The sequence below is a fragment of the Camellia sinensis genome, chromosome 13 (assembly GCF_055761805.1).
Source record: "Camellia sinensis isolate YWXY chromosome 13, ASM5576180v1, whole genome shotgun sequence".
NCBI classification, from domain to species: domain Eukaryota; kingdom Viridiplantae; phylum Streptophyta; class Magnoliopsida; order Ericales; family Theaceae; genus Camellia; species Camellia sinensis.
In genome coordinates, this window is record NC_138973.1 from 9,712,597 (window position 1) to 9,784,685 (window position 72,089).

Below are 72,089 nucleotides of genomic sequence, written 5' to 3' on the forward strand. Positions count from 1 at the left end.
TTGGGTAGCACTGCCCTTGCGATTCGTTGCACAAAGGGGTCATGTTGATCCTCTTCATCTGAATTATTTCTTCTTCGCTTATTCCATGCACGCGGACTGCCTTCGGAAGAACTGGAGACTTCGACTCATCCCTTCTTTTTGGATTCTGGGGATGATGAGTCAGAATCACTGCCACTATCATGTCTCCGAACTCGAGGTCGTTGACCATCCTTTCTCAAAGGTCGTCTCGGATCTTGGCGCGCGGCCTGTTGGGATTTTCCCTACAGTTATGTCTAAAATTCAATATTCGGCTCCCACAATTGCCCAGACCTCACCCTCGGCTTCAGCACATGAGACAATGCAAGCGATTGTGGATCAGGCGAAGCACAACGAACAGAGGTTGGAAAACATTATGGCTAAAAACGAGCGCCGTCGACAGGATTTGCCCTTAGAGGTAGCAAAATCCCAACAGGCCACGCGCCAAGATCCGGGACGACCTCTGAGAAAAAATGGTTGACGACCTCGAGTTCGGAGACATGATAGTGGTAGTGAATCTGACTCATCATCCCCAGAATCCAAAAAGAAGGGGCGAGTCAAAGTCTCCAGTTCTTCCGAAGGCAGTTTGCGTGCACGAAATAAGCGAAGAAGAAATGATTCAGATGAAGAGGATCAACATGACCCCTTTATGCGACGGATCGCAAGGGTAGTGCTACCTAAAAAGTTCAAAGCTCCATCGTTCACCCTATACGATGGAAAATCGGACCCCACTGATCACATTCGTCATTATAAGCAAGCCATGACGCTTCATGCAGACGACGAGGCCCTCATGTGTCGAATATTTCCGAGTAGCTTGGGACCATTGGCCGTCAAATGGTATTATAAATTGGAACCGGCATCGATTAAGAGCTTCCATCAACTCCAAAAATCCTTCAGGGCAAGGTTCATCACCAATAAGGTCCAGCTAAAGCACGCCGATTCTCTCTGGGCAATGCAAATCCAACCAGGGGAAACCCTACGTGCGTATTCGGCGCGCTATTAGGAATGCTTTAATCTAGTAGATGATGCCTACAATGACTCCATGCCATCACTGCCTTTAAAATGGGATTGCATCCTGATAGTGCCCTCCGCAGCTCCTTGACTAGAGGCCCCCCAAAACAGTCTGGTCATTAATGAAGAAAGTCGAGAAATACTGCAAAGTGGAAGATGACGCCCTACGGGTCAAAGCCGGAACAAGGCCAACAAGACGGCCCCGTCTAAAATCGTTCATCCGATAAATTTTGTACCATCGCGGAGCCCTAAACCACGGAATCGGGCTAAACGAGACAAAAGACGAGATTCATGCTGATCAAATGACCAATGTTCACACCAAGCTAATGAACAACTTCAAGTGGATAGCAGGCGCACAAGGCGCACAGACAAGAAATATACGGAGTTGTCGGAGCCGATCAGCACAGTTATGTCTAAAGTTCAACACTTTCCGTTCTTTAAATGGCCACCCAAGATGGTGGGACCTCCCAACACGAGGAGACGGGATAGGCGGTGCGAATATCATAAAGACCACGGTCATGATACTGACAGTTGTTATGCGTTTAAGGATTACCTTGAGGAGTTGGTACAAGACGGTCGGCTTAAACAACACATCCGAGAGAACAACTCAACCAAAACAGTTACTTTACAACAGGATTCACCTCCACTCGGCGTAATCCATATGATATACAGCTTGCCGATGGCATTCACGGTACATACAATTCAATCGCATCCTAACCCCCAAAAGCAAATCACACCAGCAAAACGGCTCCATGAAGCTACGAGTATTACTTTCGATGATTCTGATTTGGTCAGCGTAACGCTCCCCCACAATGATCCCTTGGTCATCGAACTACGCGTTCACCGATTCATCGTTGAACGTGTTCTCATTGACCAGGGGAGTACTTCGAAAGTTATGTACTACAAGACCTTCGTCAAACTCGGCTTCACTGAGTCGGAGCTGTCTCCAGCTTATTATCCGTTATTCGGTTTCAACGCTAATCCAGAATATCCGTTGGGCAAAATCACACTACCAGTTCGGGCAGGCTCCCGATCAGTGCATGTAGAGTTTTTGGTTGTCAAGCTTCCTTCGCCATATAATCTTATCATAGGACGAACTTGGCTACATACCATACAAGTCGTGCCAAGCACCTATCTTCAACTACTTCGCTTTTCGACTGAACGTGGCATTGAGCAAATTCGAGGTTCTTAGAAATCGGCGCAAGCATGTTATCTTCTTGCCGCAAAGACACCAAGAGAGCTGGAAGTGAATTCAATTGAGGTTCTGGATCGAGAGAGCCTCGACGACGTTGGGCGACTCCCAAGTGAAAAGGCAATCAGAGCCCTGGATCGGGTCAAAATTGACAGGAATCCTAACAAGTTCTTCATAGTCGGCGCTTCCCTGAATAAAATCGACAGGCAGGAGGTAATTTCCTTCTTACTCGACAACCTTGATGTATTTGCATGGTCAACATATGAGATGTTGGGGGTGGATCCATCTGTGTCTCATCACCGCTTAAACGTTGATTCCAAATGTAAACCGATTATTCAAAAAAGTCGGCGTTCAGCCGCGGAACACACTGTTGCCGTTGTTGAAGAAGTTGACCGGTTGCTTGATGCCGGGGCAATCTGCGAAATGACCTATCCTATATGGCTGTCGAATACTGTGGTTGTAAAGAAGAAAAATGGAACTTGGCGTGTTTGTGTGGATTTCACGGACTTAAACAAAGCTTGCCCCAATGATTGCTTTCCCTTCCCCAGAATAGACCAGTTCGTAGATGCAACGGCACATCATCAACGTATGAGCTTCCTGGATGCATACAGAGGTTACCATCAAATTGCCATGCATCCGGAGGACCAAGACAAAACTGCATTCCTCACCCCAAGAGAAATCTATTGCTATAAGGTTATGCCTTTCGGGTTGAAGAATACGGGGACAACCTACTAAAGATTAGTCACTGCCATGTTCAAGGAGCAACTCGACCGTGCTATGGAAGTGTGCATCGATGATATGGTGGTCAAGTCCAAAGAAGAGAAAACTCATCTAGCCGATCTGGAAGAGACATTCAGCATTCTTCGCAAATATAAAATGAAGCTGAACGCTTCCAAATGTGCTTTTGGCATCGGATCCGGCAAATTCCTTGGCTACATTGTTAACCACAGTGGAATTGAAGCCAACTCGAGGCAAATTACAGCAATTCTAGAACTCGGCTCTCCTCGGTCGGTCAAGGAGGTTCAAAAGCTTATGGAAATGGTCGCCACACTCAACAAGTTCATTAGTCGTTCCACAGATCGCTGCCGACAATTCTTTCATACTCTTCGGCAGGATAAAGCTTTTGAATGGACCCCTGAGTGTGAAGCTACTTTGGACGGTTTGAAGACTTACCTCCGATTAGTTCCACTCTTGACAACACCTTCGGCAGGTGATCCGCTTCTTTTATATCTGGCAATCCGTCAGCGCCGTACTGTTAAAGGAAGAACTAGGGGAGCAGCAGTCAGTTTATTATGTGAGCAAAGCAATGGTTGACGCTGAAACACGTTACCTTCCGTTGGAAAAACTGATCCTTACTCTTGTCATGGCAGCAAGAAAACTGATGCATTACTTTCAGGGACATATCATTAGGGTACTAACGGACTACCCCATCCGGTCAGTACTCCGTAGTGCAGAAGTATCAGGGCGCGTTTCAAAATAGGCTCTCGAACTCGGCCAGTACGATATTCAATTTTTGCCCAGAGCCTCAATCAAGGGGCAAGTGCTCGCCAACTTTGTGGCCGAATTCACTGGATGTCTCGCCGATTTTAAGTCTAGTCAAATTCAACCTAAGCCGAACTAGAGAATTTACGTTAGGGACATTTGGCAGTTGTATTGTGACGGATCATCCAACCAACATGGCAGTGGGGCGAGCGTAGTGATCATGGCTCCCGATAGGGCAATAATCGAGCAGGCTGTCAAACTAGGCTTCGAAGCATCGAACAATGAGGTCGAATACGAAGCATTGTTAATCGGCTTACGAAATGCACTTCACCTTGGTGCTCGGCGTCTGCTTATCTTCTGCGACTCAAAGCCAATCATCAACCAATTGAAGGGGGAATACGCAGCCAAAAATGACCGTATAGCAGCTTACATGAAAACAGGGAAGTCTTTGCTGGCAAAATTTGACCATCATGAATTAGATCAAATAACCCGGGATCAGAACACACATGCAGACGCCCTGGCTTGCCTAGCCTCCGCCGTTAACTCTGAAATTAAACGGACAATTGAAGTAGGATTCATTCCTGAGCCGAGCATTGCCCCCTTAGAGTCAATTCAAACCAATATCATAGAATCAGGTCCAAGTTGGATGGACCCCATCACTGCATTTCTATCTTCCGAATAGCTCCCGAAGGACAAGAAAGAAACGTACAAACTGCGAAACAAAGCCCTGCGATATTACTTAGATCCGTAAGGAAAGCTTTACAAAAAATCCCTTTCTGGTCCATACCTAGAATGCGTTCATCTGGGTAATGTCGAAGAACTCTTGACTGAAATACACGAAGGTAGTTGTGGTGCGCACTCTGGTTGGCGTTCTTTGGCTCATCGAGCTGTAACACAGGGGTACTACTAGCCGACCATGAGAGCTGATGCCGAGTGTTACGTCAAGAAATGTGAACAGTGCTCGAAGTTTTCACCTTTAACCCACTTGCCTGCTGAGGAGTTGAGCTCAATCACCAATTCTTGGTCGTTCGCTCAATGGGGCCTTAATATCATCGGGCCATTGCCACAGGCCCCAAGGAACAAGCGATTCTTGATTGTCGCGACAGATTACTTCACAAAATGGGTCGAAGTGGAGGCACTATTTGGCATTCCAAGAGCACTCATTTCAGACAACGGCACCTAGTTTGATTGTGGCGTCTACCAAGAATTATGCAGCACATATGGTATTTGGCCCTATTTCTCCACCCTGGCTTATCCACAGAGCAATGGTCAAGATGAAGCCTCCAACAAAGCCATCTTGGACGGCATCAAGAAGAGGCTGGAGAAAACTAAGGGTAGATGGGTCGAAGAATTGCCCAATGTGTTGTGGGCTCATCGCACTACTCCGAAGCGATCCACTGGGGAAACACCGTTTGCTTTATGCCTCGGAACCCAGGTAATCATCCCCCTGGAGATCGGCCTCCCAACCTTGAAATCGAAAGTTTTTGATATAGGCCGAAATGACATGATGTTGGCCTTAGATTTGACTCTGATTGAAGAGCGACGAGACCGTGTCCTTGCATCTATGGCACGGTACCAACAACAGCTCGCTAAGTCGTATAATCAACGTTTTCAGCTACGCAGTTATACACTAGGAGAATTGGTCCTCAAGAAAGTACTTCCCACTACCAGAAATCTGACTGATGGAAAACTGGGTCTTAACTGGGACGGCCCCTATCAGATCGATTCAATCGCAGAAACAGGGGCATATCGGCTCAAAGACATGAATGAAAGAAGCTTGTCGCGCCCATGGAATTCCACGCACTTGCGCAAGTTTTATCATTAACTTGTACGGCACGACAGCCTGTTTTGATTTTACATCGTGTGTATCTTTCTTTTTTCAATATAATGTCCTCTTTCCCAGTGAGTTCTGATTGTTTGAAAAAGCCTCCGAATTCAGAGCGCCCTTTGTGAATGACATGTTTGGGCCGAATAAAGCCTCTGAATTCGGAGCGCCGTTCGTGAATTACACGATTAGTCAACTGAAAAAGCCTCTGAATTCGAAGCGCCCTTCGTGAATGACACGTTTGGGACAAATAAAGCCTCCAAATTCAGAGCACCCTTTGTGAATTACACGATTGGCCAACACAAAAAGCCTTCGAATTCGAAACGCCCTTCGTGAATGACACGATTGGCCAACACAAAAAGCCTCCGAATTCGGAGCGCTCTTCGTGAATGACACTATTGACCAACACAAAAAGCCTCAGGATTCGAAGAGCCCTTCGTGAATGACACGTTTGGGCCAAATAAAGCCTCTGAATTCATAGCACCCTTCGTGAATTACGCGATTGGCCAACAGAAAAAGTCTCCGAATTCGGAGCGCCCTTCGTGAATGACACGATTGGCCAACACAAAAAGCCTCCGGATTCGGAGCGCCCTTCGTGAATGACACGATTGGCCAACACAAAAAGCCTCCGGATTCGAAGCGCCAATCGTGAATGACACGATTGGCCAACACAAAAAGCCTAAGGATTCGGAGCGCCCTTCGTGAATGACACGTTTAGGCCAAGTAAGCCTCTAGATTCGAAGCGCCCTTCGTGAATGACACGTTTGGGCCAAGTAAGCCTCTAGATTCGGAGCGCCCTTCGTGGATACCACGATTGGCCAAGATAAAAGCCTCCGAATTCGGAGCCCATCCGTGCAAGATACGTTTGGGCTGAACAAACCTCCAGATTCAGAGCGCCCTTCGCGGAATTCATGATTGTCCAAGATAAAAGCCTCAGAATTCGGAATCCCATCCGTGCAAGATACGTTTAGGCTGAACAAGCCTCCGAATTCGGAGCGCCCTTTGTGGACCGATTGGCCAAGGGAACGGGCCTCCGAATTCGGAGCGCCCTTCGTGAATCGATTGGCCAAGGGAATAAGCCTCCGAATTCGAAGCGCCCTTCGTGGAAACCACGTTTGGCCAAGGCAAAACGCCTCCGAATTCGGCGCTCTGTTCGTGAATATTATGATTGACAAGCATAAACGTAGTTGACGAAAAATGGAAGATGATCATAGCTGAATTTATAAACATAAATTGAAACAACATGCAAACATTTAAAATAATATGTTTCATTGAATTAATCGATAATACATAATTCGCTTCCAATCTACGTTAGAGCAGTACAATATGTTCAATTTTATTCAGCATCCCCCTCATCATCGCTCTTCTCGACTTCGAAAGTCGTAAAGGGAAAATGATGACCCTGATACAACGGCGACACCAAATCAACGTCTGCTGCCCGGAGAGCCTCTGCGGCCTGGAGAGCCTTCACCCACCCATGCTCAAATCCACGATTCTCGGATCGGCAGACCTCCTCGGCGAGCTTTTCCTTAGTCTTCTGTATCCCAACGCTTCGGCCCTTATGGAAGCCTTGTTCATAAGCCCTGGTTTTTGCAGCCTCTATTGCAAACATGTTTGCCATATCTCGATCGGCAATCGCATGACTTATAAGCCGTTGGGTCACCCTTTCTTCCATAATCGGGTTAGTTTGGTCGGCCAACTGTGTCTCGGCAGTTTTGACCTTTCTTAGCTCACACTCAGCCTTCTCCGCGCGAGCTTCTAAGTTTCGAATGCGTTCATCCTTCTGCTCTATCTCCCGCCGCGCGATACGTAGACACATGCCGATTTCATAGGCGGTATACAGCCCTTTCACTGCTCCATGGATGCCCTCCCGAAACACTTCGAAATCAGGTCAACCAACCATCGACTGTTGGACTTCTGGTGGAAAAATCTGTCGAGCGAACTCGACTGCCACATTTGGGTCGTGAACAATTGAATCCGCTTCCGTCATCGGTTTGTTCCCCACAAAAATCGCAAAACTTAACGGGCGCGGCGTCACACTGGTTTCTCCTCTCAAGCGTGGTAGAAGGGAGTTGCCCCGTTGCTGTTTTTCCCTTCTGGGTGACTTACTCCGACGACGTAGGGACTGGCATTTTTCACGCTCCCTCGATGTCCTACTTCCCGTGTGCGTAAGCTCGCCACCTCGATTCATCTCTGCGTCCAACTCCGCCAGTGTTCTCGCTTCTCCTCTGCTATTGAAGAATAATCTTTTTGTCATCCATAGTCGTCCACACTGCTCTTTTCCTCTCTCAATTTATTGGCCCTGAACGCAACAATGGCCCATCCACACACCCAGCACCCACAACATTTATTCCTTACGGGTGCAACACCCCCGAGGCGACCTTATCAATGCAAGGGCAGAATCACTAATCTCATCAGCCAAATGTCGAGGCCTTGCGCCGATCAGGGTGTGAGTTCCCAGCGACTCCATGAACTAATAGCATGCGGCATTCCAGTTCATACATTAGCTGGGTCAAGGGCAGATTCATTAATCTATTCGGCTAAATGTCCAGGCCAGGCCCTGATCATCTCATGTGCCCCAGCCACTCCATGAACTAATAGCATTCGGCGTTCCGGTTCATGCATTAGCTGGGGCAAGGGCAGAATCACCAATCTAACCGACCAAAAAATGTCGAGGCCTTACACGGATCAGGTTGTGAGTTCCTAGCCACTCCATGAACTAATAGCATTCGGTGTTCCAGTTCATGCATTAGCTGGGACAAGGGCAGATTCATTAATATAATCGGCCAGACGTCGAGTCCTTGCGCCGATCAGGTTCTGAGTCCCTAGCCACTCCATGAACTAATAGCATTCGGCGTTTCAGTTCATACATTAGCGGGGTCAAGGGCAGATTCATTAATCTAATTGGCCAAAAAATGTCGAGGCCTTGCGCAGATAAGGTTGTGAGTTCCCAGCCACTCCATGAACTAATAGCATTCGGGGTTCCAGTTCATGCATTAGCTGGGGCAATGGCAGATTCATTAATATAATCGGCCAGAGTCCTTGCGCCGATCAGGTTGTGAGTCCCTAGCCACTCCATGAACTAATAGCATTCGGCGTTCTAGTTCATACATTAGTTGGGTCAAGGACAGATTCATTAATCTTTTCGGCCAAATGTCCAGGCCTGACGCCGATCATCTCATGTGCCCTAACCACTCCATGAACTAATAGCATTGGGCGTTCCAGTTCATACATTAGCTTGGGCAATGGCAGATTCATTAATCTAATCGGCCAGACGTCGATGCCTTGATCCAATTTACTCGTTATTTTATCGAATATTCATGTACCTTTCCCAATTGTTAACTGCCGATTCTTTTATTTATTCGGCTAAATAGAAAAGACAAGCATAGGATGTTTAATTGATTCGGTTAATCTATCGGATGTTTAATTTACTCATATGCCGCAGACAGAAAAACATAAGGAATTTTCATTAATAAATCGAAGAAAAATAGTATATGCAGTAAACTGAAAAGCATAGGAAATTTTCATTAATAAATTGAGTACAGATAGTAGTCATTTTACACATGAAAATTACCTTTCATTTAAACTTCCAGTCGAAGTAAAGAAATGAAAATCTACTAACAAAACCTACAAAAACTATGCATCTAAGATGCCTAACAAAAATCAAAATATCACCCTAATCAATCTTTAGGGTCAGACTCCAGCGGCTTAACGTCCACCTGCTCGTTTGGAATCGGCTGTGCCAATGTCACATTTGCGGCAATGAGGGCTTTGAGCCAGCCATGTTTGAAACCCCAATTCTCGAACTTGGGCACTTTCTCCACGTAGTTTTCCAAGGCGGCATCCTTCCTAGCTTGGAACGCTTTGGAAATCTCGAAGTCGGCTATTTCCTTTGCCTTCCTCAACTCTTTCAAATCGGCTTCGAGCCTCGCGATCACCACCTTGGCTAACTTAAGCGCGCCTTTGGTCACTTTTGCCCTCTCTTCAGCGGCCAACCTTAGTTGGTCGGAATTCCTCGTGCTCTCGGCTTCGGAGTTGGCTTTCGCATGTTTCTCCGCCGCTTTCGCTACCTCGGAATTGGCTCTTTAAGAGGCCTCCATAGCCTTGTTCTTTTCATTTTCAATTTCGGTTTTCAGCAAGCCAATATGTTCTATAGCGTCATGTTGACGACGGCCGATTTCGGCCATCCTTCCCACCATCTGCAAAATAAGGAAATAGAGTTACAAAAAATAATATATATATATATATATATCTAGGCAGAAGAGTGCATATAAGGCAAGTAATGTACCAATAAGGCCGATTGAGCAGCAAGTGCAATTGACAGTAGATCTGGCTCCGCCCGAAATGTGGCTCGGTCAACCGGCAAGGAAATTGAGGAAGCCATACTCAAGGCCACAGCCGGATCCTTCAAAGCCGACGCATCAGAGGCAATCAACATATTCCTTATCTTTGGTTGAACAGTGAACGGAACAACCAAATCTAATTCCTCAATGTGCAGCCGTTTATCAATTTGGTCCTCACTAGAGACGGCTTCTCGCTCGGCGAGGAGCATTTCCCTCCTTTGCTTAGCCTCCTAATCCCCCTGTTCCACTTGCTCCATCTCGGCCGTTTCGGTCTGAGCCATTTCTTTCTCAATAATAGGCAGAGAGGACTCGGCGACGGCAGCGGGTGGAGTTTCCGATCAGATGGCCTCAGCTCTCCTTCGGACGGCCATCCTTTCAGAGTTTTTCCTTCTAGCAAGTTGAGTGAGCAACTCCCCAGCCATAGTCTCAGGATACACGCTGGGAAAGTCTCCTAAGTCTATAAAAATGTCTCCAAAGGAGACGTCCCCTCGGCCGGAAGTGAACGGAGGGTTGGATGAATTGAGGCCGGCTTCCTCAAAGGCCAAGTTTAGAGCCTCGTCTACCTCAGCTTCCAACTGGTCTGGCTCCTCGGCGGTCTCTTCGGCTACTTGTTCTTCCACCTGCTCTGAATCGAAGGCTTCCAAACCAATCTGCCTTAGGTTTTTGAAGTTGGGGAAGATAAAGGCCGTAAGTTGCTGTTCGCCCCTTGGAATTGGAATGTTGTCTGCCGCCAAAAACGTTGCGTAAGTCGACTCGTATGTCAGAAGAATGTGGGTTGCCCTCCCTTGTTTCTGAAGGCTTGGACGGCTAAAGAATTGGAGTGTGATTTTAATTTCCGCAAGTACGGCGCCGTCAGCTGAAACCAAAACTTTCTTCAAATCGTTGCCTGTACAGATAAAACGATATGTACATAAAAGGAAAATCGAATAAATATATAATAATAAAAAAATAAGAGGCTATACGGCCACCTGGTTCGTCTCTTCGTCTTGGCACGGGATCCAGGAAATCTTCACCCTCGCCGAATTCCCAGTTGTCTCGGACAACGACCATTACATCGTCAATACGCTTGCCAGAACTGGCAAGCATAGTCACTAAGTGATGGTCGGTATCCTTGGTCCTGAGAAAATAGCGTCGCTACCAGCCAGCAGATTTGGCTAAGGCATAAAAATGCCGAATTGCAGGTATACCAAGGTTAATCCTAAGGCGTCGGTTCAACTCTTTAATCTCTATTATGATTCGGAAAAAATTTACATTAGGTTGGAAAGGGATTAGACTCCAGTGGTGAAGGACGACCCTTAAAAATGGTTGAAGGGGAAAATGGACTCCGCCCTCAGCAATTGATAGGAGAGGAAAGATGATTGTACTTTCATCAGTCCTCTCCATATCAATGGTGCTGTCTGTCACGAGTGACAGATGGACGTCGTTGAGGATGGAATAATGGCGCTGGAAACCAGAAATTCGATCCGCAGAAAGGAGTTCTTTCATGTGTTTTGCCATCCTAGCCAGCCTAAGGATTATGCAAAACTAAAAATAAACGAGGAAATGGGATTTAAAATGAAAGAGAAGAGAACTTACAAGAAGCATAAGAGACAATGAGAGACAGAAGAAAGTTGCAGAGGTCGCGAAATGGAGGTATATCGAAAGGCAAACCATAAGCTGTGAATATTCAAAAAAACTTACATTCGAAAAGACAACATAGTTTCAAATCACATTTAATGAAGAAAGCGTACGAAGAGGCGGAAAGATGTAATGATGCCCAAAAAGCGTGTGTTCTGACATGCGTTGGAATGGGATTAACCGTCGTTCTTTCCTTGTCTTTTTAAGTTCGAAACCAAACATGTCGACTAACTGGCGTTAATAGGATGTTTGGAGGGCAATTGTGGGAGCCGAATATTGTTGGTATACGTGCAATAAAGCCGAATGATGGTATGAGGACAGTTAAGGACGGAATTTGTATTCGGCTCCATCCTGGACGATCGCAAGACTGAATAGACTAATCGACCGAAGAACCAGTTGACCAAAAGTCGAATAAATAAACGTGCAATAAATTGAGGGTGAGCCCGACCCTGAGGCCCAAAAGAAAAATATAAATAGAGGAGCATCATCTAAAGAAAGATATGTAAGAAAAAGTGAGATTAACTTGAGATATAAGCAACCCAGAGAGTATACACTGATTTATCCGTCGGAGTGCTAATTCCAGCACCCCCGATCGGAGCGTTCATTTCTTTTCAGGTGACTAGCTGAAGATCAAGAGCATCCTACAGAATCCAGAGAGTATTTCCATGTGGCAATGTTCTCTGGTCCAAGCATGTTGCTTGGAGTGGTATCATCTTGTGGCGTAAAGTCGTCAACGACTACCGGAGGATCTTCCGTCTCGCCCGCTATGGATGTGCTGGAGTATTCCCACAGACGGCGCCAATTGTGGAGAAGTGGTTTGAAAATACTCTCTGGATCCTGTAAGACGCTCTTGATCCTCAGCTAGTCACCTGAAAAGAAATGAACGCTCCGGTTGGGGATGCCGAATTAGCACTCCGACGGATAAGTCAGTGTATACTCTCTAGGTTGCTTATACCTCAAGTTAATCTTACTTTTTTTTACATACCTTTCTTCAGCTGATACTCTTCTATTTATATTTTTCTTTTGGGCCTCAGGGTCGGACCCACCCTCAATCCATTGCACGTTTATTTATTTGGCTTTTGTTCAACTAGTTCTTCGGCCGATTAGTCTATTTGGTTTTGCGATCGTCCAGGATGGAACCGAATACAAATTCCGTCCTTGACTGTCCTCATACCGTCATTCGACTTTATTGCAAGTATACCAACAATATCCGGCTCCCACAATTACTTAAGTTATAAGAAAAAAGAAATGAAATGAAATGAAATGATTGTGATTTCCCCCCTTCTTATTTGAATAAGTAAAAAATAAAATAAAATAAATTATTGTGATTTTTCTCCCCTTCTTATTTAGTTAGATTTCATAAGAGACAAGAAAAAAAATTAATTTATGTTATATTGCCAAAATAACCTTTTTTATATTTTCAATCATTTTATTTCTTTTATTTTTACAGGGACAAAATTAGTATTATAAAAATATTGATTTCTTTTCTTTCACAATCTCTTCGGGAAGATTAAAATTGAGGGTTATAAGATAAATGAGTTTCCTTCCGTTTATCTCCATTTCTCCCTATTTCTCTCCACTTAAATTATCCAAACAAGTAAAAGAAATACATATCTCTCTATTTCTTTTCTTTTCTCTCCAAATCACTCAATCCAAACATAACGTTAGACTCTAGAAATGCAATGAAATTTGGATTAACCAAACTGTAAATTCATACAATCAACTATATGGGATTTTTCCCCCATTGATGAAAATATCAAATATTGTAACCTGAACATGATTAACCTAGGTAGCATTTTTTAGCTTTTCTTCAACAAGCTCAATACAATGGTACAGAACTAACTCGACGGGGTTTAAGACACATACAGTGTCCATCGCAAGTCGGTCGTAATCCTTCTTGTTTTCTGCCACAGTACCCGTCACTAGGGTTCGGAGAGGTAGAAGCCATTCATTGTAGGCCTTCTGTAAATTTTTCTTGGACAGCACTCCGGTGTAATTGGTATTTCCTGTGGCATTTGTCACCATAGTCAGAAATGCACGTGGCACTTAAACAGACCTCCTTTCACTTTTGAATATTAAAAGGTCTATCTATTAAAGGCAAAATTCAGTTTAGGTTACAAATATTCAAATATCTAGGGGTTTGAACAGATGCTCCAATATCTTGGTCGATTCTGTTCATACTTCAGAGGTTTTCGAAGTTACAGTTACGAAATCATGCAATTCACAAAAACTACTCATGTAAGCATTTGTTTCAATTTGGGGCTTTACTTCATGCATATACTATCACGATTCGAATACGATAGTGTAAACGTCGGTGATCAACTATCATAATAAACAGAAGTAACCCTTACCTGTTGACTCTCTCATCAATATGAATCTGTACAAGTTGAGGGCAGAGAGAACCTGCAGAATATGATACAATACATGTCATCTAAATAAAACAAGCATTAAAGAAAAATATCTCAGATGAAGAAATGCGTTCAGATCTTAAAGATGACTCTGTTTCTTTGTGATTAGAAAGACAAAGCTCAGATTCAAGAAAACTGTAAATTTAAATGCCTATCCTAACTTTCAAACCTCAAACTCACTTAGAAAAACAAATTCAATATTACAGTAACATCAAACCAATTACAAAGAGAGACAGAAATACCGCATCACCATACTCGGGGAGGGATGGAGGTCCTCCCATGGGTGGCCTCAGAATCAACTCAACTAATTCAAGGGCACCAGCATTCCAAAATGCTGCACTGAAGCATGCATTATTCTGTGCATGGATTACTTCATTTCCTATTGAAATCCTTTGGCAATTTTCCATGTGCATCTCCTTTCTCACACAATCAATGAGAATTGCAATCTGTATAAAGATGCAGCCAACACTTCAAAAGGATTAATTAAAAACCCCAACCCACATGCTCAAACACACCGTCAGGTGACCTTAATGACCTACCATGGACGATGAATCAGTATTTTTAATCAAAGCCATTAAAGTGTCAAATCTTAGAGAAGTTGGAATATCTGCAAGAACCTGGTTACGAGAGGAAAATAATGCAAATGTCAATAGCTAAGGACAAAAAACTATACAAAAGAACTTCAGAAAAATAAGGTATTAGAATGTGCTAAATTCAAAGGAATTAAATTACAAGTGATCAAGGATTGGGATTATATTCTTCACGACTTAACAATTTAGGTATAAGATTCACATTTACTCAGATTCTTTTAATGTTAGCATCAAAACTAACTAGCCCTGCATACTCTATGGCCACACATCCCAGAAACAAACTGAAATAATCAAAATTTTTTGCCAAACCGTATGAATGCTGTTTTGAAGAAACAAATTGTCTAGTGAATAGAAAGATGACTTCATTAACTCAATATGAGTCTATAAACCCAAACACGGGCTAAATTCAGATAGCCCAACCAGTTCATTAATTATCAAGGAGACCACAGGAACTATTATTACTGCTTTATAAACTGATCGAAAAAATTGAAAATACTAAATCCTCATTTGGTTTTGAAATTACTAAATCTGTAATTTGTTTTCCATTTAATTGCTGTTCATTCTTCTTAAGAACAAACACACACCACGAAAAAACACCCAACGGCAAAGAAACATGTTTGCCTATCCAAATTAGAGCTCTAATCTTTTCTTGGTAAATCTCCCATTCAGTGATAATAAATCTGAAACAACAATCAGATTTCAAATGAGCTAATAATAAATCTGAAACAAAAATTCAATTATGTTACATAGAACAAATCGAGGGAATGCCATAATAAAAAAGGCTTAGCTAAATTTTTTCAGAGCGCATATGTACTAGGAGAAGAGATGACATGATGAATTGAATTGTAATATCTTGATGATCTATCATTTCACAGCCCTATGCTTGACCAAAGCAACTTAACAACTTGTACACAGGAGACTATACACAGTTTCAAAGCACAGAAAATACCCACCAAAAAAATATAAAAAATAAAAAAAAATTACCTTTTTCAATGCATTAAAAGCATTCCTCCTTAGCACTGCATCTGGTGCATAGATAACAACCATCTCAACAGCCTGAAGTGTTTCTTTCAACTGTTAGAGAATAAATAAACATGAAATTCGGTATATATATACACAAGAAATGGCACGAGACTACCTGCAAAGTAGCAAGAAGACTAGGCATATAAATCAAACACTCCACATGTTCATTATTATATTCATGGGAGACATTTCCATCAACAATGCAAAGAAGGAAATTGATGGCCTGCTTCTTCAATTCCCATGGTAAATTGCCACATGAAAATATGTTCCTTAACATGCCTAGTGCTTGCCACCTTTTAGTCTGATTTCTGGAAAGTTCAGCCTTGACAGCAGCCAGATCCTCCTCAGCAGCCTGAGCAACCTCATTGGATATATAACCCCAAATCACTAAATCAAAAGGAAATGCTCCATGTTAAGGAATCCAGTATTTGAGGCAGCCAAAAAATATCAGAAAACCCAAAAATAAATTTTGAAAATGCAACAAAAGGAAAAAAGACTATCAAAAACTACAAACCTGATAGAGATGCTCCATGCTTGACATGAGAAAAACAACGCATGTAATCATCTCCATCCGCTGTACATTATGTGTTTGAATCAAGCAACAAAATTGAACGACGTTATTGGGAAACAAAACTTTGGCAAGAAATAAAATGAACCTTTACAACTTCACAATATGGTTCAAAGTTGCAATATTTGTTGTATAATGTCCATGGTTATGGAATGAGGTAATGTTAATTTAATTTGTTACAAAAGCTGGGATAGCAAAACCCTAAAAAAAGGTAATTGATATGCAAGTTTTCATTTTCCCTTGGATAATGTTTTTAATGAAGTTTCTTGAAAATTTGTGACACCAAGAGACAAAATTTTCATAGGTATTTTAGTTCTATACTTGGTTTTAAGTCATGTTGTTAGGATATACAGACTATCATTGAAGTTTTTACCATTCTTTCGCAACTAGGATTTCCATTAAATCACAAGTACAACTAAAATAATCAAATAACCCTTTCTGGTGTGATTGAATATGATGCTGTGTTACGACTAAAGCCAAAGAGATGCAATCTAAAGACTTGAAATCTTCATTTTAACAATTTGAACTTATATTATGCTATTTTGATATCTATATGAGTAATTACCAAGTGAACTAGAAAATAGGCTAATATAACACAATGGCAAATGGGGCTTAGAATTGTTTCTGAGTCTGACAAATGCCATGTTACATGATGTCATAACAACCATTACAACACCCTCACAGTAACAGCCCACATGGCTGTAATTTTTAATACCACTTATCTTTCTGTCCATAACAGTAACAAAAACGTGGTAAAGCAATTACAAACTGGCTATATAATACATAGAGATCTGTACAGGTTGTTAGAACCATGATAGATAACATATGAAGTGATAAAGTAAATAATACAATGGAGTAAACAATGTGAATTTACCTCCAACCACAGTTCTAGTAACTGTATCAACATCACAGCCTGTTATTAAACCAAGATATGACAAATTACAAAATCTGAGGAAGCGAGACAGCTGTAGCATCAAACTAAGACAACTTGAAATTTTATCTCCAATGCCAATTGAAACAAAAGCCTGCAGAATAAGGAAGAATATCACTGCAAATGTAACAGACAAACAAAATCAAAGATCAAATCAACACAAATTCATACTAGCAGTCATAGCTTGAAGTAAAGCAGCTAGATTAAAGAAAATTAAACACTAAAAAAAAACTCCAGTTTGGTAATGAGTATCAACCATGATTTGTAAGACATACAGACCAAGTACAGCACGGAGTCTTTCGTTTAGTTTGCCCTCCTGTTGCATAGAGTGAAAATCAGGTTATAAGGATCTGAAAGAGATTCAAGAATAACCTTATGAAGCAGGGACAATTTTGTCAATAGTGTCACAGACCAACTTTACACAAACTGCTTGTATTGAATTGGCAACGTCAATTGATCTGTTTAACAAATCCTCATAGTCTGTATCTCCTTCATCCAACTCTGAAGACATGGCCTTCAAAACATTGATGATAACAGGAACTGCTTCTTTTACTTGCTCAAATTGGCGTCTCTGAATGGAAAGAAAAACTGGAGACCAAAAAAAATGTAAACCAGAAACTTTCTTAGCTGTCCGCAAACAAAAATATGAATTTGCTATATCTTAACGTTACCTTTTGCCAGTCCACTTAGAAGAGGAGCAAAATAACCAGGAGCCTTAAACATCTCGCTTGGAGAATCTAATGCCTGGTCAAATTGTAGAGAAACGTCAATGAAGCATTGATCCATGAAATCAAAAACCTACTAACTGGTAACAAGTAGCAAACAAAGCTAGAGGGGGGGAGGGGGGGGGGGGGGGATCAAGCTGCCCAAAATTACTAGATCATCGTAAATTGGAGATCAAAAGATGATATCACTTGAAAAAAGTGAAACTTCACTTTGGAATGGATGATTCAAATTGCTACAAGGTTGATTTAAAAACATAGGTATAAAATAAACACAGGAAGTATATGCAAGCAAAATTTGAACAAAAAAGTCACAAATAAGCTATTTAAAAGGGCAAATGAATACCAAGATTAATCATTTTAATAAATGTTTTACCAACTTGAAGAAATAAACACGATGATTTTGGATGGTCAGCAAGACTAGTTTTGAAATAATTGTTAAGATATAAACCAAACCAAATTAAGTCTTGTGTCCCATTCAATTGGAGTGGGGTCAAGCCTGGCCCTGAGATTTCCGGAGCACGAAGCCCACAATCAACTAATAAGTATCGCTTGATCATTTGGGGCCCTTCACAATTTTTTTTTTTTTTTTTTTGATTCAACGGAAATTTATATACTACTAAAACAGAGAGTAACTAAACATAGTTCTTACAAAGTAAATAAACAACCCAAAGGAAAACACAACCTGGGCAAAGTAGCAGTAGACTACAGCAAGAAAGAAAGAGAAAAAGAGCCGAGAGAATTAGGTTTGGGTTTGGGGTTTTGCCCTTTTTGTTTTCTTAGTTTTCAATTTTTTTTTTAATTCTTTTAAGAAAATTCCTTCCGTTTTGGGCAAATTGGGCTTACGGGCCCTTAGATTTTCAAATGGGCCAACTTATTTTAAGTTAGTTGGGGCCCTTTAATTTTTTTGGAGCTTAAAAGACACCTAGTATATTACACTAACCCATAATAAGAGAGGGCCCCTTTTTTGACCTATTTTGGGGGGCCCAAAGCCATAGCCTGGTGCCAGGCCGGCCCTGGGTGGGGTTAGCTATATGTTTCTTTTTTCATCATTCTACTCTGTCCAAGGCTATAAGCTCAGTTAAATTAAATAAATTTATATCTTTTTACTTCTGCATTCCATGTCAGTTTAGATCTTCCCTACTCCCTAACATTTCCATTTATGGTGATCATATATAATTGTTAAGATATCAAAACACACACACCCCCCCCCCCCCCAAAAAAAAAAAAAAGGCAATAAATAATGAGTTTAAAAATTTCATTGGTTTTCAACCTACAAAGATAAAAATTCATCCTACTGCCCACATGTTCTTTGATCAATTGAAATGATAGTAACTCTAGTTCCAATTACAATATCATTATTATCATCTAGTAGATTCAAATACTTAAATAACCCACCCTGGCATTACAGATGCATTAACTTTTTTATTGTTAAAACACAGAACATGCATACATTTATCACCACTACAATGAATTTTTTACCACATAGATATGACATGCAATGAAAAAAATGACTACTGAGCCACAATAAGCATTTGGCCCCAACAACTACCCACTAATACAGGGTACGTCTACAAGGTTCTTCAATTTTCTGAATATTTGTTTTTCTATGAAAAATATGTTTACTAGCGTGGGTGGGAAAAAGTACTCACTTCTATGAAAAATATGACATTAGATTTCCCAAAGGAGGGGCAAGTCCAATGCCAAGACACACTTGGCTCATAATCTCAAGAGTATGAACTACTTTTTCCGGAAGCCTAGGAAATTTTCGAAGACCTAGTCTTACTTTTTGACCTGCCAAATGAGATTTGAGCAGTCTGCTTCCACAAGTATTACAAATACCTAAGGCCTCATTTGACAAGTCGTAGCCTAAAAATCAAAAAGTTACTTAAAAAAGCCAAAAAAATTAACAAATACCTAAAAGTCAAAATTTTCTTTTCATCCACTCTACTTTTTACGCATCTTTTTATAAAAAAAATCAAAAATCATCCAAACATATTAGTTTTTTTATCTCATATTTTATCCAAAAAACTAAAAAGGTACTAAAAAAAAAGCCTGTTTATTCTTAACTCACTACTATAACATCATTACTAAAATCTCTAGACCAAAAGGCTTAACAAATAACATTATTCAACAACTATGATATCATAAATGCAGAAATCGAAATCTTGTAGTGAAGGACTTCTTATTGAAAAGGGAGCAAATGAAATCAATTAGGCCAACAAAAAACACAGAATACCTCGCACAGAATCGAAAGCATGTCACGTGGACTACAAGTCTCGATGAACCAATCAATCACACTCCCAGCAATCTCTAAACATCTCCGAGACACGCAAGCGAACCTCGCAACAGCCTTTGGCAACTCAAACGAAAGAGCATCAATGACCGCCTGCAACACCAACAAAAATCCAAATTCAACATGAAATACAATATATTAATCAGCACAATAAACTAAAAGTGAGAAACCTGGTCCAGTGAAGGCGAAGTAATGAATATATGAATTTCCATAAGAACTTGGAAAGCATCGTTCTCTGAAGAATCGTTATTTTCGGTGACCGAATTAAGGAAGTCGACGAGTTCTGAAATTGATTTCTCAGATTGGCGGAAATCTCCGCATTCGATTGACTGTTGGAAATGTAATTGATATACAACATTAGCAAACCCTATAATACCTATATATATATATATATAGAGAGAGAGAGAGAGAGAGAGAGATTACGGTGGAGCATGAGATTAGGGCTTGTTGAAGGCGGAGGAGGAGGGGTTGAAGAGAGGAGAGCTCGGGAAGGTTTGCTTCGGAGAGATTGAGAGCGTTGAGGCTCTCCATTGACATGGTGTGACTTCTTCGATTATGCTACTGATCTGATGCCGAAGAACACTTTCTTCTCTCTCCCTCGTTACAGTGACTGTGATCAGTGTGTGTATATAGTGCCTCAGCTACCGCCTCGAGCGACTTCGCGGGAATGATTGTGCTGTGTTTGGTTTGATAGAAAAAATAAATAAAGTAACTTCGAAAGATAAGAGAAAAGGGTTACATTTCCTTTGCTTGTTGGGTTATTACCCTAGGAAGGGCTGAAAATGATAGTATAGACTGTGGAACTCCTTTATACAGTATAGTTTTTAAGGGCAAATTACAACTATATATATGAATTGTTGTTTGTGATTTGTAAAATTATAAATATTTTTTTGTCAGAATTTTTTATTTAATAAAATTAATTGAAAAAGTTAAATTTTTAATTGTTCACTTATATAATAATAAAATTATTTGAGTTATTAATTGAAATAAAATTTTAACATTATTAAAAATTGTTAATTAATTTAATGATTTATTAATAAAATGACCTATTTGTTATGAAATTAGAAATCTTAGGGAGTATAATATAATTTTTAGAACCAAAAGAAATAATTTATAATTTAAATAAATTTCAAGAAGTGTGTTTGTAATTTACTTTAGTTTTTAATTACGTTATTTTGGAGTAAAATTGAAAAACCTCAATTAGAAATGTGGTGGAATTGTTATTTTTAATTAGTTCTTTAGTAATTAATTAAAAAAAAAGATATTTATTAATGAATCTCATCTTACAAATAAATACTTTATTAGTTTTAATTTTTTTTATTGATCTATTAAATCCTCTTAGTAGAGAGTTTCTTTCTGTATGGCCTTATTTTTTTATTTTGGTAGTGTTTTGGTAGACAGCTATACCCTTTCATTAATGCCACAGGTATGATGTGATACTCCAACGTAGCAAGTATTAATGTGACACTCTAAAAAAATAAAAAAACTCCTTAATATACTTTTCTTAAATGTGACAATGTGGTGGATATGATATGACACCCCAAAACTTTTACTCAAAAAAAAAAAAAAAACTTTACTACTATATATTTTTTTCCTAATATGACAACGTGACGAGTATAATGTGACATTTAAAAAAAAAAAAATTCCTTAGTTTACTTTTCTCAAACGTGACAACGTGATGGGTATGATGTGACACTCTAAAAAAAATTAAAAACTCTTTAGTTTACTTTTTTCAAATGTGACATGTGACCCTCCACTGTAGCAGGTATGATGTGACGCTCTAACAAAGTTAAGCTCTTTAGTGTACTTTTCCTAAATGTGACACTCTAATGTAATGGGTATGATGTGACACTAAAAATCTCTTTAGTGTACTTTTTTTAAATATGACACTCCAATGTGGCGGACAAATAAATCATTACACATTTAAAATGACTAAATGAATCACAATAAAAGATTTGAGACTATATAAATTATAAGTTCAAAATATATCAATCTCCCTTAAAAAAAAAAAAAAAAAAAAAAAAAAAAAAAAAAAAAAAAAAAAAAAAAAAATAGGAACATCTTTTTGATAAATTCGCCTATAATATTTTCAACTAAATCATATTATTTTCTTATACTCTAATAATTCATGACTGACAAAATTACTACCTTTATGAATGAAGCGCACCTTATGGGTTTTCAAAGAATCTCACATCAATGGCCCCATTTGGTATGTGACGCCCCAAATTTTAAGGATATCATAATACGATTTAGAATTTAAAATCAATATTGCCACCAAACATCATTAACATCCATAAATTAACAACCCAGGAATCTAAAGTTTTCAAATTACAATTCTTAATATAACTTAAAACTTAGTCTCGGTACATAAAAAAAATTACACAAATATAAAAGAAAAATAGAGAAAAACTAGGAACTAAGAAAATGGTTCATGGAACTTGGGGACTCTTCAAGCTAACCAAGGCTAAATGTCGCCTTGCAAGGCCACGATGTTTCTTTCATTTTCTTTGGTACCTGACATGAAACGCCAGGGCAACGGGAATGCCAATGAGCGACGAGCTCAATAATATACTACAACCCAAAAATACTCACCCCGATAATAATAATCACAATTATTGAATAATACGTAATAACAGAATAACATGTAGCATTTAATAAGCATAATAGGAATGCCAATAGTTTAAATAATAACAATAGATAAATAAATAAATGGCAAACGGAAACAATATTTCATCATAAGGAAAATGCACACTTTTCTTTCAAAATTCTCATAGATTTAGTTTATCAGATAAATTTAAATAACTCCCCGCGGAACACTATTTTCACTCAACCGCTGAGTAATGGCCACGGGCAATTCTAACTCCTCCTTGGTCAAATATTCAAATGTTACTTGTTGTAACTACCAATGATGCCCACGCACCAGAGTTACATACCCGAGTCGTGACATCACGGTCTGCCACAAAGGAACGGTCTATGTTGTGACACCCGCACCACCAACCTTATATCGCTTACACCGATAAGAGCCGAAATACCTTCCCGTGCCATATTAGCGTTCGCAACTCACTTGCACAAAATTCTAAACCGGGCTCGCCCTATCACTTTTTTTAAAAAAAAATTTAATGTATGATCGGTTCAATTTCGTATTTCTTTACTTCGTTGAATTCACATTTTTATGCATGTATGAGTTTTAGTTTAAGAACCACAGTGACATAAGGTTTATCCAAGCACAACACAATCATATATGGCAACCAAAATAAATGTGATAGAATGCCTTAGGAATCATCACAAGATTTCTTAAGGATTCACACACTTCTTCTTTTAGGACTGTATGATCAAACAAAAAAAATATGAAATTCATACCAAATGAAGTTCAACCATTATAATATTTTAACTGGTCCTAGTTCATTGAGTTAGGAAAATACTTTGAGAAGAATATTAGGGCAAAAAACGATTTTAAAATGGAGAAATAATTTTTGGAAGAAAACTGGTTTTCTGGGACAGTGAGTTACATTAACCTCCAGCACAGGTGTTCTGCGTTCGAAAAATAAAAAAAGGGCCTCAAACGGTGTCGAAAAGAGGCATGATCAGAACGGTTTGCTAAATTTTTGAGTTTAGAACATATTTCCAAGAGAGTTTGAAGACTGAAAACTAGTGGAAAATTGTCAAATAATTTTTATAAGAAAACCGAACAGATTCTGTCACATTTTGGAAAAATTGATATTTCTCTCTCGATACTTCATAAAAAATTATGAAACCAGCGGCATTTGAAAGGCAACTTAAAAATCTAACTTTTCCAATTTGAATCACTTAAAAAATCATTCTGTAGAATAAACGGTGACCTGGTAAAGTTAGCATTGCTGCTGCCTCCAAACAGCAGTGAAGTTAAAAACATGTTTTGACCACGAAATGTTGTCAAATAATTTTTCTTTCAATATTCTAGTACCATGAGAACATGGTAAACAAACTCCAGTAATTTCAGAATTTTTTAAAGTGTTCTCATGAGTTTGTTTGAGTTTATTCAAAATAGATTAAAAATTTGTTTTGCTGGAAGTTCAGTATTTTGTGAAAATCACACCTTGTATTCGCCATGAATCACATGCAAGACTAAAAAAATTTGTTTCTTGCTGTTATTCCCATATGAAACTCTAAACCTTCATATTTACTTTCATTAGTGGTGATAGGGATTAGATAAAAATAATATTTATAAAGAATGAACACAAATTTATAAGCATACAAGACTAATTCAAACAATGGAAAATGTTTGAACACATAAGAAGAAAAATCAGTAGCTAAACTATCTAATCCACACTTGCAAGAAAGATAGAAATCATATAATCATAAAATCATCAATCTATCAACATGCATTGAGTTATTATATATTAACCATGCATACTATTGCGTATATCTTTTTTTTTTTGGACGTATAGATTTAGTGGAAAAATATATATATATATATATAAGGAATGATAGAGGTTGAGTATTCTTACTTCAAGAGCTTCTTACAAACTATTCTCAAATATTTGTTTTGAATTGGTGACCACCAAGAACCCTCTCCTCTTCTTTATTTCTTTTCTTTTCTACTATTTCCCTTCTTTCCTTTCTCAGTCGTGTACCTCCTAAGGTGGCTGAAATGGAGTTCTTATGTAGGCATTGTAAAAGCGAAATTGGTGTTTAAATTATATTTGTTTATTCTATTACTTTATTTTTATCTTCACCAGAATTTCCTATTGGCTTGGATTTCTATCCTAAGGCATGCTTACTGTGACAACCCTCACCTCTGATTAGTGCTAATCTATGATTGAGCATGATAAGTAACTGATTAAGCTGAAATTCTGGACTGATTGCATGAGTGTTTTATTTGAATTGTATTTCTATCTGTTTGATTACTGAATGATCTGTCCATGTTTTGATTTCAAATTCCGAATTGAAAGCCTTATCGGCGACCGATTCAGAAATGGGTTAGTGTTTTATACTAGTTAGAATTTATGTGATTTTATGGTAGGTTTAATTGAAAGTCAATTTGGAATGATTAAACTCGATTAATTAAAAGTTGTATTACATTACTTGGCTTTTATTTACACAATTGCCATTTAGTGGGCACTTTAGGCCATTAATTGATTTTATATCATTTTGATGCATCATCTTCATCCATTTGGAGACCAAAACCGTGAGAGAGAGTGAGAGTTGGAAGAAAAGAGTTGACTCAACAAGTTTGGCTTGAAACTTAGGAGAATTTGAAAAAGAATTGAAGGAGAATCATACATTAGGCTCTTACACCTAGAATTCAGGGCCTAAGGTACGAAAATCATCTTCTTAATTGTGAATTCAAGTTATCTCTTGCATGTTTCATGGAAATTTGGAGTTAAAGTCAAGAATTGGTCCAAAGAGTGGAATTGAGTAGTAATTCATGTATGCATGTACATATTCTTGCATTTTGAGGTTGTTTTCATGAAAACTCTTACATGCATGTTCATATTTTGGTAGAGGTCCATGAATTCACCATGATTTTGAGCTCAACATTGCATTTTGATCTTGTTTTAGAGCATTAGAGTTCTTAGGAACTCATGCATGTAATGTTCTTGCGTTGTTCATGAAGGTTTCTTTGAAATTTTGTTCAATGGCTTCACCTTCGGGCTTGATTTTACAAATTGATCTTCTAAACATGTTGTACTATGAGTCTTCAAGTGTTTTCCAGAAAATTAGCCCAAAAGAATCGAGTTTGAAGCTTTAAAAGTTGAATTTTTGTGCTTAAGCATCAATCTGGAAATTCTAGGTTTTGGATCCATGCTCGAGCGGAGGACTTCACGCTCGAGCGTACACTCTGAGTACATGCACTTCCGCTCGAGCGTGAAATGCATATGCCCAGAAGTTCACATGTTTTGTAGTTCGCTCAAGCGAGAGAATTCACGCTTGAGCGAGGGTCTGAGCCTCACGCTCGAGCGAAGGTCAAGCGTCCATCGAACGTGAAAATCGTGCATCCAGTACTTTTTCATAAGTTTACAGTCCGCTCGAGCGAAGGAAGTCATGCTCCAGCGGAGTCACGCTCGAGCGAAGCTCCTCTGTCTGCATGTCCGCTCGAGCATAGAAAGCCACGCTCGAGCAAGACCCCTGTTTCAGCAAAATTTTGAAAAGTGTTTTAAGGTACACTTTTGCATTCTCATCTTATCCTATGCATTCCTAGACCATGTTTAAAGCATCTTAAGGAGGATATTGATGTAGAACCACACTAAGTCAAGTTTAGGGGCTAAGCTATTAATCCCAAGTGTGTAACTTAGTGTGTGTTCATTCTGAAACTGTGTAGGGTTGGCACCTGAGGACGCGGACTAGCCTATCTGTAGCCCAGTAATCTGTGAGTAACAATGTTATAAAGATACATTCAATTATAGCTATTTCTGAACGACTGATTATACTGCTTTCTGAAATAGCATCGTTTACTGAATGAATGTTTGTCCTATTTGTAAATTGTATTCGTGGCATCCATAGCAACTTACTGTTACTGTTACTGTTATAGAGATCTCTGTCGATTCCAATGTTGGGACCACTACTGTTTACTGTTTGATGGCCATCAACTGACTGTTCGATCTGTTAAGACCTACTGTACTGCTTTGCTATTGGATGTACCACATATGACTTTATGTTTCCTAAATGACTGTTATGGCATGAAATATGAGCCACTGATTGAATAACTGATATAATTGACTGTTTTAATTACTGAAAGGACATTCATTCTTAACCCTTTATATATATGTTATTCACTGGGTTTTAGCTCACTGTTTATATTTATATGTAAGTATCCAGGCACCGGACCGATGCTAGGAGCGTCAGGTTAAGCTCCCGTTTTGTCAAGCCAACCGTTGTGCCTCACCTCGAGGTTCCTAGTTCATTCAAGCCAAGGCTGCTTTGGGGTGTTCAGGACCACCCTTTTGTCTCTGTTTTGTAATAAATGAATAAGTTTTGATTGTACGATTATGTTGAAGGGACTTGGTCCCTAACCTGGATGTTATGTATATGTCTGATATGTATATATGTTTTGTTTATCAACGTGACTTGTGCATAAAGTCTTTTTGCATTTAGACTGTCACAACTTATTGGACATCTTTTATTTACTGTTTTGGCTTCCGCCAGCCCCTTTACTTTACATTACTGTCATTACTGTTAAGCAAGCCTTCGGTAATCACGGATTACTGACCGGTTACGATGCTAAACCCATAGGGGCGGGTTTAGGTCGTGACACTTACTTCCCCTAATGAGGTTACTTGTTGTTGGAGAAGAGCATGCACGTACTGTACATAACACATCCTACAAGCCTAAGGAAAGGCCTTAGAAGTGTGGCAGGACGCAAAGGCATGCATTGGCATGCTTGGGCCAATTTCCTCTGCCTGAAATAAATTTTGATTTCTCTTTTTTCTTTTTTCTTTTTTTGAATTGAACTGAAATTGATGCCAATATAATATTAGTATATATATAACCTTTTTTTAATCTATTTATTTATTTATATTATTATTATTATTATTTATTTTTATTTTTTTTAACTGGATGGTTTTCTTCCTACTCAACTCTAATTAGCTTATTTACTATTAATTTAATCAATTTAGTTTTCACAACAGCATTAGCTACAGAATTTTATTTATTTATTTATTTATTTATATTTTTTTCACAGGAAGATAAATAATTTTATTTAAAGGAATCTAATATTGGTATTAACCATGATGCTATTAACATTATAATTCGATAATTTAATAATCACTGTTAACTGAATTAATATTATTATTAATCAAACTAATTAGTTGTCTAAAAATTCAGGTTCTCACAACCTATCCCCTTTAAATAATTTCATCCTCAAAATTTTAATGCGTACCTTTATCTTCAAACAACTGAGGGTAATTGGCTCGTATTGCATCCTCTCTTTTCCAAGTAGACTCCTCCACTCCTCGATGTTGCCACAACACCCGCACCAAGTGGATTACTTTGCCTTTTAAGTTCTTTTCTCGTCAATCCATAATCTTTATAGGCCTTTCCTCAAAGCTGGCATCTTCATTGAGATCAATCTCTCCCCAGTTGATAGCATGGGAAGGATATGGCTCATATTTTTGAAACATTGAGATGTGAAAAACATTGTGCACCGCTGTGAGCTGTGGTGGTAGTGCTAAACGGTATGCCACCTCTCCTATCTTGCTCAGAATTTCAAAGGGTCCCACATAACAAGGTGCAAGTTTTCCTTTCTTCCCAAATCGTGTAGTACCTCGATGAGGTCGAACTTTGAGAAAAACATAATCCCCTACCTTAAACGTTAAGGGTCGTCTCCTTTGATCCACATAGCTCTTTTGTCAACTTTGGGCTGTGGTTAGCCGTTGTTTGATCAGTTTTATCTTCTCAGTAGTCTCCTGAACCAAGTATGGTCCTAACAAGGTTGCTTCTCCTACTTCAGTCCAATAGACTGGTGATCGACAAGGTCGTCCATAAAGTGCTTCATACGGTGCCATTCCAATACTGGCTTAGAAACTATTGTTGTAAGCGAACTCAACGAGAGGTAGGTGTCTCTCCCAACTTCCCTTAAAATCCATAATGCAAGCTCGAAGCATATCCTCTAAGGTTTGTATCGTTCTTTCAAACTGCCCATCAGTTTGTGGGTGAAAGGCTGTGCTAAAGCATAGGTTTGTTCCCATTGCCTTCTGTAAGCTCTGCCAAAATTGAGAAGTGAATCGAGGATCATGATCAGACACAATGCTAATTGGTACTCCGTGTAATCTGATCACTTCTTTGATGAACAATCTACTGAGTGAATCCAACGTTCTGATGACCCGACAGGTAAGAATCGGGCTGTCTTAGTTAGTCGATCTACCACTACCCACACGCCGTCATGTCCCTGTGGTGACCGAGGCAAACCCATCACGAAATCCATGGTTATGTGTTCCCATTTCCACTCCGAGATTGGTAAGGGTTGAAGTGTTCTTGTCGGTTTTTGATGTTCAGCCTTTACTTGTTGGCATATCATGCACTAAGACACAAGCTTCGCAACATCCTTTTTCATTCCACCCCACCAATATTGTCGTTTTAAGTCTTGGTACATCTTAGTACCTCCCGGATGTACTACAAATGCTGAATGGTGAAATTCCTTGAGTACCTTTTCCCTTAGTAAATTGTCGCTTGGCACGAACATTCGACCTTGATATTTCAAACTCCCATTAGTGTGAATTTCCTAACCAGACATGGTTTCATTAGATTCCATCCGTGCCTTGATGAATGCTACCTCCTGATCGTACCTTTATGATTCTAATATCTCACTCAACATTTTAGGCTTAGCAATCTAAGAACCAATGTAAACCTTTTCATCTCGAACCTCTATTTGTATCCTAAATTCATTTAGCGTTCTAACCATACCCCATTCCTTAAGTGCTAAACTAGCAACAATCCTTCTATTCTTGCGGCTTAGCACATCTGCCACCACGTTAGCCTTGTCGGGATGATAGGAAAGGGTAAATTTATAATCCTCTAGATACTTCAGCCAACGTCTCTGACGCATGTTCAGGTCCCTTTGGGTGAACAATTACTTCAAGCTTTTGTGATCGGTGAATATCTCAAACTTTTCACTATACAGGTAGTGTCTTCAAATCTTGAGTGCGTAAACTATAGCTGCCAACTCCAAATCATGAGTGGGATAATTCTTCTCATGGTTCTTTAATTGCCTTGATCCATATGCCACCACCTTGCCATTTTGCATCAATACGCATCACATATCTTCTTTGGAAGCATCACAATACACATTGTACCCAACGACACGTTCTGGTACTATGAGAATAGGGGCACTCGTCAATCTTTTCTTGAGTTCTTGGAATGAATTTTCACAAGACTCGTTCCATTCAAACTTAACCCCCTTTTGAGTCAAATGTGTCATTGGTTTGGCCAATTTTGAGAAGTCTTGAATGAATCTTTGATAGTAACCAACCAATCTTAAGAAACTATGAATCTCAAATATATTCTTAGGTTGCTCCCATTCTGTCACTACTACTTTAGTTAGTTCCGATATTCCTTTTTCAGACACCACGTGACCCAAAAACTTTACTTCCTCCATCCAAAACTCACATTTACTAGCCTTAGTATACAGTTGGTTCTCTCTCAAGGTTTGCAGTACTATTCTCAAGTGTTGTTCATGGTCTCCTTTAAACTTGGAATACACCAAAATATCATCAATGAAAACTACCACAAATTGATCTAATTAAGGCGTGAATATTTTGTTCATTAAGCTCGTAAACACGCCTGGTGCATTGGTTAGGCCTAATGGCATCACTACGAACTCATAGTGACCATAACAGGTTCAAAATACAGTCTTAAGAATATTTTCTTCCCTAATACGCAACTGGTGATACCCAGACCTGAGGTTTATCTTTGAGAAATACTTTGCCCTTTAAGTTAATCGAAAAGGTCATCAATCCTAGGTAGTAAAAATTGATTCTTAATGGTGACTCTATTGAGTTGTCGGTAATCAATGCACAACCTTAGGGTCTCATCCTTCTTTTTAGCAAATAAGACTGGTGCTCCCCACAGGTACGTGCTTGGCCTTATAAATTCCTTGTTCAATGATTCTTGTAACTGTGTCTTTAGCTCTCTCAATTCAGCTGGTGCCACACGATGTGGTGCCATTGAGATCGATGATGTACTAAGTTGTAGTTCAATAGTAAAGTCTACTTCTCGTATTGGGGATAGTCCTGGTAACTCCTCTAGGAATACATCAGCATACTCGCACACCACACGAGGCAGCCCTAATTCCATACGATCCTTGTCTTGCAGAACTAAGTTGGCTAGCCACCCAACTAGGTGATCGGGCCACTTTGACTTTCCAAGTGTCAGTGATAAGGAATCTCGTCTATCCCCCTTAAATTGGAATCGTGTTCCGTCATGAGAGTAGGCAGTCATCGTCTTTTGAAAGCAATTAATGGTGGCTCTATGGGATGATAACCAGTCCATTCCTAGGATAATGTCAAAGTCTGACATTTCCATGACTCGTAGGCCGCAAGTTAAATACAAACTGGCGACTCCTAGTTCACATGATTTGCATATAAGATCTACTTGAGTTTGACCTCCTAACGGTGAAGCTACACTCATAGGTGTTTCTAATCGTTCAAGCCCTAATCCCAAGATTCACACAGTTGTAGTAGAGAAGAAAGAGTATGACGTGGCTATGATAATAACATAATTAGCATAAGAATTCAAATGGAATTTGAACAGATGGTACAGTCGGATGACATGATGGTTTTGAACTTTTAATAGGGTTAAGATTATGGAGTTGGTGACCAAACTAGATATTTGAATTGAAATTGTGTTTGGCCATACACATTTCAAACCAAACACGTAAGATTCTTCACCCTGTAAGGATTAAAAGAGTGCAACTGGTTTTCAAGAGAACAATATACAAGATACAATAATCAAGGCTCAAAAATTGCCAATTGATCATCTTAAGGCAATACTTTGTCGAATTGGAAAGGTTCAATGAAGATACAGAAGTGATGATTTTATATTCGACAAATTTGGCACCAAGCTAGAGAAATAGTTAGGATCAAATAAGGACAGTTACTATGATTAGCATAAAGCTCGCATAAACTATGAGTCACATAACTCTATTCCTTCTAACACATGACACTACTCCTCAATTGAGGTTAAACCTCTTCCCACTGTCCCTAGGTATTCTAACCTAGAGCTGTGATACCATGTTGTGACACTCCAAATTTTAAGGGCATCATAATACAATTTAGAACTTAAAATCAATGTTGCCACCAAACATCATTAACATCCATAAATTAACAACCCAGGAATCTAAAGTTTTCAAATTACAATTCTTAATAAAACTTAAAACTTAGTCTCGGTACATAAAAAAATTACACAAATATAAAAGAAACTAGAGAAAAACTACGAACTGAGAAAATAGTTCATGGAACTTGGGGACTTTTTAAGCTAACCAAGGCTGAATGTCGCCTTGCAAGGCCTTGGTGTTTCTTTCATTTTCTTCGGTACCTGGCATGAAACGCCAGGGCAACGGGAATACCAATGAGCGACGAGCTTAATAATATACTATAACCCAAAAATACCCATCTCGATAATAATAATCACAATTAATAAATAATACGGAATAACAAAATAACAGGTAGCATTTAATAAGCATAACAAGAATGCCAGCAGTTTAAATAATAACAACAGATAAATAAACAAATGGCAAACGGAAACAATATTTCATCATAAGGAAAATGCACACTTTTCTTTCAAAATTCCCATAGATTTAGTTTATCAGATAAATTTAAGTAACTCTCCGCGAAGCACTATTTCTACTCAACCGCTAAGCAATGGCCACGGGCAATTCTGACTCCCCTTTGGTTAAATATTCAAATGTTACTTGCTGTAACTACTAATGATGCCCACACACCAGAGTTACGTACCCGAGTCATGACATTACGGTCTGCCCCAAGAGAATGGTCTATATTGTGACACCCACACCACCAACCTTATAGCGCCTACACCGATAAGAGCCGAAATACCTTCCCGTGCCATGTTAGGGTTCGCAACTCACTTGCGCAAGATTCTAAACCGGGCTGGCCCCATCACTTTTAATTTTTTTTTTTAATATATCATCGGTTCAATTTCGTGTTTCTTTACTTTGTTAAATTCACATTTTTATGCATGTGTGAATTTTAGTTTGAGAACCACAGTGACATAAGGTCTATATAGCACAACACAATTGTAACAACCCTGATCCATAATTAGCCACTAATCCGTAATCAAGGATGTTAATTAAGTGGATAAAATAAATTATCGTTTATTATGTATTTTGCATGTTCTTTGGCTTTCTATCTGTTACTCATAGAAGTATCTGTCTGGGATTCCGCTTTAATATGAAAATTGAAAGCCTTATCGGCGTTCGAAATCGGAATTGGTTACATGAATGTGTTATTCGGAATTTTTAGAACCGTATGGCAAATTTTATTAAAAGTTAATTCAGTCTGATTCATTAAGTCGCGTTTGGCAAGCCTTATGTTCTAATTAATGTATTATGGCATCACAACTTTATATATGAGCCCTTAAGCTCATTTAAGCTCATTATCCTAGGCTATTTATCATCTTGCGGAGCAATCATGAATGTTTCCCTCTCAATCACCCAGTGATGACGTGGAAAATTTTCACATTCGCTACCACGCAACTAAGAATGTAGAGTATTCTTCTCTAATGGAGTAATCCGTTAGTAGGCACATCGCTCCCACTGTCCCTAGGATATTGGAAATTTCTTTCTATTCTCAACTAGACTACATAGAGCGCTATGCTTAGAATTCTCTATCTTATAGAGTTCCAAAAACTCTATTCACGTCACCTTTACTAATAAAACTTTATGTGACTTAGTTACACTACCACAAAGCTACTTACCTATATGCACATGACCCGGAGGGTTTGCATGACCGTATACAATAATGCGCCACACGACCCTTTGAGTTTACAAGACATCATACAATAATGCGCTATAGAACCCTAGGTCTGAACTTCGCAATCTTATGAGCAGTAAAATAAAGATAAGCTGCTTAACGGTTACAGATTGCCCATAGATGGCTCTCCGTTAACCCATTACTCAAATGGAGTGTAAAATCTGATATGGAGGGCACTTAGTTAGGGATATAGGCAACAAACTAGTGCAATTCCCAATTGGGAAACATTTTGCGCCATTATCCACCTAACATTAACAATATTTAATTCCTTATCTCTACTACACCATTGTGTTGTTGAGTACTAGGAGTAATCAATTTTCTAAGCATCCATCTCTCTTCACAGAGTTTTTCTGAAAAATAACTCAAATAGATACTCGCCACCTTGGTCAAAACTAAAAGCACAAAAGCTCTTATCTAATTGATCTCGACCTCATATGTGCAATGTCAAAAATCATCTCAAAACTTTTGACTGATGGGAGATCAAATAGTCTTGACTCAGATGCGTATCGTAATCTATAAATGTGTCGAGATTAAGGCTTAGCTATCATACCCTCACACATATCTAGTCACAAAATATCATAGTGGACTAAATGCACCAATACAAATGACCTTCTACGGCTTTCCTACTTACTTGTGCGCACCCATTGCGAACACAGTTACACATTCATATGAGAGCAGGATGTCATAAGCGAGTGGGCCCGAGAAGGCCTACTCAAACCATCGTGTCATCATCTCATTAATGTGATTAAGTATAATAAGCCACTGGTTCATGACCAATGTCATAAACTAATTCCAATCATCTTAATGTGTGAGTTCTCGAAGACAAGTTTTAAAGGTTTAGGCCCAACTAGGTAATGACTCACGACTAAGTCATATTCACTAGACCATAAAAAGGATGTCATGGAGATATCAAGTGCACCTAAGTCGCAAATTTAACTAGTAAGTGCTAATCCCCTGCACCTTCAAGTCAATTTTATTCTCCATACACTTTACTGCATCTAGTTGAAAGATGACGACACTCCTCTTGCCATCTCTGTTTCTCGCTTCATAGTTACTTGCAATTAATTCTACTATCCACAAGAATGAGAGAATAAGCTATCAACTATGACAGCCCCTGAAGTAACTTAAGCGCGAATTAGGCCAAAGAGTCTAATTCAACACAATGCTCTTACAAGCGATGCGTCAAATTCTTAGAGTCATAACGACCTTGTCAGCCTTGTCCTTTTCATTACTATGCTGCAACGTTTGCGCTTAGTGGTAAACGTTATTCAAAGCGTTAGACTAGCTAAGGAATCATACAAAGAAGCCCCTCCTCATGTCTCACACTCAAGTGTGGAAACAGTAAGTGTCCAGACTTAGACAAGTTGGCAATGCTAATAGATTTTGCAGCTTCTAAGCGCTAATCTTTTCACGTAGTGTTAATAGATTTTGCAGCCACTAAGCGCTAATCTTTTCACTTAGTGTTAATAGATTTTGCAGCTTCTAAGCGCTAATCTTTTAACTTCACGTGATATTTCAACGCACACTATTATAGTGCATGAAATTTCGCTCAATCCACTCCCAATAATTGGGTAGAAAGCAAAACACTGCTCATACTGGCTACTTGTCTTACACTTAATGACTAATTTATTTAAGCTCGCATTTCTTGGATGATGTGACTCTTGAATGTTACTTCATCCAATGATGTAACATTATTTACAAATCAAATTACAAAGTCAATCCGTGCAGCTCATTAGTCAAGATCATATACTGATCTATTGAGGGCTTACTAATTTCATAACTCCAAAACTCGCCAACCAAAACTACGTAGTATGCCGCTAACCATAGCGCACACATTAGTTTTTATTGTGCCAAACAAGGCAACAAAACCACGGCGACTTTGAGTCATGTTTCCTTACTTTGGCTCAATTAAGGTTTGACCTAAAGTCTTCAAGACTTTTGCTCATCTAAAGAATGGGATTAGTTTGTTCACATTTGAACATCTCTACTAAGTCTAGGTTAACCAAATTAACTTCCATAAGCTAAATCAATTTAGAGAGAAATTCGCATTAGGATTAATTTGATTAGCATAATATAATTTTGTCGCAAAAATCTAAATTAAATAGTGACAATATTACACAAGTCGCAAGATCGAAAATCCACTATGCTCGTAATCATCTCTTGCGCCACAGGTGACAATTATCCAAAATTTAATTTAATTTATGCGCAAAATATTGGTTTTCGGGAGTTAATCTACAAAGATTTCTCTCAACCGAATAACCTCCCACTGACTATGGCATATACAAAGCATGATAAATTCCATACAATAGCATCCTAATGTAAATTTACAAATAACTCATGCTATATTCATTTAATAATGGAATTCTAATAAATAAATAAATAAATAAATAATCATGCTCCTCTAATTACAACATATTACAAACCCAAAAAAAAATATGCTGTATTTAATATTCAAATTATGCCATAACAGAAAGTACATCATCCTGAAATTTTCTGGAATTTTAAATAACTAATAAACACACATAAAATCAAAAATAAATATTCTAGAATCTGATAAAATGCTATAACTATACCAGTAAATAGTAAACTACATCAATAGTCTACAATAAAAAATTCAGCTCCAGAAACTTAATCATGCAATACCAGATGCATTTTAAAGCAAAAATAATGCATTATTATTTCAGGAAAAATATTTTTTATTTTCATAAAATTTTCAAGATTTTACAGAAGATATAAAATTTAATTCTGAGTCTAACGGTACCAACCATGCTTAAAACAAAGCTATAACGAATAAATTATGGTCAATTAACGCAATTCAGAATTAAAAACAAACAAACAGAGCCTTAGAGCCAAGCCAGCGCGGAAAAAACGGCTCGGCTCGGCTCGCCGCCGCTCAGCGCAACTTGGCGCGAGTCGGCTCAACGCGGCGCGGCGCAAGGCGCGCGCGTGGCTGCGCACGTGGCACGGCTAAGGCGCGCGCGTGGAAGGAAAGGGACAGCTCGCGCGTGGGAAGCGCGCCTACCGCGTCTCAGTGCGTGAAAGCACGTGGTGGAGCGTGGCGCTGCTGGGCGGCGTCATACAGCGCGTGAATCACACGCGCCGCCATGAGAAGACTTCCTCCTGGGGAGTGAGGTTATTTTCACTTAGGCTATGATTGACATAAGTTCGGAACATTGATTTGTGGACATTGTGACCCAAATGCCCTGCTGACGCGCGCCAGATGCCCTGCCGACGTGCCTGCACGCCCCCTCACGCGCGCGTCAGCGGTGCTGTCCACGCGCGCGCCCTCCGCGCCACGCACGCGCACCGTGCTCTGAGCCGCGGGTTGAGCCGCACTCCGAGCCGCGCTCTGAGCCGTGCCGAGCCGGGCTTGCTAAGCCGCGCCGGGGAGTGATCTCAAATGTCCCTCCCAGGAATCGACCCTGGTTCCTCGGCTGGGGAATGGGCCTCATCCTCCACCAGGGTTGGTGGCCTGGTGGAGGATGAGGCCCATTTCCCAGCCGAGGAACCAGGGCCAATTCCTGGGAGGGGCATTTGAGATTAGTGAAGTCATTTAGGGAAAAATGACTTTTAGGATAATTGCCTAATCTAGCATGCCATCTCATAGAATCATTATCACAAAAAGATGCAATATTAAAAATAGAGCCATAGGCATTTTTATTAAGACTAGAATCATCCACATCCAAAACTAAAAAACCATCTGAAAGATAACCAAAACCATAAAAAATTGTTCCCAAATAAATGCTAACACCATTATTCTCAAAACAAAAACTAAAACCAAGGCTCATCATGCTAATAACTGAAACTAAGTTTCGCCGAATATCCGGAGCATAAAAAACATCATGAAGATACAAGGTGCGCCCTCGTCGCATTTCCAGCTTGAATGTGCCAATGCCAAGCACCTCTACACTGGACTCATTCCCCATGTAAACTTTTCTGCTCCCAGCAGGTACTCGGCGATACTCAACGAACCCTACTTTGTCCCTCGCGATGTGGTCTGTTGCTCCGGAGTCTACAACCCAAAAATGAGGAGAATGAGCAATTAATGCTTGACTAGACACAAAGCATTGAATGCGAGAAATTAAGTAAGGGAGTACCTTCTTCTGCTCAGGGCAATGCCGAGCAAAGTGTCCTTCTTTGTTACAGTTAAAGCATGTCAATTTAGCCTTTGCCTTCTTATCACCTCTTTTGCCCCTACGCTTGAAATGTCTAGCGCCATTAGGCTTAAGCGTAGCCGCTGCTTGCTTCTTAGGGGCACCTTTTGCTTTTCCACGTTTGAACTGAGAAGTCCTACGTGAGCTTGACTCAACCACCATAGCAAAACCATCAGACTTAGCCGCCTCAAGGCGCTCAGCCTCTAGCTCCAAATGACGCGATATGTCTTTGAATGTTTTCACACTCTCATTATGCATCATGTTCTGCTTCATCTACTCCCAAGAATTTGGCAGAGAGCGTATCACAGCCTGTACTTGCTGCTCTTGAGTCAAATTATGCCCAGCAGCCGCAAGCTCACGTATCATGGCTGACATGACTCTCAAATGCTGCTTCATCGAGTGATGCGCCCTTTTCTGATATGAGTCAAACTTCATAGTCAGCCCACGTAGCTTTGCCAAAGAGGTAATACCAAACTTTTGCTTGAGAGCTTCCCACATCGCTTGTAAGAGCATTGTGTTGAATTAGACTCTTTGGCCTAATTCGCGCTTAAGTTACTTTAGGGGCTGTCATAGTTGATAGCTTATTCTCTCATTCTTGTGGATAGTAGAATTAATTGCAAGTAACTATGAAGCGAGAAACAGAGATGGCAAGATGAGTGTCGTCATCTTTCAACTAGATGCAGTAAAGTGTATGGAGAATAAAATTGACTTAAAGGTGCAGGGGATTAGCACTTACTAGTTAAATTTGCGACTTAGGCGCACTTGATATCTCCATGACATCCTTTTTGTGATCTAGTGAATATGACTTAGTCGTGAGTCATTACCTAGTTGGGCCTAAACCTTTAAAACACTTGGGTTGGATTTTATTTTACAGCCCAGGCCCAGCCCAGCCCAGCCCGCCCGACTGGACAGAGGGCGGCGGCGGCGCGCGCGTGTTGTGATTTTTGTGCCCCAAGGGGTACCCAAGTGTTTTAGAGGAAGAGGTTATGGGCTAGACCCATTAGACAAAAATCACAACACGCGCGCGTCGCCGCCGCCGTCCATCCGGTCGGGCTAGCTGGGCTGGGCTGGGCTGGGCCTGGGCTGTAAAATGCTTTAACTGTAACAAAGAAGGACACTTTGCTCAGGATTGCCCTGAGCAGAAGAAGGTACTCCCTTACTTAATTTCTCGCATTCAATGCTTTGTGTCTAGTCAAGCATTAATTGCTCATTCTCCTCATTTTTGGGTTGTAGACTCCGGAGCAACAGACCACATCGCAAGGGACAGAGTAGAGTTCGTTGAGTATCGCCGAGTACCTGCTGGATGTTAGTAATGGGCGCCCATGTGGCATGACCATTTGAATTTGAATTTGAACCTTATCCAAATAGGTTTTGAAATTGAATTCAAACATATTTAGGATAACCACTCAGGATACAGATATTATCTCCATTAACTGATATGGATAGATAATAATAACATATTATATATCTGGAATATGGGTTATGGGTGATTAAGAGAGAAACAACGTATGATCTGTTTCTACCCATATACTGACTCTCTCCCAAAAACAACGATCAAGTCATTTGCACTGTGATTTGTGTGGGTGATATTCAATCTGTGATATCACTTCACTGCTGGGTTGGTTTATCAGACTCTGGAAGCACGTGATTTATCCACGAGGTTCTATCATCAAAAAGGTATGATCTAAACATTTTATCCGCTGCATGTTTTATACTTTAATTTACATTAAACAATCTCATACTAGCCACTGCACCGTGCGACTTCTGAGAACACCTGCATGTGGGAGCTCTATACTAGAAACTCAAAATGAGCCAACATAGAGACATCAACCCAAAAAGAACAGAAATAGTGTCTCATATACCCCAGACCCATCTAATTACATCGGTCAATTCAGACTCTGTTTATAAGGTATGACCATAATTTTTTATTCCGCTTCGTTTTTTATACTTTGTTTACATTGGTATCAGAGCCATAAATATGGGTATTTTCGTACTTATTTCTATGCATTAAAATATGTGTATATTTTTTATATAAATATATATACATGATATATGCATGAATATTAATGGAGGAGGAAGATGAAGTGCACGGTTTTTTGCATTTTAACTCCATTAGATTGAGAGAGTGATATACCTTATTTTTTATATTGTTTAAATGTCATTTTTAATGCCATAAATGTTTTTATTGTGACAAATGGAGTCCGACAGTACAAAAATCGGACCAGAAAACACTCGGGAAGGCGGCGCGTGTGGTTCACGCGCTGTATGACGCCGCCCAGCAGCGCCACACGCCACCACGCGCTTTCACGCGCTGAGACGCGCTAGGTGCGCTTCCCACGCGCCCCCACGCGCGAGCTGTCCCCTCTCTTCCACGCGCGCGGGTTAGCCGTGCCGTTTCGAGCCGCGCCACGCGCGCAGCCACACGCGTGCCTTGCGCCGCGCCGCGTTGAGCCGACTCGCGCCGAGTTGCGCTGAGCGGCGGCGAGCCGAGCCGAGCCGTTTTTTCCGCGCTGGCTTGGCTCTAAGGCTCTGTTTGTTTGTTTTTAATTCTGAATTGCGTTAATTGACCATAATTTATTCGTTATAGCTTTGTTTTAAGCATGGTTGGTACCGTTAGACTCAGAATTAAATTTTATATCTTCTGTAAAATCTTGAAAATTTTATGAAAATAAAAAATATTTTTCCTGAAATAATAATGCATTATTTTTGCTTTAAAATGCATCTGGTGTTGCATGATTAAGTTTCTGGGGCTGAATTTTTTATTGTAGACTATTGATGTTGGTATAGTTATAGCATTTTATCAGATTCTGGAATATTTATTTCTGATTTTATGTATGTTTATTAGTTATTTAAAATTCCAGAAAATTTCCAGAAAATTTCAGGATGATGTACTTTCTGTTATGGCATAATTTGAATATTAAATACATCATATTTTTTTTTGGGTTTGTAATATGTTGTAATTAGAGGAGCATGATTATTTATTTATTTATTTATTAGAATTCCATTATTAAATGAATATTGCATGAGTTATTTGTAAATTTACATTAAGATGCTATTGTATGAAATTTATCATGCTTTGTATATGCCATAGTCAGTGGGAGGTTATTCGGTTGAGAGAAATCTTTGTAAATTAACTCCCGAAAACCAATATTTTGCGCATAAATTAAATTAAATTTTGGATAATTGTCACCTGTGGCGCAAGAGATGATTACGAGCATAACGGATTTTCGATCTTGCGACTTGTGTAATATTGCCACTATTTAATTTAGATTTTTGCGACAAAATTATATTATGCTAATCAAATTAATCCTAATGCGAATTTCTCTCTAAATTGATTTAGCTTATGGAAGTTAATTTGGTTGACCTAGACGTAGTAGAGATGTTCAAATGTGAACAAACTAATCCCATTCTTTAGATGAGCAAAAGTCTTGGAGACTTTAGGTCAAACCTTATTTGAGCCAAAGTAAGGAAACATGACTCAAAGTCGCCGTGGTTTTGTTGCCTTGTTTGGCACAATAAAAACTAATGTGTGCGCTATGGTTAGCGGCATACTACGTAGTTTTGGTTGGCGAGTTTTGGAGTTATGAAATTAGTAAGCCCTCAATAGATCAGTATATGATCTTGACTAATGAGCTGCACGGATTGACTTTGTAATTTGATTTGTAAATAATGTTACATCATTGGATAAAGTAACATTCAAGAGTCACATCATCCAAGAAATGCGAGCTTAAATAAATTAGTCATTAAGTGCAAGACAAGTAGCCAGTATGAGCAGTGTTTTGCTCTCTACCCAATTATTGGGAGTGGATTGAGCGAAATTTCATGCACTATAATAGTGTGCGTTGAAATATCACGTGAAGTTAAAAGATTAGCGCTTAGAAGCTGCAAAATCTATTAACACTAAGTGAAAAGATTAGCGCTTAGTGGCTGCAAAATCTATTAACACTACGTGAAAAGATTAGCGCTTAGAAGCTGCAAAATCTATTAGCATTGCCAACTTGTCTAAGTCTGGACACCTACTGTTTCCACACTTGAGTGTGAGACATGAGGAGGGGCTTCTTTGTATGATTCCTTAGCTGGGCTAACATTTTGAATAACGTTTACCACTAAGCGCAAACGCTGCAGCATAGTAATGAAAAGGACAAGGCTGACAAGGTCGTTATGACTCTAAGAATTTGGCGCATCGCTTGTAAGAGCATTGTGTTGAATTAGACTCTTTGGCCTAATTCGCGCTTAAGTTACTTCAGGGGCTGTCATAGTTGATAGCTTATTCTCTCATTCTTGTGGATAGTAGAATTAATTGCAAGTAACTATGAAGCGAGAAACAGAGATGGCAAGAGGAGTGTCGTCATCTTTCAACTAGATGCAGTAAAGTGTATGGAGAATAAAATTGACTTGAAGGTGCAGGGATTAGCACTTACTAGTTAAATTTGCGACTTAGGCGCACTTGATATCTCCATGACATCCTTTTTATGATCTAGTGAATATGACTTAGTCGTGAGTCATTACCTAGTTGGGCCTAAACCTTTAAAACTTGTCTTCGAGAACTCACACATTAAGATGATTGGAATTAGTTTATGACATTGGTCATGAACCAGTGGCTTATTATACTTAATCACATTAATGAGATGATGACACGATGGTTTGAGTAGGCCTTCTCGGGCCTACTCGCTTATGACATCCTGCTCTCATATGAATGTGTAACTTTGTTCGCAATGGGTGCACACAAGTAAGTAGGAAAGCCGTAGAAGGTCATTTGTATTGGCGCATTTAGTCCACTATGATATTTTGTGACTAGATATGTGTGAGGGTATGATAGCTAAGCCTCAATCTCGACACATTTATAGATTACGATACGCATCTGAGTCAAGACTATTTGATCTCCCATAAGTCAAAAGTTTTGAGATGATTTTTGACATTGCACATATGAGGTCGAGAACAATTAGATAAGAGCTTTTGTGCTTTTAGTTTTGACCAAGGTGGCGAGTATCTATTTGAGTTATTTTTCAAAAAAACTCTGTGAAGAGAGATGGATGCTTAGAAAATTGATTATTCCTAGTACTCAACAACACAATGGTGTAGTAGAGATAAGGAATTAAATATTGTTAATGTTAGGTAGATAATGGCGCAAAATGTTTCCCAATTGGGAATTGCACTAGTTTGTTGCCTATATCCCTAACTAAGTGCCCTCTATATCAGATTTTACACTCCATTTGAGTAATGGGTTAGCGGAGAGCCATCTATGGGCGATCTGTAACCGTTAAGCAGCTTATCTTTATTTACTTCTCATAAGATTGCGAAGTTCAAACCTAGGGTTCTATAGCGCATTATTGTATGCTGTCTTGTAAACACAAAGGGTCGTGTGGCGCATTATTGTATGCGGTCATGCAAACCCTCCGGGTCATGTGCATATAGGTAAGTAGCTTTGTGGTAGTGTAACTAAGTCACATAAAGTTTTATTAGTAAAGGTGACGTGAATAGAGTTTTTGGAACTCTATAAGATAGAGAATTCTAAGCATAGCGCTCTATGTAGCCTAGTTGAGAATGGAAAGAAATTTCCAATATCCTAGGGACAGTGGGAGCGATGTGCCTACTAATGGATTACTCCATTAGAGAAAAATACTCTACATTCTTAGTTGCGTGGTAGCGAATGTGAAAATTTTCCACGTCATCACTGGGTGATTGAGAGGGAAACATTCATGATTGCTCCGCAAGATGATAAAGAGCCTAGGATAATGCCTAAGGCTCTAGTCCCCTATTTTTAGTAAGTGGATCAATGTTGCGCAGTTTAAGACAAAGTCTTTGAGGATTAACCTTTTTATAATTTGGTTGACTTTCCATTATGACGCAAAACTGTTATAAAGTTATGCGTAATTTGGATAATCATTGTTGAGGCATAAGGCTCGCTAGATACCGAAAAGTCGCACCATTGAGGAAAGTGTAGACCATGAGAAGACTTCCTCCTGGGGAGTGAGGTTATTTTGACTTCCTCCTTGACTTCCTCCTGGGGAGTGAGATTATTTTGACTTAAGTTATGATTGACATAAGTTCGGAACATTGATTTGTGGACATTGTGACCCAACTTCTCGTTGGAGAATTGGATAAGTAGATCCGTAGGAATTTACCTTCTGTTTTTATGGTGAAAAGTTAGGAGCGCAAAAAGGTTGCTAGTTCCAATAAATCTTTTACAGCCTAAAACAGTTATCCAAATAGTGGTTCTTAGATTTCGTCAAGCCATGATAGGCCAACGATGATCGATGAAGACCACTGAGGCATGATCAATGGTCCAAAAAGAAGTTTTTCCTTACTTAGTCATTATGAGCCAGGAATTTATAAGGTTGTCGCCACCTAGGGTGGGCAGTCCTCTATTTTAGATATGATGGACATGGGTGATGTAATTTATATGCTCGGATGTACGATCCTTAGGGATTGCTTTGGGAGAATTCATGTTTTGTCTTCGATAACTTACATAAAGAATATCCTAGAACGATTCTAGATGCAAAATTGCAAACCCATTGACTTACCTATCGGTAAAAGCCAGAGCCTTAGCTATTAAGTGAATCCTCGGATTGTCTTTGGGAGAAACAGATGACCTATATTCCTTGATCTTTTCTTTGTTGTGGGAGCCTAAAGTACGCTATGTGGGCGTATTCGACATGATAAGTGTTATCTTTGGTAAATGGTCAACTGAGTTGTTTAGACATTGACCTTGCTCATTAGATTGTGGATAAAATGCTTTACTAGTAGTATATTAATTTGCTCCTTGTAAGATTCAATGCGCTAGTTGGGCGCATCTGTGCTAGTTGGGCGCATTAAGAATGAACGCAAATTGGTCACCAAAATATCTTTAGAGAGGTTATTGCGCAAGAGGTAGTGATCTTAAATTACTTCATGTGAGGCGCACATGGTGGATTCCGTTGTATATACTTATCGCAAGAGGTGCTGATAAGGCTTATGTTTGGAATCTATAATTGCGCAAGCTGTGGTCAATTCTTTTTTAAAATCGATCACTTATTTTGAGATGATGGGATGTTGACACTATTATGGTTTGTGTCATAATGATTAGCAGATGATGATGTCAGCAAGCAAGATTGGCTCACTCACACGAGCAATCGCCCTTGGCGCTTGGGAGCGAGCAAGGATGAGACTGGTGGTTTATTTTTATTTGGAGCCAAGAGAGGCTTAAATCATCCACTATGTATGTCGTCTTGGTTATAACCAAGATGAGGTCGTGTTAAGGACCAAACATGGATGTTAGTACCCACTTTCCATGTTGTGCCTGTTATGATTAGCCAGATGCGAGATCTCATTTGGCACCTAGAAGGCGAGCAAATAGAGAATTCGGGTTAGGCGCTAGAAAGCGACTAGACTGATATCTGTACGGTGTATCGAGTATGACATCACTCTTTATGGAAGAGTTACTCCACCGTAACATGTATTCATACTATATGTGCTTAGCGACCGAGTAATGAGGTGAGAGAATGGATCCCTGCTTCCTCACCGTGTGAGTCTTACGTGTCATTATTGATATGACTTCACTATGTACCCTTTTGTGACTTTTGACTATGTCATAAGGTAAGGGGTTGATGTTCTGCTACTTTGGTATGTTGCCTGCGGTCATGTATGATTCGGCCTTAAGGGACATCACTGGGAAAGCGGTCAATCCTAAACTAAATGGCATGAGGGCAAAGGGAAGATCATCTAGTATTACACCACCGTTGTATATTCACTGCCGGCAACTCACATCGCTCTGTATGAAAAGCGAATTGAGTGTGAATATATTGCAAGAATTGAGAGGGTCAAACATGCTCTTTTTGAGGGATTAGAGATATTTTTTTTTTTGGACCGGTGTAATTAGATGAATCTGGGGTATATGAGACACAATCTCTGTTCTTTTTGGGTTGATGTCTCTATACTGACTTATATTGAGTTTCTAGTATAGAGCTCCCACATGCAGGTGTTCTCAGCGGTCGCACAGTGCATTGGCTAGTATGAGATTGTTCATTTTTTGGGAGATTGAGATAGAGATGTGGCAGTGTCATGCCAACTCATGTACGAGTGGGAGATGTTAGTAATGGGCGCCCATGTGGCATGACCATTTGAATTTGAATTTGAATCTTATCCAAATAAGTTTTGAAATTGAATTCAAACCTATTTAGGATAACCACTCAGGATGCAGATATTATCTCCATTACTGATATGGATAGATAATAATAACACATTATATATCTGGTATATGGGTTATGGGTAATTAAGAGAGAAACAACGTATGATCTGAGTTTTACCCATATACTGACTCTCTCCAAAAAACAACGATCAAGTCATTTTCACAGTGATTTGTGTGGGTGATATTCATTCTGTAATATCACTGCACTGCTGGGTTGGTTTATCAGATTCTGGAAGCACGTGATTTACCCACGAGATCCTTCAATTCAGACTCTGTTTATAAGGTATGACCATAATTTTTTATTCCGCTACGTTATACTTTGTTTACAAATGGTATCAGAGCCGACTCTCCAGGGTACCAATTAAAAACAAAACAAACAGCGCCTAATACATCAGTAGCCAAGCTAGCCGAGCCGGCGGAGGAAAACGGCGCGACTCAGAGCGTGGCTCAGTCCGCGGCTCGGTGCGCGGCTCAACCCGCGGCTCAGAGCACGGCGCGCGTGCGTGGCGTGGAGGGCGCGCGCGTGGACAGCGCCGCTAACGCGTGCGTGAGGGCGCGTGCAGGCGCGTCGGCAGGGCATCTAGCGCATGGGAGCGCGTGGATGCGCGTGGGAGCGCGTGGAAACGGCTCACGGCGTCAGGTGGCGCGTGCGACCACGCGCTGCCTTTCAGGGTGTTTTCTGGTCCGATTTTTGTCCTGCCGGACTCCTTTTTTCAAAATAAAACCATTTATGGCATGAAAAAAGACATTAATGAACATAAAAAAATATATTTATGCTCCTAATCTGATAAAAGTAGATTTTTTTCTCCTCTACAAATATTCATGTATATAATGTATACATATACATATAAAAATATATACATGATTAAAGGAAACACGAAAATATCCATCAACTCGCTCTGATACCAATGTAAACAAAGTATAACGCAGCGGAATAAAAAATTATGGTCATACCTTATAAACAGAGTCTGAATTGAAGGATCTCGTGGGTAAATCACGTGCTTCCAGAATCTGATAAACCAACCCAGCAGTGAAGTGATATTACAGAATGAATATCACCCACACAAATCACAGTGCAAATGACTTGATCGTTGTTTTTGGGAGAGAGTCAGTATATGGGTAAAACTTAGATCATACGTTGTTTCTCTCTTAATCACCCATAACCCATATACCAGATATATAATGTGTTATTATTATCTATCCATATCAGTAATGGAGATAATATCTGTATCCTGAGTGGTTATCCTAAATAGGTTTGAATTCAATTTCAAAACCTATTTGGATAAGATTCAAATTCAAATTCAAATAGTCATGCCACATGGGCGCCCATTACTAACATATACATATGTAAAGTATATATATATATATATATATATATATATATGCTTCTCTCGAAGGCTTTCAAACATTGTCAAAAGCCCCAAAATCATTTATGATTGAATTTTTTTTTTATGGGCAAAATTCAAAATATTTTTAAAAGGGTCAAATTCAATTAATACTCCTTTAAAATCTTTAAAAAAATAAAAATAAATAATAACTCTTATATATCAGGTTAAGTGGTCAGATTTAAAATTTAAAATCTTCTGATATTTAAATTAATCACGACACTAGACATAACTTAGCATCTGAGACAGAATTAGGAGAAGACTATGGGGAGTCATGGCCTCCTGTTTCTGTAAAGAACATTGTTTGCTACATAACTTTAAATATAAATATATATATATATATATATTATTTTACACATAAAATGGCCCCCAGTATAAATATATAGATATATATCCCATTCTTCTCTCATCTTGCATTCTCTTTCTATTTTGTAGGAAAAAAAAAAAAAAAACTTCTTCATCCTATTAGAAATTACTCTTGTGGCATTTAATTTTTTTTTCTATGTATATATAATTATATAGCATATTGTACATACATGTATGTTTGAGTATATGGTGAAAAAAAAAATTCTTTTGACCTCTCAAGTAATAACATCTTGATTTTGTCCCTGCTTAGCATGCCATGATAAATATATACATATATATAGTGTAATTTTAACTAGACTCAATGGATATTCACTTTCTAATTACTGACATGCAATAATATGATGGCTTATGAATCCGATGTGTTCAACAAATTCAGATATAGTAATGGTGAATTCAAGGAAACAGTGAGCAATGATGTAAAGGGTATGTTAAGCTTATATGAAGCTACATATTTGAAGATTCGGAGAGAAGGTTTTCTAGATGAGGCTCATGCTTTCACAATAGCCCAACTTCAGTCTGTGGTGGGAGGACCACATTTAAGCTCTGATCTTCCTGAACAAGTGATGCATGCCCTCAAGCAGTCAATCCACAGGGGCTTTCCAAGACTAGAGGCAAAGCATTTCATCTCTTTCTATGAAAAAGATGCTTCTAGGAATGAAACTCTATTGAGGCTTGCAAAGTTAGATTTCAATCAGTTACAGTTGTCGGACAGGGAAGAATTGTGCCACATCTCTAGGTAATATTATTATTTATATTCTTAATGTATCTCTCTTGTGCGGTTTCTTTTTTATTTATTTATTATTTTTATAAGTAGAAAAAACATCTATAATTATTTTAGGGTAGATTACAATTTGAGTTATTTATGATAAAACCTCCTCAACTATTATTGAATATTATGTTATTATTCTTTAATGAACTCGTATATTTTAATCTTTTCAATTATAAAAGTGATATTCACTAGGAGTTGTTTGGTTTTCATGTTAGGCTAAAAAATCACAAAATGATAAAAAAAAAAAATCACAAAAGAACAAAAATCACAAAAAAAAAAAAAAAAAAAACACACACACACACACAATTCCAAAGCAAAAAAGCCAAAAAAGAATAACAAACAACTAAAAAAGTCTCAGGTTAAAAAAGTCAAAAAATCAATTAAAAAAATCAATTCCAAACGAGGACTATGGGCCATAGTATATTAACCCTTAAAATTTCAATCTTTATAATTTGATCTAAATTTCATTTAAGTCATTATTATTTCAATTCAAATTATGTGTACTCCCTTGATTTTAAGTTTCATTTTAATTTGATCCATCTTTTCAAAGTTAGAAGTTGCAACGCATGACTTTCTAACACTTTGTCAATCACAAAGAGCGTTTAGGGTGTACTACTGTCACGACCCAAACCCGCCCCTATAGGTTTAGCACCGTTACCGACCAGTAATCCGTGATTACCGAAGCCCTGCTTGACAATAAAGACAGTAATACAGAGTACAGGGGCTGGCAGAAGCCAAAATAGTAATAAAAGATGTCCAATGAGCTGTGACAGTCTGTATACAAAAAGACTTTTTCGAACATATTCACATTCATAGCAAAACATATATACACCATATGTACAAACATTCAAAGTACAGTACAAGTCTTAAGCAGTATTACAAAACAGAGACGGAAGAGTGAAACTGAGACACCCTAAAACAGCCTTAGCTCGGTCAGACTTGGAACCTCGAGGTGAGGCACAATGGTTGGCTTGGCAAAAAAGGATTTAACCCGACGCTCCTAGCATCGATCCGGTGCCTGAACACCTACATATAAATATAAACAGTAAGCTAAAGCCCAGTGAATAACAACTGTGTAAAGAGGTTAAGAATGAATGTCATTTTAGTCATTAAACAGTCATATCAGTCATTTAGATACCATAGCAGTTATATGTGGTACATCCAATAGCAAAACAGTATAGTAGGTCTTAACAGATCGAACAGTCAGTTGATGGCTATCATAACAGTAAACAGTAATGGTTCCAAACATGGGAACCGACAGGGGTCTCTGTAATAGTAGCAGTAACAGTACAGTACAGTAATAGTAAATTGCTATGGATGCCACGAATTCAGTGCACAAGTAGGACAAACATTTATTCAGTAAGAAATATCGTTTTAGAAAGCAGTACAGTAAATCGTTCAGAAAATATTCATGATTGAACATATCTTTACAACATTGTTACTCACAGAGCACTGGGCTATAGGCAGTTAATAAGCGTCCTCGGATGCCAACCCTACACAGTTACAGAACGAACACATACTAAGTTACACACTTGGGAATCAACAACTTAGTCCCTATCTTGACTCGGTGTGGTTCTACATCAATAACCTCATTAAGATGCCTTAAACTAGGCCTAGGAATGCCTAGGATGAAATGAGATTGCAAAGATGTACTTTAAAATACTTTTCAAAATTTTCAGAAAACAGGGGTCTCGCTCGAGCGTGGCTTTCTTCGCTCGAGCAAGCTTGTCAAAACAGTGGGGTCGCTCGAGCGTGGACTTCCTCGCTCGAGCGGTCTGTGAAAATGCAAAAAGTGCTGGATGTTGAAAATCTCTGCTCGATGCCCGCTCGACGCTCGCTCGAGCGTGAGACACAGTCCTCGCTCGAGCGTAGGTTCTCTCGCTCGAGCGTGCGTCTGCGTGCACCAAAAACCTGAGAGCTTGCAATTTACGCTCGAGCCAGCATTCCGTTGCTCGAGCGGAGCTCTGAACAAGGGATGGTCGCTCGAGCGTAAAATCCTTCGCTCGAGCGTGGAAGGCAAAATCTGGGTTTTCCATATTCGCCTCCAAAGCTCAAACCAAGAATTCAACCCCCTCAAAACTCAACCTCTTGGGCCCATTTTTTGGAAAACACTTGAAAACCAACAATATGACATGTTTTGAAGATCAATTTGTAAAATCAAAGCCCAAAGGTAGTTCAATTAAACACAAATCCAAACAAAACTTCATGAACATAATGTGTATGTAACATGCAAGTGTTCAATTGAAATCAAAGCTTCAAATACTTGATCAAATGAGTCAATTCACTCAAAAACATGATGAATTCATGGACCATAGCTAGAATATAGACATGCATGTGGGGATTTCCATGAAATCAATCTCAAAACTCAACAATGTGTACATGCATACATGATTTAGGTACTCAAATCAACTCTTTAAACCAATTCTTGACTTAGATCACTAATGACTCACGAACCATGCGAGAATCAACTTGAATTCACAAACTAAAGGATAAATATCCTACCTTAGGTCCTCAATTTCAAGTCTAGAAGGTCAATAATGCAATCTACTCTTCAATTCTTCTAATTCTCCAAGTAATTCTTGTTGAAACCAAAGCTCTCCTACTCTCCCTCTCTTGCTCACGGTTTTAGTCTCAAGAAGGATGATGAAATGATGTATGGAATGTACTAATTACGTCCCAAACAAGTGTATAGGAAATGGCCACTCAATGGCAAAATTGTAATAAACTTGAACTAATGTAATTTAACATTATTTAATCTAATTTAATCATTCCAAATCAAATTTAAATTAAACCTACCATAAAATCACATAAATTCTAATTAGCATAAAACACTAGTCAATTTCAGTTTCGGCCGCCGACAAGGCTTTCAATTTGCAGTTTGAACTTAAAACATGAACAAATCAATTAACAGTCAAACAGATAGAAAATGCAATCAAGCAACATATTCATGCATTAAGTTCAGAATTTCAGTCTGTTCAATTTACTTATCATGTTTAATCACAGTTTAGTAGTAATTAGAGGTGAGGGTCGTCACAACTACAAAAGTATACTTTTTTTATCATTTTATTTTTTTAGGTCATATCAGCTCTCTATTTTTTTTATACTTTTTTTTTATAAAAGATTAAATAATATACTTATTTAGATAATTCCAGACACCCCCTTAATTGTAAATTAGACACAAAAAAAATTGAAATTAAACTTAAAGTCTAGGCTTATATTAAATTAAAATTATAAGGACCAAATTGAAACTAGATCTAGAGGATCATTTGGGAACATCAAATTTTAGCTTAAAGGTGAAAAGGTCACTAAAAAAGTTAAAAAACTAATAAATATTAAAAGTTAAAGATTCATTTTCATTCATCCTATTTTTTGCATATCTTTTCGTAAAAAATAAAAAAATTCATCCTGAACATATATTAAATTTTTTTCATCTCATATTTTAGTAAAAAAAATCAAAAAGGCATTAAAAAAATCTATTCTCAAATGACCACTTAAAGTGTAAGGATAAAATTATTTAAATTGAATTATAGGGATTAAAGTGAAATTTGGATCAAACTTTAAGGTGAAAAGTGTAATTAATCTTAATTTTTAGATGCATAATCCTTTGCTTTGTGATTATTATTTTTTTTGGTTAAAAACATTAAATAAATAAAATAAAATTTTTATTTGTTTATGTAGGTGGTGGAAAGAGTTGGATTTAATATCGAAAGTTCCATATGCGAGGAACAGAGCAGTGGAGTGCTTTTTTTGGTCAACATTTGCATATTACGAACCTTAACACTCTGTTGGACGTGCGGTGCTCACCAAAATTATGCTTTTGTTATCTGTTACCGACGATACTTATGATGCATATGGTACCTATGATGAACTCAAACTTTACACTAATGCAGTCCAAAGGTACAGTTTTCTATACCAATCAATTTATTTATCTTGGGTATTTAAAAAAAAAATATCTCAAGTTTTTAATTTTATTAATTTAAATTTAATTTTTTTAATTTTTAATTTTTAATTTTTAATTTAAACCATCTGACTATTTTCGCTAAGTAAAACTAATAAAAAATAATATTTTAATCATTAAACTTAATGAAAAACAATATTTTAGACATTTTATGTACACTTACATCGAGTTTACTGACTAAAATATTTTTTTTTGCCAGTTTTGCTTGACGAAAATCCCTAATGGTTTAGATTGAAAATAATCAAAAGATTAAGATTTAAATTAATAAAATTAATAACTCATGATTTATTTTGTCATAAGGATCAAACTTTGAGTTTTTATTTTTTATTTTTTTATTTTTTTATTTTTAATAATTATCTCTTTATCTTTTTATTCATCATTAATTTTTTTTTAGAAATTATCCTCTTCATCAACATATTTTTTTTTGTATTTATAACATTATTATTTTAAAATGACCAAAGAGTTGGCCTAGTAGTTGACACGTATCGTTATTTGGTGTTAAAATCTAAATTCGAGTATTATTGCTGTAAATGCTTCATTTCTGTGTTTTCTTTCCTTCACTTGACAAAAAATAAATAAGTAAATAAAGAAAAAGTTACAAAAAAAATTCTAGAGTTTAATCTTTATAACAAAATGTTAAAATTTACCATCACCTACCACACACTTACCATCACCTACCATCACCTACCACACACTTACCATCACCTACCACACACTCACCTACTACACTCACCTACCACCACCATCCACTACACCTACATCTATATAAGGAACCATTTGTAATAAACACAATACAACATCAATACATCAATCAATAATAAGATCATCAGATACATTTATTCTCTCTGTATTGTTCTCTTTATACATTGATTTTCTACATGGTATCAGAGCAGGTTTAGAACCTACTATTTTCGCTTCCCGGCGGGCGGCAACCTCACCTTAGCCGCCCGCCGGACCTCAACTTATTCCGCTATCATTTTTTCTTGTCAGAACATCTCTGTGTACTCTTCTAGGTTCGGTAAATATACTCTCTATTGTTACTTACAATGCTCAGAGATCTGGTTACCTTCAAAGGCCAGAGGACATGCCCACTTCAAGGCAAGTTTACAAGATCTACCCGAACAACCCCGGATCGGACCTCGCCGGCGAGACCACCGCCGCTATGACAGCCGCTTCTGTTGTCTTCCGCCACCACAACCCCTTCCGATTGACGCACCAGCAGGAACTCTTCGTCGCCACCGACGGTCCTCTCCCTTTGGATGCAGTTACAAAAGCAGAGAAGCTTACTTTATCGGGTGGCCAATTCAGTTGTAGTTTGCTAAGTTGAATGGCAACAAGCTTTGTCATTCATCTTTGTGTCTCTACCTGATTTGGTGTTAGTTCAAATGGGGAAAGACATTTGAGGCATCTACAGCTTCGTATACTAGTCCTTCTCCCAGCTTTTTAGATTCAATTTGGAGGAGGTAAAGGTCCCTGTTACTGTTCAGAAAGAAGTTCTGCAAAGTTGACTGGACCTCGTTGAATCTGTTTGGCTAAATCATGATTTGTTAAAGCCTCAGGTCAGAGACAATTAATGTTGGAACAGACACTGCTGCTAAAGCAATTGCCCCACATGGGCATGTCCCTCACGCCACCCTCTTTCTCTCTCCTCCAACCTCACACTTTCCATCTCTCCCCCACTTTCTTTATTTTATATATATATATATATCTATATCTCTTTTTATTGTTTGATATTATCCAAACACTCCCCGTTTACACCACTCATCATATAATAATCTTCCACCGCCCCACTTTTTTTCTTTTATTTAAAAAAAAAAAAAAACCTATCTCTTAAAATAATTTATCATTTTTTCCACCCAAAATCTCATCATCATATATTCTATCTATATTTTAATATGTAAACATATACATATATATACATTGAATTCAATTTCTTTTCTTTTTTCTCTTTTCTTTTCTTTTCTATCTATACATATATTATTATTATTATTATTATTATTATTATTATTATTATTATTATTATTATTAAAAAAAAAAAAAAAAAACACCATTGCCGTTTTGATTTCAACTTTCTTCTTATTATTTCTTTCTTTATTTTGCTTTCACATTATTTTTTCATCTTTTTCAAATTCCATTCATACCATATAGCTTTGCACACCAAACTATATTTTATTCATCTCAGGGATCAACCCCGATCACAATTTTACACAAAAAAAAAAAAAAAAACCAACAAACCAAAACACAACACCAACAGATTTGTTTTCTTTTCTGCAGACGGCCACCCACCGACCTACTCTGCCGCCGGTCTCTTCTTCTTGCCTCCGTCCTGCGCGGCCCTAGACGGTGCTGCCTCCGTGTTTTCTACGCCACCGAGCACGTTCACTCCCCCATACTCCTCCACTGCAGCATATGGAGGACCTCCAAATCGGAACATCACGGTGGCCTTCCGCTTCAGCTCCTTGTTTTCTGCCCTTAGCACGCTTATCTCTGCTCGCGCATCCTTATACATGCGTTGGAGCAGAGCCAGCTGGGAGTTTAAATGCTGCACCTCATTTGTCCTACTCTGCAGCCGGTTCGACAGGTTTGTGACCGCCGTCATGCTTTCCACACATGCCTTCAGAGTATACTGATTGGCCTCCACATCCGACTGCACCGTCATTTTTTGCTCCACCGACCGCATCGGAAAGTTCAATGGAGCAAAACCAGAGGTGTTTGGTTGAGATTCACTGGCCACCGCACCAGTTTTCTCTCTTGTTGACTCGTTGAGGTCTGGAAAGAGAGTGAGCAGACTCCGGGAAGACGAGGCCATTTTCTGGGCAACAGAGTGTTACAGAATATCTCTCGCAACAGAGTGTTACAGACTCTCTCTCTCAGCACAACGAAGAGTTTTTTCAGAGGCTTTTCAGAAGTTTTTTGTCTGCCTCAGCCTCTGCCTCAACCTTGGTTTAAATAGCCAGGGCCGATCCGCGCATCGCGCGCCACTTGCCGACAGACGACAAACGGGCGCGCCAACCAAGGCACTCACGTGCCTCGCCATCATGTCCGGCACACCTTTTGATGAATTGGGCACGCCTTTTGATGGCACGCCTTTTTGAAAAATTGGGCACACTTTTTGAGGGTGTGACTTTTTAAGGGTCCGACAAGACTCTGTAAACTGTCCCGACATTGATTCCGGTTAGCTCCTTTATGGGTCCGACAAGACTCTGTAAACTGTCCCGACATTGATTCCGGTTAGCTCCTTTATGGGTCCGACAAGACTCTGTAAACTGTCCCGACATTGATTCCGGTTAGTTTCTACAAGGGTCCAGCAAGACTCTGTAAACTGTCACAACAACTGTCACAGCATTGTCTGCTACAACGGTCCGACATGACCCCATAAACTGTCTTCTACATCGTTATGACACCGCCATCCAGTGTCCTCTACACCGTTATGACACCACCATACAGTGTCCTCTACAACGTTATGACACCCCCATACAGTGTCTTCACCAATGGTCTGACACGACCATACAGTGTCTCCTATCCTCTTTTATTTTTTATGTATTTTCTTGTTTTGTTCCTCTCTTCAAACTCAAGTTGGTTAGTTTCTATCCTCCTTGAGTTTGCGGGGGGCTGTTAAAATTTACCATCACCTACCACACACTTACCATCACCTACCACACACTCACCTACTACACTCACCTACCACCACCATCCACTACACCTACATCTATATAAGGAACCATTTGTAATAAACACAATACAACATCAATACATCAATCAATAATAAGATCATCAGATACATTTATTCTCTCTGTATTGTTCTCTTTATACATTGATTTTCTACACAAAATACATCTTGAATTTTTTATTTTCTTAATTTAAATCTTAATTTTTTGATTTTTTTAATTTAAACTATATGTCTCTTTTCGTTAAGTAAAATTGACCAAAAAAATAATATTTTAGTTATTAAACTCAACAAAAAAAAAGGTATTTTAGATTGAAAATAAAATTAAAAAATAAAATTTAAATTGATAAAATTTAAATTTTAAAATTTATTTTGTTACAATGGTCAAATTTTAAAGATTTTTTTTTTTAATTTTTCCAAACTTTTATTGTTTCAAAACACTGTTGTCATTAGATCCCCTCATTAAATATTATGAATTGGCAGTCCCTAGTTTCATCAACTAATGTTTCAAAATAGGATTATAGTAAGATTTCACATTAAATATTATTAGGTATTCCCTACTTTCTTTAATTAAATTCCCAAAATGGAATTATAATAATGTTATTGTGATTAAATTTCTTTTATCAAATTTTGAATACTCCAATATTTTATATGTTGACAATGTATTGATACGAGACATGAAAGGTGAAATTCATTAAACAAATGTATTTTTTGTGGGACAAACCCCATATTAATCAATATTTAATTGTCAAATTTTAGTCATTATTGATTGTATTAGTATGCTATGACTTGAAGTGGTTAATTCTTAGGTGGGATGCGAGTGCCATGGATGAGCTCCCAGACTACATGAAGGCACTCTATAGAGCTCTCCTAAACGTCTACGATGAAGTAGGTAGGGACTTGGCAAAGCAAGGGAGAGCTTATGGTGTTCATCATTCAAAAGATGCAGTATGGTTTTTTTCAATGTCATGTGTATATATATATATATATTCTTGCTTATGAGACCACAATTAATCTTTATTTATTTATTTATTTTTTATCGGCAAAGAAAACTTTATTGATGATGCACGTACAAAATACAATGGAAGACATCAATAAAGAGGAGCTTGGAGCTGGAACAAGCTCCAACCTCCTAGTTGGTGAGAAACCAACAAACAGAGAAAAAAAAACAACAGAACGAAACCCGAAGACAGCTATGGAGCTGGAACAAGCTTCCAGCATCACCTCTGTTCATACACCAGAATGAATACTGCAGGGATTAACATTATAAATCAACATCATCTCTGATCATTCACACAGCAATAACACAGCAATCACAGACCAAACCAGATTAGATAGCCCAAAAACCTTTGAGAGCAGAGAAGCCAGAGCACAATCTGTATTTATATAGTTCTCTCGTCTCACAAATATCAGTAATTATTGGATTCAAGTCCTAGGTTGGGCATGAGGAGAGTAGAGAATAATACTTTTAAGAATAAATTACACTCGTAGTTCCGTTCTAATTGCGTCAATTTTATCTTTGAATTTTTCATTTGCCTTTTGCTTATGATAATATTCCCTTTTGGATGGACCATTTTGCTCTTGATTTCTATTCAATTTTTTTATGGATGTTTATCATTTGAACTAAATCGACATAATATGAAAAATTAAAAAATAAAATTGATGCAATTAAATTATACAGGCAAATTGACACAATAGACAAATTATGGGGGACTACGGGTAAGTTTTGTCCAAACTTTTATACATTGGTCCACCCCTTCGTGGGGGGTTCAGACCATAAGTTTTCTATATGAGAGTATGAGTGATAAAGATTAAGCGTGGAGTTGAAAATTCTTTTGTGAGACACGTGTATCCTATTTGGTGATTTTCTTCCACGTACTTAGTACTATTGAGTCATAAATCTTGATCAATTGAGACAAAATCCGGGTAATTTTTTTTTTATCTTCTTCATGATAATTAGACTTTAATTCTATCAGCAAAATGGAATTTCGATTAATTAATTTTGTTTTTTTTGTGTGCGTGACTTATAATTAACCAGTTCACAGAAATAGCGAGAAGTTATGAAATTGAGGCAGAGTGGTTCAAGGAAGGACATGTAGCATCATTTGAAGAGTATATGAAGAATGCCTTAGTAACCAGCACAGGTCGACTGCACACAACATCATGCTTCATGGGCTTAGAGGCAGATGTTGCTACCACTGAGGCATTTGAATGGATTCTAACTAAACCTAAAATGGTGGCTGCCTCTGGTACTATTGGCCGACTCGTTGATGAAGTAATGAGCCACGATGTACGACTATCCCATTCTTAAAGAGCTTATTTATTTTTGTGATGATGTTGATAGCTAACTTTTTTTTTTTTTTTTTTTGAACAAATGAAGGAAGAACAAGAGAGGGGACATGTAGCTACAGGGCTTGACTACTACATGAAGCAGCATGGTGTTTCAAAGCAAGAGGCAACTGTGGAGTTGTATAAAATGATTGAGAATGCATGGAGGGATATCAATGAAGAAATGCTTAAGCCAACTGCCATCTCAATGAAACCCTTGATCCGTGTTCTCAACCTTTCGCGCATCTCGGATGTGGTTTACAAGTACGTGGATGGCTATACTCATCCGGAAATAATCAAAGACCATGTCATCTCTTTGTTCGAAGATCCAATTCGCATCTGAGTGGGCATGGTTCGCTGCTTTTTTCCTACTAATGGCAAACTAATGTGTGCGCGTGTAGGCTTGGACTTGGACTTGGACTTGAATAGTTAATTTGTTTATGGGTTTTGTATGTTTTACTTCATTTTCAATAGTGTAAAAGACAGAAGATTTTCTGTTTCTAAATTCTTCTGTCTCTGTCTCTCAATATAATAAATTCACAAATGTCAAAATAGATTTGGGGACAAATAATCTCCTCAAATAAATGACCTTTGGTGGCTATGAGAGGGATGTCCTGTTGTGCAGCCCATACTACTGTGTTCAAAGAAAATTTAAGTACTTTTTATTAATGTGATCTACTTGTGTATGACACTTTGTGCCGCACAACACGTATCTACTATTTTTATTTTTATTTATTTTTTATTAGAAACTATATTTTATAATAGGGTAATGCATCAAGCTGGTTAATAATTAGATTAAAGTAAATTAAATTCCATTTGAAAATTGAATAATTTAAAAGTTTAATTGTTTAAATTGATAGTTTAATGAGTGAAGTGACATAAATATGATAGTTTAATGAATCGGGGTTTTAAGTCCTGGGGCTTCTGTCTTGTGTATATATTGCAAGATGGAGGTGGAGTCAGTATCCCATATTTTGCTTTAGTGTCCTTTTGCTTGGAGGGTGTGGTCTTGTTTTCTGCAATGGTAGGGGCTGCTTTGGTTTATACCTCGGAATGTGGAGGATCTTCTTGGCTGGTGGAGTGGTTTTAGGTGGGGTAAGTTTGCAAATTTGATTTGGCAGGCTATACCTTTGGCTGTATTGTGGTCATTATGGAAGCTTAGGAATGAGGTTGTGTTCCAAAGTAAGTAAGCACATCTGGAGGAAGTGTGCGATCTGATCAAATTCAGAATTGCCATTTGGGTAAAGGCCCATTCTAGTGAGGGTTTTTACTCTCTGCATGAGATTGTCAATAACGTTCAGCAGTTCAGAGGTCACTCTTAGCTTCTTGGAGTGGATGTTTGCTGGATGTTTTTGTTGGCTGATTATTGCTGGTTATGGTAGTGTTTAGATGCTGTTACTGCTGTATATTATTGTTGGTGTTGCTGCTGCTGCTGCTTGCTGGGCGAATTGGCTGCTGATTGTTGCTGTTTTGGTGATTGCTGGGTGCTGCTGTCTGCTGCTAGTGTAAGGTCTGAGCTGGCGTAAGGCATTTTGCTGCAGTGCATTTGGTTTTGGTCTGCTGTTGTATGCTGCTAGTGTAAGGTCTGTGCTGGTGTAAGGCATTTTGCTGCTATGGATTCGGTTCTGGTGCAGTTTGAGGCTACCTTGGGTGTTATTTACTTAGTGTTGCTAGTAGTTTTGTTGGTGCTTTGTTTATAAATTGCTGGAGTTTTGTTGGGGGAGGAGTTGGCATATTTGAATCTATGTGGTTGGGTGGTTTTATTTATGTTTTTGGTTTTGTTTCTCTGTTTTGGATTGGTATCTCACCAATCTGTGGGTATAGTGCTAGCAGATGATTGTACTTCCTCCTTAGTGCCAACCTAGTTGGGATTGTGGAGTGTTAGCTATGATACGTTTTGCACTTCCCTCCTTTATTGATGTATTTTGTTGCCTGTTTTTGCTCATCTTATTAATAAGTTTCCTTTTCATTACTGATGAAAAAAAAGTATGATATGAGCAATGATTATGAAATTAACGGCTTAAAATTTTTTGTAATAATTTTAAAGGATTTGGTCAAAACCTCCTCATAATCAAACTTTAATAAATTAAGGACGAATTCAAAAAGTTTTCCTTAAAAAGTCTAACATATATCACTATTATCAAAATATTGAACTTTAAAATAATATAACTTTTGATGTAATTTAATAAAATTAGTATTTTAAGAATCCTCTTATCGAGATTTATCAAATAAAATCCATGTTGAGTATGAAATTCTTTTTAAAAAAAATTATTACCGTTGAAATTGATGTAAACAGTAATAGTAACATGTTACTCTATTTGACAGTGACATGCTAATCTTTCTCACAGTAAGATGTTACTTTGTTTGACAGTAACAGTAACATGTTACTTTGACAATATTATCCAAGAAAAAAAGAAGATAATTTACATTGTCCTTGCTAAATTATGTGTTTTCTCCTTACGTTGTGTTTGGTCAGGGGATTGAAGAATGATTTGGAAAGAAAAATGGAAAAGGAATATGAAATGTGAATAAAATATACTTATATTCCATCTAACTTCACACACATTTTTCCTTTCATTTTTCAAATCTCTTCTCAAATCTCCCAATCAAACACATCATTAGGGGATTTATAAAGTAAAATAAATTAGATTGTTATTTTTACCAAATAAGGGTCTAATGGAAAAGTTTCAGCTAAATTTCTCATAATTTTATGATACTTACTGTAGGTGTTGTTAAAATCAACAAATAAGATTTTTCTATAATAATCTTTTATGCAATAATCTATCGTGGTGGCTAAAGAGTGATTTAAACCCCAAATTCTTATTAGTTAAAATTTTATGAGTGTGATAATATTAGCCGACTTTCTTGATGAAAAGTTATTTAATGCTTTATTCAGTAGTATTAGATATTTATGTCATTTTTTCGACCAATTATGTATTTTAAAAATTTATGAATGATTAGGGGTGTTCGCAGTTCAGATTTGGACAGTTTGCGGCTTGGTTTGGACCCGCCTGCATCTATGCAGTTTGGGAAAAACAACCCGGAACCACCCGCAGTGCGGTTTGCAGTTTGTGCAGATAGGGTTTGCGGATGTGCGGGCGGTTTGAGGATTGAACTTTTTTCTTCAAAAATTTATTTTTAAACCTTATTTTTTTCCCATTTTGTAAATATTTATTTTGGGCCCTTTTCTCCCCATTTTCTAAAATACTCCAACATTAATAATTAATGAATTAAAACTTATAAAATTAAAAACACAACAAAATCAATTCGTAATACAAACAAATCATTCAAAATCTTAAATCAAATCATAAACTAACAAAAGCACATATTTCAAAATCCTAAACTACAACTGCATATTCATTAAGAAATTTCAAATTTCAAATCACACTTCATCCGGGACAAGTTCAATTATGTAACCATAATAATATGATCAGTATTTATTCAATTTCAGTTAATATAATACTATTAGAGCATCTCCAACGCACTAGGCATATAATACTTGTTAGTTAAAATGCCTAGTGTAATTCACTTTTTTCAATTCCAATGCACTAGGCATATGATTAGGCATTTTGCCTCAACTCATATTCACTAGCTACATGTAGCTAGCCTTCAACGCTAGGCAAAATGTATTCATTCATTAGGATCATTTCCCTCCATCTTTGTTGTTGACGTGGCATTCTATAAAATTAATAGTATTTGGATAAATAGCTAAAATAAAGAGCATGGTTGGAGTAAAAACATAAAACAGTTGATAGGCAAAATAAAATATATACTTTATAGTAATATTCAGATAGGTAAAATGCCTACTACCGTTGGAGATGCTCTTAGCAAATTTAATGCTAGAATAAGTTTAAAGAATAAATGATGTTTTGTTTTGGGAAAAAATATCTAGGTGGGATGTAAGAATGAAGTCAACGGTTAAGATAAGAAAATAAATAAATAAATAAAAGTGCGGGCGGTGTAACGCCCTCAAAATAATAACAATAAACCCGTCAGATAAGACATGCATTTACATATAAACTAACCACATTCTTTTATTCATTAGAGTTCCATTACATAAGTATTACATGTTAACATCAAAACAAAATGCCTTACAGGCTTACAGCTTTCCAAGTAAACACTTGGTTACAACAAAAGAGTACTAACTCGTTTACACATTAAGCCCTAGGCTTGAAGTTACATGTAATACATCAAAAGTTAAGCGACAAAAATATGTCTGCCTCTAGCCTCCAGCTATGTCCTTGGAGGTGGCATGCTTCCTGCACCTGAAAATGATATTCCCATATAGGGTGAGCCACAGCCCAGTAGAAATACACTAAACCAACCATGAGCAATGACTAAAATATTAGCAATTGATAGATGGCCAACACTGATACAATCACATAAATCACATATTTATGTCTTACAACTTATGAGTCTAAGTTACCTTTCATTTTCCCTTTTTCAACAGATAAGCATGCTAGCTCTATCATCATTTCCACAGATATGTATAAAAACTATATCTCACATTCAGATAAGCATAAAAGCTATATCCACATTCTCAACAGATATGTATAACAACAATATCCCACATTCACAGATAAGCATATAAGCTGTATCCACACTTTACTAAGATAAGCATATAAGCTCTATCTTCATTTCTCTAGACAAGCATATGAGCTGTGTCTACGGAGTTCATCCCCTATCTTCTCCCAACACTATCCGGTTTAGAGGTACATCCCCTATCTTCCCCTAAACCGCGGAGTACATCCCCTATCTCCTCCTCTACACATAACGTATATAAACACATTGGTTCTATATACAATCACCCAATACATACAGTTAATGTATTCTATCAACCGTCAAGTTCCATGACACATTTCATTGATTAGTTTCAGTTTGCCTAATCATCATGCATTGTCTACAACAATCACGACTATCCTCCACCGATAGCCCAAAGCAGTTATTTCTAAACAGAAAATAAATGCACAAATGGATATTCAATCAACATTTTATTTCCTCATTTCTCACCATTAATTATCCCAATTAATCAAACAATGTAATTAGGCCATTTTTCATAATTACCATTTCAACCCTTAGGTCCCATTTTCATCAATGATTTAACATTTATTCCATTTCTCTATGCCAAACATGCATCTAGGTTTATTATGAATAAAATCCCAACTTTTGTAAAATTACACAAAAGCCCCAAACTTTTACAAAATTACCAAACCAAGCCCAACATCTCAAAATACCAAAATTTAAAGACAAAACCCATAGAGAGGAGTAGGATATCCCTACCTTGAAGTTTTAGCCAAAAAGGAGATGAAGACTCGAAGATCAACTTGCTCCAAATCCAAACTTTTTCAGATTAAATCGAAGCTCTCAACGCCCTCTATCTTTTTAACAAAGGCCCTAGGCTAGATTCACACCCTAGGGAGATCAAATCTTAGAGAGAATGTAAGTTTAGAGAGAGAGAGGCTCGGATTTAGGGTTTAATCAAAGAAAGGAAGTGAAAAAGTGATGTTTAAGACGCTGCTGTTCGCTGATATAAAACACGCTCGCTCGAGCGAAGACTTGGTCGCTCGAGCGACCAGTCACAGAAAACTCTCGCTCGAGCCAAGAAGTTCTCGATCGAGCGAAGAAAAACCCAGACCGCTCGAGCGAAGGAAGCTCGCTCGAGCCAGGAAATACAACTCTCAGGTCCAGAACCAGACGCAACACTACACTCGCTCGAGCGACAAACTCCTCGCTCGAGCGAAGGACCAAAAATCTGGGCAGCAACACTAGGCTCCCAAACATAACCAACCTGTAACAAACCTGCCCAACACATCTTATAACTCAATATACAAAGTAAAGAGGATGCAAACTAGATAATAAACAACTACCAACATCCACGGACACATGTCCGGATCACTGTACAACAAGGGTAAACCCGGGATCGCTATAACCTCCCCCCCTTAAAGAATTTCGCCCCCGAAATTAAGCACAAGTTTTCAAACACAAGTTTTCCTCCATTTTAAACAATGTTACACTTGAACATTCAACAATTCGACCCATTACCGGTCATCCCATCCCTTTAACAAGAGACATATCACAATATGAAAACAACATATGTATTTTCAACATGTATCAACATTATGCACTATCTTTCCAATTTCAACAACATAATCAACATATATAATGTTACAATCAACTTCCATATGAGGCAAGTTCCAAAACATACTTCCAATAACCAAAACATTTTCAATGTTTCACAACTTAAGACATATATAAAAGCGCTTAAGTTCAACAAAATGTAAAATTTAAATACAAGATTACATATCAACAAACAAGTCCGGATATTTCTCTCGGACTTCCAACTCACGTTCCCAAGTGGCTTCCTCCACCCCGTGATGTTTCCACAAGACTTTCACCAAAGGAATGGTCTTGCCACGCAGGACCTGATCCCGCCTATCCAAGACCCGAACCGGTCTCTCCTCATACGAGGCATCCTCATCTACCTCTAAATCAGTCCAATCCAACACATGTGATGGATCTGGCTCATACTTCCGAAGCATACTCACATGAAACACGTCATGCACTCCGGACAACAGCGGTGGTAAGGCTAATCGATAAGCAACCTCACCAATCCTCTCAAGGATCTCAAAAGGACCAATAAACCGAGGGGATAACTTCCCACTCTTCCCAAATCTCGTCAAGCCTCGCCTAGGTGATATCTTCAGAAAGACATGATCACCTACCTCAAACGCCAAAGGCCTCCTCCTACGGTCGGCATAACTCTTTTGTCGACTCTGGGCTGTAACAAGCCTCTTACGGATAAGCTCAACTTTCTCCGTTGTCTCCCTAACCAACTCCGGACCCAACAAAGGTGCATTACCCACCTCGGCCCAACAAACTGGAGACCTACACGGTCGGCCATACAAGGCCTCAAACGGTGCCATACCGATGCTAGACTGAAAACTGTTGTTGTAGGCAAACTCTACCAAGGGCAAGTGCCTCTCCCACGTCCCACTGAAGTCAATGACACAACCCCGAAGCATATCCTCAAGGATCTGAATAGTACGCTCGGACTGCCCGTCAGTCTGAGGATGATAGGCCGTACTAAAGGTCAACTTAGTGCCCAAGGCACTCTGCAAACTCTGCCACAACCTAGCAGTAAAACGAGGATCTCTATCTGAGACGATCGTCACTGGGACCCCGTGCAATCTCACTATGTCCCGAATATACAAATCGGCAAGATGATCTACTGAATCTCTCACGCGCATAGGAATAAAATGCGCCGACTTAGTCAACCGGTCTACAACCACCCAAATAGCATCACTACCCCGCTGAGTCCTCGAAAGACCTACAACGAAGTCCATAGTGACATGCTCCCACTTCCACTCGGCAATAGGCAAGGGTTGCAACAAACCCGCTGGCCTCTGATGCTCGGCCTTCACTTGCTGGCAAGTAAGACACTTCGATACGAAAACAGCCACATCTCTCTTCATACCCCGCCACCAAAACTGGCGACCCAAATCCTGATACATCTTAGTACCTCCCGGATGCACCGCAAGGCGCGAATGATGAAACTCTCGGAGTACTTCCTCTCGGCAAGACTCCGGTACAAACAAACGGTCTCGGTATCTCACACTCAGGTCGGGATACACCGTCAAACCCTTCTCAACTTTCCCACTGGAGATCTTCTCTCGGAGGGATTCTACCTCAAGGTCACCTCTCTGTGCCTCTAACACTCTAATCACAAGTGTAGGCTGCGCAACAACAGAAAACAAGGCCGCAGCCTCAACAGATTCGCCCAGTAGCAAATCAAACTCGCCAAGTGCTCCCAACATCTCCCATTCCTGGATGGCTATACTAGCAACATCACTAATGGTCTTCCTACTAAGGGCATCGGCCACAACATTGGCCTTTCCCGGATGATAATGCAACTCAAAATCATAATCCTCGATGAACTCCATCCATCTCCTCTGCCTCAGATTCAAGTCTTTCTGTGTAAACAGATACTTCAAACTCTTGTGGTCCGAGAATACCTCGAACTTCTCACTATAAAGGTAGTGCCTCCAGACTTTCAAGGCAAAGATCACTGCTGCTAACTCTAGGTCGTGTGTGGGGTAATTCTTCTCGTGTATTTTCAACTGACGTGAACCATAAGCTACCACTTTCCCCTCTTGCATCAACACACAACCCAAACCCTCTCGTGAGGCATCACAATAAACCGCATAACCCAACCCTCTCTCCGGAATAATCAACACCGGAGCGGTGGTCAATCTAACTTTCAGATCTTGGAATGACTTTTCACAAGTCTCACTCCACGCAAACTTGACTCCCTTCCGAGTCAGCCTAGTCAACGGTGACGCTAACCTGGAGAAATCTTTCACAAACCGACGGTAATACCCAGCTAATCCCAGAAAACTGCGGATCTCAAACACACTCTTAGGCTGTGCCCAATCTTGCACTGCCTCAACCTTGGATGTATCAACAGACACCCCTTCCCCGGATACCACGTGGCCTAAGAATTTAACTTCCCTCAGCCAGAACTCACACTTCCCAAACTTGGCATACAGCCTATGGGCTCTAAGCAACTCAAGCACTACTCTCAAGTGTTCCTCGTGCTCCTCCTCTGAAGGCGAATAGATAAGAATGTCGTCCACAAAGACGACCACAAATCGGTCTAAGAACTCCCGGAAAACCCGGTTCATCAAGTCCATAAAGACTGCCGGTGCATTGGTAAGCCCAAATGGCATCACCAGAAACTCGTAATGGCCATACCGCGTACGGAATGCCGTCTTCGGAATATCCTCTTCCCTGACCCTCAACTGGTGGTAACCCGATCTCAAGTCTATCTTAGAGAAACAACGGGAACCCTTCAACTGGTCAAACAAATCATCTATACGGGGCATAGGATACTTATTCTTAACCGTAGCCCGATTCAACTTCCGGTAGTCAATACACAATCTCAAGGCACCATCTTTCTTTTTAACAAAGAGGGCCGGTGCTCCCCACGGCGAAACACTAGGGCGAACAAAGCCCTTATCTAGCAATTCCTGGAGCTGAACTTTCAACTCAACCAACTCTGCTGGAGCAAAACGGTAAGGTGCCATAGAAATCGGCGCCGTGCCGGGCACTAAATCAATAGAGAACTCTATCTCTCGGTGAGGTGGCAAACTAATAAGATCTTCGGGAAAGACATCCGAATACTCACAAACCACCCTCGGCAATACATGCTGGGTCTCACCACTCTCACCACTCTCAAAGCTAGAAAGTAGACTACTAAGTTCACTTCGCCCTCGCGAATCATACCCCGGTGGCAAAACACTACCAACCCGGTCTCCCAAGAAATGGAACCACTCCCCGCTCAAGGTACATAACGTGACCCTCTGGCGGTAGCAATCGATAACAGCCCGGTATGACGATAGCCAGTCCATACCCAAAATAGCATCAAAGCCCTTCATGGGCATGACAACAAACGGAAAAGGAAGCCTATAGTCGGCGACCTCTATATCACATCCTCTAACACCCTGTTTCAGAATCAACTCACCACCCAAAGGCGATACCACACAAATAGGAGATGCTAACTGTGCTAACTCCAATTCCAAAACCGATGCAAATGTAGCAGATACAAAAGAATGAGATGCACCCGTGTCTATCAACACACTAGCAACCGAGTTGCAAAACAGAAAAGTACCTCTCACTACTGATGGAGCCGGTACTAAATCCTGCGCGGTAACAGCATACACGCGCCCCGTAGGCCCCTGGTCTACCTGCTCACCTCTCGGAGCAAAAGACTGCTGCACAGACTGGGATGACGAAGCTCCCGGATTGGCCCTCGAGGCCTGCACAGACTGAGCTGGCTGAAAACCCTGCGTCTGCTTAGAACCAGACGCTCCCGAAGTGGCACTCAATTGCGGGCAAAACCTCTTCAGGTGCCCAGGCTGTCCACACTGATAACAAGACAAGGGCTGCCCCCTGCCCAAACTCTGACTTTGTGATCTAGCTGTAGAAGAAGCAGCTCTCTGACCCCCACCCTTCTGTGGGCAAACAGAAACCTTGTGACCCAGCTGGCTACACTTGTAACAGGTGAAATCCCCCTGACCACCTCTCCCAGAGCCTGCACTCGGGACTGGGAAGGTCGATCTAGCAACACCACCCTGCAACTGCTGAGGGTTAAAACCCCTCTGCCTCTTGCCATCACCCTGACCATCCTAGCTCCTCCTAGAGCCTCTCTGCCCCTCATCCTCCTCCTGCATCATGAGCTCCATATGAGCTGCAGCATCTACCAGGTGTCTATACTCTCGGATGTAAGACCCACCAACTCTCAACTTGAGGCCCCGCCTCAACTTCCGCTCAAACTCATAGCAACGGCGTTCCTCAGACGCCACCAGTTCCGGTGCAAACCTAGACAGACTGGTAAAAGTAGCCTCAAACTCGGCCACTGACAAGCCCTGCTGATTAAGCCGGCTAAACTGATCCCTCAGCTTCTCCCTAGCTACTGCAGACAAAAACCTCTCCTGAAAAGCATTTATAAACGCCTCCCAAGTACCACCAACCCGAGCCTTCTCGTACTTCCACCATTGACCCGCATTTCCCTTCAGTTGGAAAGATGCCAAGGTCACTTTCAGTGCTCCGTCCTCGATGCCAAGCATCTCGAACGTCTTACTCATTTGCTCTAGCCACTCATCAGCCATCAGTGGCTCCTTCGGATCCCCGAAAAACTCATCCGGATTAGACCGGAAGAACTCCCTCTTCAAGAAAGAAGGCCCTGTCTCAGCTGCCTGATTCCCAGCTCTAAGAATACCCAAAGCTCCTGCTATCTCTCTGGCCAAGGCACCCATAGCCTGCTGACCCACTGGCTCGACCACATTGGCCTGACCAACCCCCTCCTGCACTGCCAGAATCTCACCCGGTAACGGTACTTCCTGCCTCGCAGGTCTACCACGCCTAGCACCTCTTCCTCGTCCTGACATCCTAATAAAGGTAACACAAAACATTAGCACATTTAAAAATGTGCCGAAACTAAACACTCACGTCCCAATGCATGGACAACTGTAATTCACTCCACATAATCACATAAACACATAAGCACTTACGAATTTCATTTCCGGATAATGATAGTCCCGAGACGTTACTAGAGTTCCGGTTAGAAACAGCATTGATCAAGTGCTTTTCCAACAAGACTCCCAGAAACTCAAGGATCCAATCAACATCCTAGAAATTAAATCCCATACCCACATAGTCACATAAGCATGTTATCAATTAAGCACATAGCATATGATACTACATCTAAGTCTCTATCAAGCGAGACAAACCCATTGTGATACTAATCACTTCCCACGTACCCAAAGTATTCGAACCCGGTACGCTCTGATACCAAGTTGTAACGCCCTCAAAATAATAACAATAAACCCGTCAGATAAGACATGCATTTACATATAAACTAACCACATTCTTTTATTCATTAGAGTTCCATTACATAAGTATTACATGTTAACATCAAAACAAAATGCCTTACAGGCTTACAGCTTTCCAAGTAAACACTTGGTTACAACAAAAGAGTACTAACTCGTTTACACATTAAGCCCTAGGCTTGAAGTTACATGTAATACATCAAAAGTTAAGCGACAAAAATATGTCTGCCTCTAGCCTCCAGCTATGTCCTTGGAGGTGGCATGCTTCCTGCACCTGAAAATGATATTCCCATATAGGGTGAGCCACAGCCCAGTAGAAATACACTAAACCAACCATGAGCAATGACTAAAATATTAGCAATTGATAGATGGCCAACACTGATACAATCACATAAATCACATATTTATGTCTTACAACTTATGAGTCTAAGTTACCTTTCATTTTCCCTTTTTCAACAGATAAGCATGCTAGCTCTATCATCATTTCCACAGATATGTATAAAAACTATATCTCACATTCAGATAAGCATAAAAGCTATATCCACATTCTCAACAGATATGTATAACAACAATATCCCACATTCACAGATAAGCATATAAGCTGTATCCACACTTTACTAAGATAAGCATATAAGCTCTATCTTCACTTCTCTAGACAAGCATATGAGCTGTGTCTACGGAGTTCATCCCCTATCTTCTCCCAACACTATCCGGTTTAGAGGTACATCCCCTATCTTCCCCTAAACCGCGGAGTACATCCCCTATCTCCTCCTCTACACATAACGTATATAAACACATTGGTTCTATATACAATCACCCAATACATACAGTTAATGTATTCTATCAACCGTCAAGTTCCATGACACATTTCATTGATTAGTTTCAGTTTGCCTAATCATCATGCATTGTCTACAACAATCACGACTATCCTCCACCGATAGCCCAAAGCAGTTATTTCTAAACAGAAAATAAATGCACAAATGGATATTCAATCAACATTTTATTTCCTCATTTCTCACCATTAATTATCCCAATTAATCAAACAATGTAATTAGGCCATTTTTCATAATTACCATTTCAACCCTTAGGTCCCATTTTCATCAATGATTTAACATTTATTCCATTTCTCTATGCCAAACATGCATCTAGGTTTATTATGAATAAAACCCCAACTTTTGTAAAATTACACAAAAGCCCCAAACTTTCACAAAATTACCAAACCAAGCCCAACATCTCAAAATACCAAAATTTAAAGACAAAACCCATAGAGAGGAGTAGGATATCCCTACCTTGAAGTTTTAGCCAAAAAGGAGATGAAGACTCGAAGATCAACTTGCTCCAAATCCAAACTTTTTCAGATTAAATCGAAGCTCTCAACGCCCTCTATCTTTTTAACAAAGGCCCTAGGCTAGATTCACACCCTAGGGAGATCAAATCTTAGAGAGAATGTAAGTTTAGAGAGAGAGAGGCTCGGATTTAGGGTTTAATCAAAGAAAGGAAGTGAAAAAGTGATGTTTAAGACGCTGCTGTTCGCTGATATAAAACACGCTCGCTCGAGCGAAGACTTGGTCACTCGAGCGACCAGTCACAGAAAACTCTCGCTCGAGCCAAGAAGTTCTCGATCGAGCGAAGAAAAACCCAGACCGCTCGAGCGAAGGAAGCTCGCTCGAGCCAGGAAATACAACTCTCAGGTCCAGAACCAGACGCAACACTACACTCGCTCGAGCGACAAACTCCTCGCTCGAGCGAAGGACCAAAAATCTGGGCAGCAACACTAGGCTCTCAAACACAACCAACCTGTAACAAACCTGCCCAACACATCTTATAACTCAATATACAAAGTAAAGAGGATGCAAACTAGATAATAAACAACTACCAACATCCACGGACACATGTCCGGATCACTGTACAACAAGGGTAAACCCGGGATCGCTATAGGCGGTTTCTTACGAGTGCGGGTTAAACCTGCAACCCGCAAACATACTATATTTCAAACCGCTCCGCCTGCATTGTATTTGCGAAACCGCCCATTTGTATGCGGGTTGGGCAGGCTGGCCGAGTTTTGCGGATCGGATAAACCGTTGCCTACTCCTATGGATGATACAATATGACTCACTTTTAAATAGATAAGTAAAAATTTTCAACTAATACATTTGACCACTAAATACAAATTTTTTTACCTAATACAAAATGGACACTGCTAGTTCAATTTATCATTAAAAAATGCATTTTTTTTTATTGTCTATTTTTTTTATTTTTAAAATGCGATAAATTGAATTAGTTACAGTTATCGGATTAACCTCATTTTTTGTGTGAATGAAATAAACGAAATACCCTACAAAATGAACGGTTTAAATTATCAAAACAGAACCTGTGATAGGCCCCACGAGCCAGAACAGCCCTGTCCATTCCAAAACAGTGA

At 39.1% G+C, this 72,089-nt stretch overlaps 1 protein-coding gene, 1 long non-coding RNA gene and 1 pseudogene across 4 annotated transcripts; 1 reads left to right on the top strand and 2 right to left on the bottom strand.

Annotated features, from left to right (window-relative positions):
• Positions 1-9,027: 9,027 nt before the first annotated feature.
• On the bottom strand, positions 9,028-10,510 carry LOC145806517 (uncharacterized). The gene is made up of 2 exons (XR_014349830.1): positions 9,814-10,510; positions 9,028-9,724 (listed from the first exon to the last, which is right to left on the bottom strand). It is a non-coding gene; the product is annotated as an uncharacterized LOC145806517 (long non-coding RNA).
• A 2,639-nt stretch (positions 10,511-13,149) lies between these two features.
• On the bottom strand, positions 13,150-20,801 carry ALF4 (aberrant root formation protein). 3 transcript variants are annotated; one of them, XM_082901426.1, is made up of 14 exons: positions 20,447-20,801; positions 20,194-20,352; positions 19,967-20,116; positions 17,677-17,749; positions 17,418-17,593; positions 17,285-17,321; positions 16,949-17,122; positions 16,021-16,080; positions 15,622-15,893; positions 15,468-15,539; positions 14,433-14,510; positions 14,136-14,339; positions 13,837-13,888; positions 13,150-13,491 (listed from the first exon to the last, which is right to left on the bottom strand). In XM_082901426.1, exons 1-14 carry the CDS (start codon positions 20,558-20,560, stop codon positions 13,271-13,273), a joined length of 1,842 nt encoding a protein of 613 aa, XP_082757552.1. In that variant the 5' UTR covers positions 20,561-20,801; the 3' UTR covers positions 13,150-13,270. The 3 variants fall into 3 exon arrangements, with proteins under 3 accessions (XP_082757552.1, XP_028102746.2, XP_082757553.1); XM_028246945.2 differs by having other exon boundaries at positions 16,949-17,099; positions 17,262-17,321; XM_082901427.1 differs by lacking the exon at positions 14,433-14,510 and having other exon boundaries at positions 16,949-17,099; positions 17,262-17,321.
• A 27,098-nt stretch (positions 20,802-47,899) lies between these two features.
• On the top strand, positions 47,900-58,762 carry LOC114301987 (valerianol synthase TPS8-like; annotated as a pseudogene).
• Positions 58,763-72,089: the final 13,327 nt, after the last annotated feature.

Bases quoted from the DNA above. Each gene is read 5' to 3' on its own strand.
- ALF4 (XM_082901426.1), bottom strand. From the start codon at position 20,560: ATGTCAATGGAGAGCCTCAACGCTCTCAATCTCTCCGAAGCAAACCTT. The intron at 17,123-17,284 runs GTCTGTATGTCT...TTACATTTGCAG, and splicing joins AAGACTCCGTGCTGTACTTG to TGATATTCTTCCTTATTCTG. The intron at 14,511-15,467 runs GTAATTTTTTTT...TCTCGTAACCAG, and splicing joins CTTTTAATGCATTGAAAAAG to GTTCTTGCAGATATTCCAAC.